We start from the raw sequence: 72,089 nt of genomic DNA, 5'->3' as shown, positions 1-72,089 counted from the left end.
ATACAATTTACAGGTGGATACATTACAGTTATATTACGTTGGCTGACAAAGTGCTCCGCCAGCAACCCGCAGAGCTGGAGCTCTTTACAACACAAGACTCTGCATCCTTCTATATTACTTAGCAGCCTATCCCAACACAGTGCTGACTCACTGTGCCGGCCCAGGTGTCCTTGACATTTACAGAGAAGTACATCACCTGGCTGGTGTCACATGATGGCTACCTGTCATCACTCTCTTACTACTGATGACACAGATCAGTCAATGCTAGCTGCCTCATCTGTCTGTTTATTTTATTATCGTGACACTCCTCCTAGGCAGTTTAGGGTGACTCCCAGTTTATTCCTTAACTGTACACATTGCTCAGTATACAAACAGTAAACACATCAGCAATATTACATTCAGTTGAACATCTCTTACAGGTCTGTAGCTAATCAGAGCATTTTACAAAGTATTTTTCTATGCATCTTTATAATCAAACTGGTCTCAATTCTCATTTAATTTTTTGAAAAGTAGCTAACACAAGTCCTTAGGTCACCCTGTTCCATAGACTGGGCATTTGATTGCAAAACTCAATCAGCAGATTCTTTTTTTTTTCAGAGTACCAGTATTTTTTCATCAAACCACTCCCTATTTTTCAAAACGCATTTCAAAGGAGTTTGTTTACTCTTTTAATCTGCGCCTACCTCATTTCTCGCTTTGGCTACTTTGGGGTGCCTATTTAAAGGTCTTATCTCTGGTTTCACTTAAAGACTTGTAGAATGGCAAGCAGGACTTTACCAGATTTCCAGATGGTGTACGTCTCTTGAGTTTTTTCCCCTCTCTGTTCTCCGAGGGCTTCGTCTTGTTTACCAGGATACCTCCTGAAGATCTGGGTGAGGCGGAAATGTAGGACTCAATCAGTCCGGTGCCAGCATGTCCATGCATCATCCCTTCTCCTCTGTGGGGTTCCTGGGTGACCAAGTTAAAGCTCCTGCCTGCCTGCCTGGCAAGGTTCATGACCTGGTACTTTGGCCAATGATTACACTAAGACTTAGAGAACTTTGAAGAGGAAAAGAGTTTATTCCAGGAATAAAGGGAATAAAGTTTCTTTTTTTTATTTAAAATCAATTTTTATTGAATGGGTTAACATACATTCCCATAATACATAATACAACTACATTTACCCTTTAAATCAGTATATATGCCCCCATCCCTTCCCCCTCCCCCTTTTCCTGTCCCGATGCAGACTCACGCTGGCAGCAGGCAAGGGATAACTCCCAAGTTGTCCGAGCAGGGCAGCACCCAGTTCCAAGGTTCAGGCACCAATTGGGCACACTCACAGCTTCAAGTCCAAAGGAAGATTCCAGAAACACATCCACAGGAACAGGCCAAGGTCAGGGACAAGAGAATCAATTCCAAACACAGCAGCAAGGTCAGTAGTAAGCGGACTCGTTGCTTCCACGCAGCCACTCCCTCTTCGGCTGCTTTTAACTCTCATAGTGCTCAGCTGCCTGTGCTACAGCAAGCACCTGCCGGCTGTCTCAGTCCTGCTCCTGCGAGCACTCATCATCACTAATGATGCTAGGCCGGTGCTGTGCTGCTAGCCTGGCACTGCGCCTTCTGGCTTGGAGGGCTCTTCTAGCCCTCCTCTGGCAGCGCTCCCGAGGCTCTGGTGATGAAGAGGGAGAGCTGGCCTGCACCTGGCTTTCTGTTGCCAGCCCAGGGCTGGGAAGCTGAGGAACCGATGTGCTGGGACCTGGCTGTGGATCAATATCTGAGCCTTCAGGGCCTGCCTCCTCCTGCAGTGCCTCTGCCACTGGCTGTGGATCTGGGTCAGGTTCACCAGCTGCCTCTTCCTCAGAAGAGTCCTCTGAGTCTCTCTGCTCCGCTGGGCCAGGTTGGTCCATGACATCATCCCCCTCCCCATGGGTCCCCCCTCCATCTGAGCGAGGACCCAGCTTTTGCAGATATGCCTGATGAAACCGACGGAGCAGGGCTGGGGCATGGATATTACAGGCGAGTTCCCATGACCGTTCCTCAGGTCCATACCCTTTCCAGTCAACTAGGTATTGGAGGCGTCCCCGTTGCCATCGGGAGTCCAGAATCTGTGCGACCTCAAATTCCTCATGTCTCTGTACCATGACTGGTGGTGGCGGGGCTGCAGAGGGGCGTGCAGGATCTGGAGGGGAAACCGGGACTAGCAGGGAACAATGAAAGACAGGGTGGATCCGAAGTGCAGGTGGGAGTTGTAGCCGGTAGGCCACTGGATTGATTTGGTCTACGATGGGGAATGGGCCTATGAATCTGGCGTCCAGTTTTCGGAATGGTCGCAGGCTCTTCAAATGCCGGGTTGAGAGCCAGACCTGATCCCCAACCTGCAGGGTCTCCCCCGGTCGCCGTTTCCGGTCAGCAGCTGCTTTATAAGCTTGTTTGGCCTGCTGTAACTGTTCCTGGAGGACTTGATGGAGGGCTTGAAGCTCCTGGACAAGATCATTAGCCGACGGGACCATTGAATCGGGTGCGACTGGAGGGAAGAACCGGGGGTCGTATCCGTAGTTGGCCATGAACGGTGTTTGGTGGGTGGAGGAGTGTACTGCATTATCGTAAGCAAGTTCTGCCAAGGGCAACAATGCCCCCCAGTTATCCTGTTGATGGTTGACATAACACTATAAGTACTGTTTGAGCGTGGCATTTGTATGTTCGGTTTGGCCATCCGACTGTGGGTGGTATGCTGAGGAGAGGTGTACTTGGGTCCCTAGGAGGGAGTGTAGGGCACGCCAAAACTGCGAGGTGAACTGGACTCCTCTATCCGAAATCAGTTGAGCAGGCAGTCCATGGAGTCGGAAAATTTTATGCAAATATAGCTGGGCCATTTCACGAGCAGAGGGAAGGCCTGTACAGGGAATAAAATGTGCCATCTTTGTGAGTAGATCCACTACCACCAGGATGCTTGTGTGGCCATTAGATCTGGGGAGGTCAGTGATGAAATCCATAGACAGAGCTTGCCAGGGTCCACCAAAACTCTCGAGTCAATAGGTGTAGGGTCTTGTGCCGCCCTAAGTGTCCAGCTGGTTTGGCATCATGCATCAGATGCAGAATTTCTGACCGTAAAGGTCCCGATGGTACATAGACCCTGCCACAGTGGGTGAGCAGCCCCATCTGCTCCGCAAAGTCCGTATGTACTGTTCCCAGGGAGTCCTGGAGTGCCTGAAGTTGTTTCATGGCAAAGGGATCTCGTTGTTGCTGTGTCTTTATCTTCTCTCTGAGACATGTCATGGGTTGCACTGCTGCAAAACTATCCGGTGGCAAGATAGTAGTTAGTGGTCGTTCCTCTGTCAGTGGGGTAGCATACTCAGGTTTCCTGGAGAGGGCGTCTGCCCGCTTATTTTGAGAGCTTGGAATATAAGAAACAGTGAAATTAAATCTGGAAAAAAACAGAGACCACCGAATCTGTCTTTGATTCAGCCGCCACGCTGTCTGTACGTGCTCCAGATTGCGGTGATCTGTACGAACCTGAACAGGGTGATGAGTGCCATCCAAGTGATGACGCCACACTTCAAATGCAACTTTAATAGCCAATAGCTCCTGCTCCCAGATGGTGTAATTTTGCTCAGCTGGTGTGAGCTGCCTGGAGTAGAAGGCACATGGTTGTACGGTCTTGGTGGTCATCCCTTGCTGCAATAACACTGCTCCAATAGCTGTGCTGGAGGCATCTGTCTCAACTACAAAGGGCAGGCTAGGATCTGGGTACCTCAGGAGTGGTTCAGTGGCAAAGTGGGTCTTCAAATTTTGAAAGGCCTGTTGAGCTTCTGGTGTCCAGTGAAATGGCTCTCGGGGGCGTAACAGCCTTGTCAGAGGTACTGCTAGGGAGGCAAACTCAGGAATAAATTGTCTGTAGTAGTTTGCGAATCCAAGGAAATGTTGAACATCTTTACGATTGCGCGGTGCTTGCCAGGATAGCACGGCTTGGACTTTCTGGGGGTCCATAGCAATCCCTTGAGGGGAAATCTGGTGTCCCAGAAATTCTACGGATGGGAGGTCAAAGGCACATTTTTCAAGTTTGGCATAAAGGCCATGTTGTCGGAGCCGATGCAGAACCACACGCACATGCTTAGTATGGCTTGCTGCATCCTGAGAATAGATTAGGATGTCATCTAAATAAATTATGAGGAACTTGTCAAGGAGATCTCAGAATATATCATTCATCAAACGCTGGAAGACAGCGGGCGCATTACACAAACCAAATGGCATAACCAGGTACTCAAACTGGCTGTATCTGGTGGCAAAAGCAGTTTTCCACTCATCACCCGGATGTATGCGCACCAGGTTGTAGGCACCACGGAGATCCAGCTTTGTATACACCTTGGCTCCCCTCAGATGCTCTAGCAGCTCCGGAATAAGGGGAAGGAGGTAACGGTCCCTGATGGTGATCTTGTTTAGTGCCCGATAATCATTACATAGCCGTAACTCCCCGCTTTTCTTTTTTACAAACAGGCCAGGAGCAGAAGTGGGTGAGGTAGAAGGACGAATGAATCCCCTCTGTAGATTTTTAGTCAGGAAATCCCGGAGGGCCACAAGTTCAGGCTCCGATAGGGGATATAGCCGACCTGCTGGTAAAGGGGCTCCAGGCAGCAGATTGATGGCACAATCATATGGTCGATGGGGTGGTAACTGATCAGCTCCTTTTTCCTCAAATACATCCCAGAGACCTGCGTATTTTCCTGGGAGGCCTGGCAATGCTGGGTAGGTAGCTGCCCCCAGGGCAGCTGGGTGAAGCTTATGTGGGCATGGGTCTTCAAACTGTAATTCCTGTTTAGTCCAATTGATGATTGGATTGTGGAGTTCCAACCAAGACATCCCCAATACAATGGGAAAACAAGGCATTGTAGCTATATCAAAACAAAGACGTTCCTGGTGATGTTGCAACTGTAGGAGCAGCGGTTCAGTTTCCTGTGTGATGGGCCCCGAATGCAGTAGTCAGCCATCAATGGCCTCCACTAAGCTGGGTGTCCCTTTAGGTTTCAAGGGGACTCAATGCTGGGTAGCGAACTGGGCGTCCATATAACACTGGGATCTATCATTGCGTACACCAAGAGCCAACGTGCATCTGGCAACTGCAGCCTTACTGGCATCAAAAGGTGTCGAGGACCGCTGGGTAGGCCATCGGTTCCGGCAACATGCCACCCCTCTGATGACCTGTGTTGGGTTGAGGCTTGGGGTTGGTTGCTGGTGGTAGGACGGTTTTCCTTCTCTGGACAGCAAGTGGCATAATGCCCCACACCTCCACAGTACAGACAGAGATTCAGAGCATGGTGTCTGCTTTTCTCTTCTTCGGATAAGTGAGGATGGGTAGTCCTCACTCTTGGGGACCCCCCTTCCCTCTCTTGCCTACCAGGAGCACCATCCCTCACTGGAGCAGGGGGAGACCAGCATGTTTTCTGCCGTGGCCAGGCTGCTTCCCGCGCCTGTCTCCAACTCTCCAACCGTCCATCATTCCTCAGGCACAGTAAGATTAATGCCTGGAGAGTCACAGGCCGCTCCACCCTGGCCACCTCATCAAGTACCTCTTCAGACAACCCCTCAAGGTACTGGTCTATTAGGGCAGCTTCATTCCAGCCCAGGTCCAGAGCTATCAGCTGAAACTCTGTTGTATAGGTGGCCACCGTTCCCTTCCCCTGTTTGAGGTTCCTAATACGCCGGTTAGCTTTCTCAGCCTTCAAAGGGTTGTCAAATATCATGCTCAGGTAAGTCACAAAGTCAGCAAAATTATTTAACAGAGGAGAGTCAGCAATCAGCAGTGGAGTAGCCCTTCTGGCTGCCTGCCACTTTAAGAGGCTCAAAATGAAGCACACCTTCGTTCTCTCATTGGGAAAGTCATGATCACGAAGTTCTATATACAATTTACATTGAGCAAGGAAAGCAGGAAATTCTTCTATGTCTCCAGCAAACTTTTCTGGCACACTCACAGGGCATTTTCCCCATGGGGGTGTGGAGTGGGCTGTTAGTTGCTGTTGAATTGCAGCCAAAGCTTGGGTGAGCTGCGTTATCTGAGCCTGTAACACCTGGCTTTGTGTAGCCATAGCAACAGGGCCGGCAGCCTCCTCCATCCCACAGCTGGAGGAATGTGAATTGAGAGGGGTGGAAGCAAACTGTCCCGATGCAGACTCACGCTGGCAGCAGGCAAGGGATAACTCCCAAGTTGTCTGAGCAGGGCAGCACCCAGTTCCAAGGTTCAGGCACCAATTGGGCACACTCACAGCTTCAAGTCCAAAGGAAGATTCCAGAAACACATCCACAGGAACAGGCCAAGGTCAGGGACAAGAGAATCAATTCCAAACACAGCAGCAAGGTCTGCTTTTAACCCTTCGGCTGCTTTTAACCCTCACGGTGCTCAGCTGCCTGTGCTGCAGCAAGCACCTGCCGGCTGTCTCAGTCCTGCTCCTGCGAGCACTCATCATCACTAATGATGCTAGGCCGGTGCTGTGCTGCTAGCCTGGCACTGCGCTTTCTGGCTTGGAGGGCTCTTCTAGCTCTCTGGCAGTGCTCCCGAGGCTCTGGTGATGAAGGGGGAGAGCTGGCCTGCACCTGGCTTTCTGTTGCCAGCCCAGGGCTGGGAAGCTGAGGAACCGATGTGCTGGGACCTGGCTGTGGATCAATATCTGAGCCTTAGTGCCTCTGCCACTGGCTGTGGATCTGGGTCAGGTTCACCAGCTGCCTCTTCCTCAGAAGAGTCCTCTGAGTCTCTCTGCTCCGCTGGGCCAGGTTGGTCCATGACATTTCCCTTTTTGACTCCCAACTGCACTATAACCCCTTTATTTCTTATTATTATCTCTATTCAAATACTTGTCCCTATTATAAAAGGTAAAGCTTTTACTTATTCTCTATACATCTTAATAATTGTCCAGAGACCACAACTGTCCTTTCACATCCCACTTGCTTTCAAGATACTCCTTAAGTTTCCCCCAGTCATTTAAAAATTCTCTTGGATTTTGTTCTTTCAGTTTTCTTGTCATAGTGCTTATCATAGTATTCAATGGCATCTAGCACAACTCTCAAATTATCCTTAATTTGCCTATTTGGTAAAAATCCGGTCTGTTCTTCTCCCACAAAGTCAATTAAAAATCTCTTAAGCCTTTCCGCTAAAATTCTTGCAAAAATTTTATAGTCATTATTCAATAAAGAAATGGGCCTATAATTCTTGACATCTGTTAAATCTTGTGACTCCTTTGGGATCAATGAAATATTTGCTTCATTCCATGTGTTTGGGAGACCTTTTTTCTTCATAATCTCATTCATCAACCTTTGTAGGGTCTGCACCAGGTCTTTTTTCATTACTTTATAAAATTTTGCTGAAATTCCATCTGGACTCGGTGCTTTCCCTATCTTAGTTGACTCTATAGCTTCCAAGATTTCTTCTTCTGTAATTGGAGCATTTAGTGTCTCTCTCATTGTATTTGAAATCTTAGGTAGTCTTACATTTTCTAAATATCTATTTTCTCTAAGTCTAGACTTAAAGGGGTACAGAGTTTCAAGCCAGTAAAAATACTCTTGAGCCCACCCTAAAATGGCAGGGAGCATCTTTTTATACCCCTTGCTCTGTTTTGAGACAAAGCCCACATTCTTGCTGAGACAAAAGGCCCATCCTCTTTTCTCAGCTCTAAGTGAAACTTTCCCATGTTATCTAGCTGGTTTCAACCAATAGTTGCTTACTGCTTCTGCTCTTGCTTGTACTTGTACCAAGCATTTCTCTGTACAGTTACACTCAAGGCCATGCAAAAGCAGCTTTGTATTTCAAGCTAGTGAGAAAAAAATGGCTGTGCACAGGGCAGGAAGACCCCACGACTGGGCTTGTTGCACCCCAACAGAAGCACCTGCCTGAAGAGGAGCCCTGCCCTGTGGGAGGAGGGACACTGAAGGTGCAGACAGGGTGCTCACTCACTGCTCGCCCAACCCCCATTCCCAAGAAGCGAGCTGAAGCACTGCTTGCTTGCGAACTCCCCCACTGCTGCTGCTCCGAGAAACATGCACTTCCTCCTTGAAAAATAAGACCTGAAAGGTGGTGGGACCTGGCAAGGATTGCACTTGCATCCCCTGGCATTCAGGATCAGCCCTCCAGGTCTTAGAGAGGCAGCTCCTTAGAGGCGAGTGGGGGATGGGTTCTGAAATGAATGACAAGAATGCCCCTTGGAAATCACAGGAGAGGCTGGAAGGCCCATTGGATGTGAGGGGAGCAACAAATGCCCATTGACTTGTGGTGGCTCCACTGAAACACATCACTATGTCACAAAGATTCAAGGAGAACATGGGGTGAACCCTGAAAGCCATGCTCCGGCCCACTGATGACACCCCTCCAGAGTGGAATGATGGCCTGCGGGACCAGAAAAAGCGCTCTGGGGGCTGTCATCCCATCCCTTCACCATATTCCCAAAGTACATCCCTACCTCCATGAACAGCAAAAAGGAGGACAGTTTGGTCTTGCAGGGGAGGAGCCCCAGAGATCCCAGGGCATCATTCACTTCCCCCACTCCCAACATCAACCTCATTCCTCGCATGCAATAGTTTGCTGCCTGGCTTTTCAGATACCAGCAACACTGTCAGAGAATGAGAGAACTTTGTGATACCCCTCCCCCACCAGACACACATGGGCATCCTGCCAAGTCCCAAACCTCTGCCAGCAGTGGATCTGAGGGGGGAGGAGTGGAGGGATGCTGGCTGGAACTGGAGCCTCCAAGGTGCCACTGGAACCTACTCCTTTTGGCAGCAGAGCCACATGAAGGCATGGAGGCATCTGGAGTCTCTTTGGGGCCACTCCATCCACCCCAGCCCAGAACCAGAGACCATTTGCTGGGATGTGTGAAAGGGCAGCCCTACAGGGAAGTAAAGAGGGGACTACTGTCATTCACAGGCAAGCAAACAGACACGGAGGGAGTTGCTGTTCAACACAGACTTTATTGAACTGCCAAAAGTGAAGAGGATGTCTGGACACACATTGCAAACTTCCCTCACCCAGGAAGAGAGCTATGCCCATTAGTGTGGCAGTCAGAGCCAGGAGAGCCGTTTCTTGTGCTGCTTTCTTAGGAGCGGGGTTGATTCATGGGCTGCCTGGGGAACCACTCCACAGGTTATGTAGGGAGCAGATTGACTGTGTGGGAGGGTGTTCAGCTGCTGCAGGGGTGTGAGCAGATTTGTCCCCATGGTAGTTGGCATCCTATGCTTCACTGGGCTGCTTGGACAGGGCCGGGCACAGGGGTGGTGGATGTGTTGATCGACAATAGATGCTGAATTGCTCCCTGTATATGTTGGTGCTTTGATTTCAACGGATTCTTCTGTATTTGGACTACTCAATTTGGGGGTAGAGACTGGAATTCCAGGGAGTAGCCCCTGGATACTGTTTCCAAGACCCATTTGTCTGTAATAGTCCTTTCCCACTCTTTTGAGAATTCCTGTAGTTGATCCCCAATCGGTATGTCTGGTGGCTGACCATAGTCATGCCTGTTGGGACTTTTTCTGTCCTTTGGCTTGTTGACCAGATTTTCGAAAGGAGAAAGACCTGTTATCGTTTCTGGTTCTTGGTTGCCATATGTTCCTGTAAGACCTAGAGGTGCTTTGTCTGAAGGGGCGCTTGGAATCTCGAAAGGAATGTCTGTCTTTGACTTTCACATCCTTTTTCTTTTTTCTTTTTTCAAAAATTTTTATTGGATTAGAAATATTTTAATATCCATTACAATCAATTTCCTTTAAATATTCCAATTCTAACCCCCTCCCTTCCCCCCCCTTTTGTTGACTTCCAACAGTTTTCCAACCCCTTATCTATTTCCCCCTACTCATTTCAAACTTATTGTACCTATTAAACATATACTTTCACTCTCTTCTAAGATTATCTATTATATCACAGTGCTATCTCTATTTCTCTTCCTGTTTAACTTAACAACTAAATAATACATTTCTGGCATATATTCTTCAATAATCATTTTAGTAGCCTATACTCTATCTTACTCATTCTGGTCTCGTCTATATGGGACAAACAATTTGTCCCTCGTTATACATAACTTTAAGTACATTATAAACATTGCATGCATTCAATATAAGTCAATCAATTTAACCCATACTCCATATATTACTCTTTGCTTCCTTCTATATATCTTATCTTCGTACTGTTTTAATTATCTAATTTCTCCATTATGCAACTCCGTCAGAAATAGTCAGTCACTTTAACCCATATACACATTCAGCATAAGTCAATCAATTTGACCCATATTCTGTATGCTACTGTATATTTCCCCCCTTTCTTATATTCATTTTAATTATATAAATTCTCCATTATACCATTATCTGCCAGCAATGAAATTAATTAGTTTCTGTCCTTATAGATCTTATAATAACACCACTATTACTTAATACTATATATAGTAGTCAAATAAAATAATTGCTTAGAAATTTTCAATTGACTCTCCACCCCCCGGTATAGTCACTTCTCTCTTCTTTTGTTGTATTTCAGTAATTTTCAAACTGCCACAGTTCTCCTCCCACCTCCCATTTTTTCACCAAGTACTGTTTCAGCTTCTCCCAATCCGTGTTAAACTGTCCTGGATCAAGGTCTCTCAATTTTCTTGTCATTTTGTCCATCTCCGCCATGTACAGCAATTTGTAAATCCAATCTTCAATAGTTGGCACTTCTTGTACTTTCCACTTCTGCGCGTACAAAAGTCTGGCTGCTGCTGTCATATAAAATAGCAATGTCCTGTATTGTGCTGGAATATCCTCCATTCCCAAATTCAGTAGCAGGAGTTCTGGGTTCTTATTAACTTGAAATTGTAAAATTTCACTTATTACTCTTATTATTTCTCCCCAGTACTGCCTAGCTACCTCACAAGTCCACCACATGTGATACAAAGATCCCTCATGCTTTTTACATTTCCAGCATTTGTTAGACATATTCAAATTCCCTAGCGCAATTTTCTTTGGTGTCAAATACCAACGATAAATCATTTTATAGACATTCTCTTTAATATTGGTGCATGTCGTGATCTTCAACGTATTTTTCCACAAGTATTCCCACGCCTCCATTGTTATTTCTTTATTAAAGTTTATAGCCCACTTCACCATTTGCACTTTAACTGTCTCATCTACAGTGTACCATTTTAGCAACACCTTGTAGAACTTAGAAATTTCCTTTTTGCCTTCTTGTAAAATTACTTCCTCTAATTCCGAGTTCTCCATTCTTATTCCTCCCTTTGCACAGTCCGAGTTGTAAAGATCTCTAATCTGTCTATATTGAAACCAGTCATAATTTAAAAACAACTCTTCTTGCGTCTTTATTCTTAATTTAGAAAGGTCTGTTCGTGTTATTTCCTTGTATGTTAAACATTGTTGTTCATTGTCAACAGTTCTCGGGTCTATTACTTTGTAAGGAACCACCCAAGAGGGAGTTCCTTCCTGTAGGTAATGTCTATACTTCTTCCAAATTGTGAAGAGGCTTCTACGAATATAATGGTGCAAGAACATAGAGTCTGCTTTTACTTTTTCATACCACAAATATGCATGCCATCCAAATATTTTTTTGTATCCCTCTAAGGCCAGTAATTTGCGATTTTTCAAAGTCATCCAATCTTTCAACCACACCAAGCAGATTGCATCATAGTAAAGTCTTAGATTGGGCAGTTGCATTCCACCTCTCTCTCTTGCGTCCTGTAATACTTTCATTTTCACCCGAGGCTTCCTGCCTGCCCAAACAAAGTCCGATATTTTCCTCTGCCATTTTTCAAACTGTTTAGAATCCCGAATGATTGGTATTGTCTGTAACAAAAACATCACTCTTGGCAACACATTCATCTTGACTATTGCAATTCTTCCCAACCATGACAAATTCAATCTATTCCATTTAATCAAATCTTTCTCTATTTGAGTCCACAATTTCTCATAGTTATTCTTGAATAGGTCTATATTTTTTGCAGTCAGTTCAATTCCCAAGTATTTCACCTTACTTGTTACTTCACAATCTGTTATTTCCGTTAGTAACTGTTGTTTTTGATTAGTCATATTTTTACATAGTATCTTGGACTTCTTTTTATTTACATAAAAACCTGCCAAATCTCCAAATTCTTTGATTTTTTCTATTACCTTTGACATATTCTCAATCGGATCTTCCACAATTAGCATTATATCATCTGCAAATGCTCTGACCTTATAGGAAAAGTCTTTTATTTTTATTCCACGGATCGCATTATCTTCTCGAATCTGTATCATCAGAATTTCCAAAACTAAAATGAACAACAGTGGAGACAACGGGCAACCTTGTCTTGTACCTTTACCAATAGTCAGTTTTTTGGTCAACTCGTCATTCACCACAATTGCTGCACTCTGGTCTCTGTAGATTTCTTTCACTGCTCTTATGAATCTTTCTCCCATTTGCAGCTGTTCCATAGTGGCAAACATAAAATCCCAGTTCAAATTGTCAAATGCTTTTTCAGCATCCACAAAGAAGAAACCAACCTCTTTGTCACAACGCTTGTCATAATATTCAATAGCATTTATAACTGTTCTTAGATTGTCTCTGATTTGTGTATTCGGTAAAAAACCAGCTTGTTCTTCTCCAATAACTTCGGATAACCATCCCTTTACTCTTTCTGCCAAGATCTTTGCAAAGATCTTATAGTCATTAAGTAAGGAAATTGGTCTATAATTTTTAACATTAGTCAAGTCTTGTCCTTCTTTGGGGATCAATGATTAGCTTCAGTCCAAGTATCTGGAATTTTTTGATCTCTCAAAACACCATCGATCACTTCTTTTAGGAATGGTACCAGTTCATTGACCATTACCTTATAAAATTTAGCTGTAAGTCCATCAGGTCCTGGCGCCTTTCCCAAGTTTGTTGACTGAATTGCCTTTCTTATCTTCTCCTCTGTTACTTCACTATTCAATTTGTCTCTCCAATCTTCCGAAATTGCTGGAAGCTTCATTTTCCCCAAATATGTCGCTATTGAGTCTTTATTCACTTCCTTTTTATCATACAGTTTAGCATAAAATTTATAAAAAGCTCTACTAATAGCAGTCTGTTCTAAATGTACCTTATTGTCCTCACATATTTTATTTATTGTCTTCTTCTACTTTCTCTTCTTCAGTTGCCATGCCAGGTATTTCCCAGGTTTGTTTGCACCTTCAAACGACTTTTGATTCATTCTCTTAAGGTTCCATTCCAGTTCTTTGTTATTCATTGCCGTCAACTGCTCTTGAAGGATTTTAATATCCTGATAAATTTTCTTTTTCCCTGGTCTTTTCTTTAATTGTATTTCTTTGGCTTTTATTTTTTCCATAATCTCCTGTCTCTTCTCCTCTCTTTTTTTTTCTGGCTCTTCCATTTAAGTCCATTAGTGTGCCTCTAATTACTGCTTTGTAGGTGTCCCATACCTTATTGGTTGGTACTTCCGCCGCGCCAATGCTGAGAAGGAGGGGGGAGGATGGGAAGATTGGGGTGGAGAGATAAGCTCTTCCTTTTCCCCAAGGCAGCCACCTCCAAAATTATTCGTTGTCTTCTTTCTTTCTTTCTTTCTTTCTTTCTTTCTTTCTTTCTTTCTTTCTTTCTTTCTTTCTTTCTTTCTTTCTTTCTTTCTTTCTTTCTTTCTTTCTTTCTTTCTTTCTTTCTTTCTTTCTTTCTTTCTTTCTTTCATCAGTGCTCCTAGGAGCACAGGATTCGACTCCCTGCCAGAGCAGGGCTGGCAAAAAACTGGTTCGCCAGGGAAGAGCCCTCCCCCTAGAGGATCGTCTGATTCGACCGACCCTGGAATGGAGGAGGAGCTACTTCCCGTCAGTCAAGACTGACCCACTTTCAAACCACCGGAGAAATTACAATTATTGGATATATAGATAATTTTAAGAATCTGTGACTTTAGGAGATCATTCCAATAATAGTTCCCACCAGCCATCTTTGACCATGTGTTAGGTACACTTTGCCTACTTTTGTTTCAATAAATTCTCTACTATATTAAATTACATTCCTTTAAATAAATTTCTACTTAATCTTAATATGCTATAAATGCTATAATTGCTTGTTTCCTATGATTTTTAAGTCATTAATAGTACTTGATAAGTTTCATTAGTCATCTGGATTTTCTAAATGACTTCATTCATATCCAATGTCCCCTCCAATACAGTACTGAATATATACACATTAGTTTCTGTATAAGCCTGGATGCTCATTTAGACATGAGAATACACCTTTTGTCCTTCAAACTGAAGTCTGCACAAGCATGCTGAGATCATCTCATAGGCTGCTTCCACACACATTGGATAATGCACCTTTGATGCACATTAGTGATTGTTTGCAACTGGATTTTCCTGTGTGATATGTTTTATGCATGGACACTTTACAGCGTTTCAGAATCTGTTCCGCTTCCTGTGTTCTCCCTGACTTCTGTACCTGCAAGGGAGTCATGGGAAGCAGATATGGGCTTTGTCTGTGTCTCCCCCCCCCCGCGGACATTCCACAATTTTTTTAAGCTGCTGCTCAGTCGCTGCTATTTCAAGTTCTGTCTGTGCAGATCAAATACTCCTGGTCTGCTTCTCTACTCCCCCCTCTTCTTCTCACTGGGAGCTGATTGATCTATCAGAGGTAACCACACCCACCCTCCACAGCTCCCCAAACCATTTTTCTGCCATTTTTTTTGTTTAGCATAACAACAGTAATGCTGGAATGTCAACACAATCACCAGATTTCATTAAACTCCTGAAAGTGAATGTGTGCTTGATGTTACAACATTCTAGCTACCCAAGTGCTCAAACATGCAATGTTATAATTATGTTTTGTGCTGCCATACAGCGATTGCAGGGCTTGCGATTCTACCTCCCCCTTTTAAAAATTTATTATTAATGGAAGTAACATTGCCATGTTACTGTGTTGTCTGATTGATCTTGTTAATTAAATTGTGTTCCATAAGTACTGTCCAGCATTTCTAAAGATTATTCTACACATCTTAAGATTCTGTATAATTTATTTCAATTATTTCGCACAGTAGAGCTCAGGAAAGGTCTCATAAAATGGCCGACGGAGCATTCGTTTACTGTCCCTCACCGCCACAACTGTCCCATCCCAGGTCATGTGATAGGGAATGACCAATTGTTTAGAGCAAATTTCTGGGTGCCAAAATCATTTCCCCCTCACTCTTCAGTGGCATTTTCCTCATGGAATGGTTGCACATAAAGTATCCCAAAGATGGCTGCTCCCAGAGCTCCTGGAGGAAGAGAGGTGTCACACTAAAATTCCCCAGCCAATCCTTGGCAAAGAAGTTTTGGTGGGTACAGGACCATCCAATTAAGAACTGTTGGAAGGGTAGGGGAATGACAGACAGCTGATGTAGTAACATAGCAACGTTACTACGCGTGCACAATTTTTTTTTAAAAGGACGTTCATTGCAATTCCCCTCGAAAACCTGAAACTACACCTACACATTCTCTTGCAATGTAAAATGGAAACAAGACACCAAATCGAAGCTGCCTCTAATGTTTTATGATGGTGCAGAATGCAGGACAGCCATACCAATTTCATTTCGATCAGAGAGAATACACTTTAAAAGTGTCCATGCATAAAACATAAGAAACAGGAAAATTCAGTTGCAAATAATCACTAATGTGCAACGAAAGTGCATTATTCAATGTATGTGGAAGCAGCCATAATCAGTATAATCCAAAAGTACCATAAATGAATTATGGCCTGAACTGTTAACCTTTGTAACTCTATGTGTGAGCAGAAGGATGAGTGACAGGTTGAGTAAGTGAAAGACCCAGAAAGGCTGAAGAGGAAGTAGCAGAGATAACAGCAGATGTAGTTCTTCTCAGACTTTTCTGGAAACAAGATACAACACACATATGTTATAATCTGGAGTCTTGTGGCATCTTGAAGTTTAACACATTTTTATTCTAGTACAGTGATTCTTAATGCAGGCAATCTACAAATCATGTCATGTTTTAATGGGATATGTGAAACTGCCATTTCCCCATAATTGGTGCATCTAAGAAGTCTTTCCCAACCCAAGATCTATCACACATGTCCTATGACTCCAGCCCCCGCTCCCAGTATCTCTTAGAAGGAGATACAAAGGACTGAATGTGGTGGGAAACTGCATAATCAAAACATGTGTTTCTACTACAGGACAATACAGCAAGCTGGAGGAGAGAAATGTTTAATTCCTTCCTAATTCTTGCCTTTTAATTCACTTTATCTAGGAATGGAGAGATGTTTGGTTCACTGAAAGGTCTTCTTGTGTGACTACTTGCACACTTCATGAACACATGCAACTTACTTATACTGAATCAAACCATTGGTCTATCAAGGACAGTATCGTCTCCTCTGACAGGTAGCAGTTCACCAAGATATCAGATAGAGGACTTTCACATCACTTGCTACCTGATTCTTTTAATTGGAGATTGAACCTGGGACCTTCTGCATGCCATGCAAATGCTTTGTCGTTGAACCATGGCCCCTCTGGCCTTTGAAAGAAGGGAGAAGAATCTTGGCTGCTCTTTTGCAAGAGTCTAGAAATACATTTTTGGGATGTGATATCTTGTTCCAGCTTTTCCATCGCTCCAATAGCACACTACTTTCATATAGGACAGGAAGAGTTTCAGGCACGGAGAGTGAAATGGGAGCTCCTTTTCCTCAGTTTTAATCCCTAATGCTACTGTATGAAAAAACTCAGACCCCCCCCCCCATTACACTTGAAATACAGGGCATGAATCTCCCGCACCATCCCAGTGTCTACGCTTCAGTCAGCAAAAAAAAACAGACAGCCACACACACATCAAGCCAATGAGATTTATGAAACATATTAACAAAAACATACAAATAAATACAAATATGTACACATGAAGTGGTGTACAACCTATGAGGGCTGTGCTAAAGAAGATCAATACTTTGAATCACGTATTGAAACAATAAATACTTAATACTTTTCAATCATGTTGCCAGAAATCATCACTGAATGAGAGTCAACTGGATCATACATTAGGAATGGCAGTGGCCTCTCCATGGTGGATGAGTGAGAGCGTGCCCCTCTTCTCCACCTTACACTTCAAATAGTGTGTGAGCCAAGGCATCCACATTGCAACAGATAGCATGGAGGCCTTAGTCATACAGTTTCTCTCCCGTAAAAGAAAAGATCAAATCACATGAACAGCTCCTCTGTATGATTGGGCATCAGCATGAAGGCTAAAGATGTAAAATTTCCAAAAATTTTGAATCCATGAATAAAACTGCTTTTTCCAGGGTGTGTGTGTATGGAAATTTTGGGGGAAACTACATTAATTTTCCAATCAAACCAACACTTATTCTGCCACTTTAACAACATAAAATCCTTTATTTATAAAATTTTAAATCCTTTATTTATAAAGTTAATTGGCTGCAGCCAATTAGTGTAGTTTAATTGGCCACAGCCCTCCCACTCTTCCCTCATGCAACTTCTGGAGGTCCTGCAGGAGCTATTTTGGGGGTATATTGGGCCACAGCAGGACAGAGGAAGTCATGCTTCTGTGCACAAAAGTTTTAGATAGGATTTAACTCTTCATTTCAAAAGGGAAAAGAATTCATAGAAATATTCTTCAAGTTCCCCTCAAAAATTTCCACTGGAAAAACTGAAAAATGTGCTTATGAAACTTCCCTTTCTCCCCAATTTTCCCATTTCCCCCCCTTCACATCCAGAGGCCCCAGGTCACATGTTCTTTGAAGTGCATGGTGGAAAGGAGGAGCAATCACCACTACTATCATAGGAATGGAGGCAATGTTAACACAGAAGTCAATATGCTAAAAATCTATAAGGAACTTTTTTCTTAAGCTTACCATGGATATTCCTCCAAATAACTTGTGATTTTTGTTTCATTGTTAACTCTCTACCAGTCCTGTTCTTCTGCTTTAAATTGTCCCACTCCCCCTCCATGGGGAAAAAGAGAGTTCAGTTTTACACAAACGCATGAGATGTCCTCAAAAATGAAGAACAACAGAAATACCTCCCTTTCATGCCTTGCCTGCATTTAGACTGACCCTGTCCTATGACTGAGGCAATGAAAGGCACCCATGCTTAATGTTAAAGTACATGGAAGAACTCTTAGAAAACAGTAACACACAAAGCAGCTTGAGGAGTTGGCACTGTAGACACACTTGGGACACCCAGACATTAAACACAGACTGAGTTGCACAAGACAGACAAATTCAAAATTAACTGTAATTCCCAAAGAACCACAGGAGCTTCAGCGGCAGTGGAGGGGGAAGGTTAAAAATCAAAAGGCTTTGATAGGGGTACACTGTGGCAACATTCACGTCACACAGTGAAACGAATGAATAAAACAAATAAAACTGAGGGGGGGGATTAAATAAAAATATTGGGTTTCAAAGAACCGTAAGTTGTGGAGGAACCCAGAAGGCAAGCCACAAATCACATAATAAATCAGGAAAGAAAGGGGGTGAGCAAGTCCCAAGTACAATCAGTAAAATGCTTCGGAAAGAATTGGAGAACACACACACAAAAAGAAACTATATTCAAGCTAAGCTAGTAAGAACGGATTAATATAGTATAAAATACTATCATGACTGTACTGTGGCACAAGTAAAACCTGCAAATGATCTCTAGAAACAGGCAAGTTGCAGTATGTGAAATCGGCTTCTAATTCAAAGTCTCACCCCATATACTTCAGGATTGGACTACCTCACATATGCATGTAATCTTAGTGCTAAAGTCAGCAATCAATCAAGAAAACCCAGAGGCTCTCTCTCCACTTCTCCTAAGGAACACAGCTTTATATGCCCTTATTAGGAAAACACAGTCGAGACAAATAGAAAGTAAGTGCAAAAAAATGAAAGCTCCTGAACAAAATGAAAGAAAATTATGGATTTCTTTCTGTATAGGCTGTTTCGTTTCATTTTCATATCTATAATTATGAAACACCCTATTTTCATAATTATTGTAATTTACAACAAAACAAATGCACAACACTATGCCACAATACAACAAGAGAACTAGCACAAAAGAAAACATTGCACAGGACAAAAAGTGTTTCAGAATGTCCCAAATTCATTAATTCATTCTGACCAATTCACCCACCAGACCACAAATACTTCCTTAGCATGTTAACTGCTCCCAGTCTGTGATGTATTTTCATGGCTAATGATGGAATCATTCTTCAGAAATTGCTGCTTTCTTATGCATGTATATATGCATCATACCAGGCTTGCCCAGAATCCTTAAGAGAGCTGCAAGATAATGAACAATATTTTTCCTAAGCAAAAAACAGAGGACAGCACATTTGGACTCTTAATGCATTAAAAAGTACAACACGCACACATATATGTTGTACTTTTAATTTTACATATATTATATATTTTATATATATTATAATATATACATACACACACATGTACTTTGATACTAAATATCTTTCCTTATGAATCTTATTGATAGTAGCTTCAGTGGTTTTTAAGAAATTACTGATTTTTTTAAAAATTAAGCACAGAGCTGCATGTTGTACTTTTGTCTACAATTCTTACTAGAAACATTTCTGCTCCTTCATAGTTCAGCCATTTTCCTGCTGAAAAATACCTCCAACAAAAGTAAAGCTGCTTCTGAGTGTGATTTTCATGGAAAGAAGTAAGGTTTATAATAACTTTAAAGGCAGAAAAGATTGGCTGCATCAGAAAGTCTAATCTCTATCCTTTATTGCAATAATTATTACAAGTGTCAAACGTGCATGTGCATGAACAGACAAACCTTTGAATTCTTCAAAACAAAAAGTTCTTCAAGAAAAGTGAATCTATTTAAACAGTGTCTCCAGATGTATGTGTAATATAACTCCAGACTCTGGCTTTTTGTAAAACTTTCTAAAAAGCTTTACTAGAATTTTTTGTCATAGGTGAAATTCAAGCCATTAAAATGGTGAGAGGATACAGCCTTTAATATCAAATGCAGTAAAAGTTTTGTAATTTGGTACTTGATTTTCCAGAATGTTTAGTTAACTGGCGTCAGCCAGAGGGCAAGATCCTCCCACTTCCCTGCCACCATATTTCTGTGCCTTCTGGTGTGCACAACCACCACCAGTCTCCAACCAACCAGCTGAATAGGCCAGTGCTGAATAGGCACATCATCCTCAGGTGTGGTTCCTTTCCTCAATCATGCCTGAGGCGTTGGAAGCCAGCTCTGCTGGAGAACTCCCAGCAGCTGACCCACTTTTCTGCCAGCTTCATAGGATGGCTTGGGGAGAGGGGGGAGGCTGATGCCATGACGTTCAAAATGAGGTGAGTTTGGTTGCTGCAAAGTCTTCTGGGGCACCAGTAAAGCCATCAAGGGCTTCTGCGGAACATTTGATTAACGCAATCTTCATTCCATGTAAGTGCCAAATAATAAAGCTTTTATTATATAATATGAATATATGGCAAAGACCTATAAAAGCAGACCCATACACAATTTACTCATCAGGTTTTATACAGTATCAGAAAAAGACAGTGGGCACTGAGGAGTGGGAAGGGAGAAGCAGTGAATTATTTGGCTGTATGTTTGTAAAATGAACTAAGGCTCAGCAATACAATTTTACTGTTCCCTCAGTGGTGACATTCACATTACTTTAAACAATGGGTTGGACCAACTTGCTTTTTGCCTTACAAAAGTTTATGCAAACTAAAAAACGTGCCGTGATAAATTTACTAAGTCAGCAAAATGAACTACATTATAATAACAATACAATACAATCTTTTGTTGCATTAAATCATGTTGATGCTCAGTGTCGCTCACACAGTCTCTAGTAAAGTGTTGTCTTTCTTGAGACTACTGTGAGGAAGATTTGTGAAATGGGACTGACTTCTGCTGACTATCCCATAATAGCTCGCAAGCAGAGGAATCCAGAAGACACATCCCTTCTTTATACTGTGTACTGCACCTTTATTTTTATATAAAACACATTTTTGTATTGGAATATATTAATAACATCAACTCTGAAAAGCACAGCCACTTTGTACAGGCACTAGCACTTTAGAATTGCTGCTATAGCTGAATACAAATTTGTGATTGAGGAAATCAACTACTAGAACCTTGCGCTTTAGAAATTCATGTTTGTACCCTTATTGCATTGCTGATTTGGTTGCCTTGCAAGATTTAGAAATGTTTTTGAGTATTCATTGATGCCTGAATGACCACTTGCTCTCAGTGTAAATGTCTGTGTACATTCTTTGGAAATGATTAATTACAAACACTTCTGAATTAATTATATTCTTCCTTTATTGTTATTATAATATAGTTCATTTTGCTGACTTAGTAAGTTTATCATGGCACGTTTTTTGGTTTGCTGTTGCTTTCCGTGATTCTCTCTTTTTTGCCTGGTACAAAAGTTCATAACATGCCCATTATACTTACTGCACAATGTCTCCAAAGGCAGTGAACAGGGGCTTGCATTGGTAGGCAATGCCATGCTTGGCACAGAGGGATTTCACCAGAGGGGCCACCTTCCACAAGTTGTGTCGAGGCATTGTGGGGAAAAGGCTGCAGAGAGAGGAAAAGATGTTCTGTAGAATCATGATGACACCACATTATGGAGCTACACAAAGAATTTTGTTGCCCTTGATGGCCTTACTGGTGTTCAATCTGGAAGTTCAGATGGCCAGTAAACCAGTCATTAAAAAAGGATTGATCCACGTTGCAGGTTGCCTGGAGCTGTGGAAAAACAAGAAATTCTTAGAAACATTGGATACCATACCTTTGTTTACCATATTCACTGTGTTCAAATGACACCTCACTCTCTAGGTCATCAATCTAAAATTCCTAGCTCAGGACAAATAATGAATAAATTGCAATCTATTGCTGCATACAGGTTAACTTAATCTTTCCTCTCCAGGAACTGTAAGGTATCCATAAAATTAGTTTGTAGCAGTTTGAGTGTATCTGGATAGCTAGTTGAGGGCAGGGTAATATTTTGATAAGTGAATAGATGTTTTGGAAAAGGCAAACCCCCTTCCTGAGGTACAGCACAGTGTCACAGTCTCTGGGACTGACAGTGTTCTAGAAACTGAAGGCATTGGATGGAAGGAATATAAACTTTTAAAATATATAAGCCACGGGAAGAGGGAAACTTGCAGCACAGACTTACATTTTAATTCATGAAGATTTATCTGTGTTCCACTTCATGATGCTTTTCAAATATGCAGCTACCACACCTTATTGTATCTATCACTGAATGCCCTAACTGTTAATCATATCATATTTTGCTCTGTGAATGTCCTAGCTATTGATTATATTATATTCACTTGCAGTATGTAAGCCACCTTGGATCTCAGTAAGAAAGGTGGACTATAAACAAACAATCATAAAATCCTTTGGTTTCTGTATGCTATAAAGTATTCTAAGCATGATGCCAAGCAGTTAAGAGATTTGGAAGAAAATGGATTGACTTGGAGATTCCTGTTTGAATAGCCATAGTAGCGATGATGTATCTTGGATATTAATGCTACGGACAACTGGAAAGAGCCTTACCTGTGTAGATACCCAGTCTGTATTTATATCATAGTCAATGTGCATCGGGATGTGATTCATTTGTGACACCCAGGTAAAACAGCAGATCTCAAGAAGCCTGTGGAATCAAATGTGTACAGAGTATGTTACAAACTCCATATTTCTGATAATTATCTTGTCACATTATTTGATGTGTTAAGTTGATAAAACCTTGTACACTGTAATCAAGGACTGATCCACACATTACCATGGGAGCAGGAGCATGTTAAAGTTCATGCTACTATACCAAAATGCCTAGATGGCAAAGCATCTTTTTGCTCATGTGTGCAACTCAGAAACGTGTCAGCAGCTGCTATATGTCAATGAAAATAAACTCACATATGATGGGAAGAAGCAAGTACATGCTAAATATGAAAAAAATGTACTGGCTTACACTACTATAATAATCAAGGGAGTCTTAAGATACCTCTGCCCTGCAAGTGCTAGCAAGATGGATAGAAGCAAATATTCAAAATATGCTTTAAAACCCATGGTAAATGTATAAACTAATTTAGACTAAAAAAATCTAGCTGGAAACTGTTTTAGTATCAATGTACTAGATAGGGGTATATATTTGAAAACTGGATCAGTAATCTTAAAAGCATAATTAATGTCCAGGAAAGCATATTCAACACATAAGATTTTACAAACATCAGACTAATTAATCCAACAGAATTTTATGAAAACTACATTTGGACAAAAATCCTCAAAGCAAGCCTTTTTTCACCTGGTTCCACTATTATTTTAACATTTCCCCCATCTTTATATATTGCCTTCAGTGTGGCTTGCAAAACCTATTAATCTACAATGAATTAGAACCCCCCCCCACACACACACAAGTACCTTCTCCCTGGTTCTCAAGGCCTTCCTACCATTGCTGATCTGGTTGCTGTTCTACCTTCAAAATGGGGGGACATGGGAAAGAAATGTTTGCTGCTGACTCAATTAGAGGTGGGCATGGACTGAAATGCAAACCAAAGTTCATCATGAACTGAGCTGGTTCATGGTTCGCAAACCGGCAGTTCGTGGCAGCTCATTTCTCACGAACCATAATGAATTTTAGCCCAGTTCATTTGGTTTGTATTTCAGTTCATCACTGCAAACAGCCTAGTGCCAATCAATCAGTTTCCTAGGTAATGCGGAGAGGGATGGGCTCTCTGCAGACTTTCTGCTGACCAGAAAGTGACGTTTTCACAAACCCAAACGAACAGGTTTGTGAACCAGGGCAAGTTTATGAAAGTTTATGGTTCGTGGTTCATGAAACTCGATGAACTACAAACCGCACAGTTTGGAATTTTCCCAGTTTGTGCCCATCTCTAGACTCAACCACCAGATATTGTCAGACTTTGAGAATGTAGACTTCCTCTGTGCACCATAGAGGAGTGCCTTGTTACCTCCTCCTCTTTAGGATGGTCTCAACAGTGGCATTTGGAAGCAAAGGGAACGGACCCTAAACGAGAGCTGAATCCGGGTGTAATTGTGGGGAGCCTAGCTGCCTCCTTCCTCTGGTTAGCTCTGCCCCACCCCCCTAACTGTCAGACCAGCTCAAAACCTGAATTTCCAACAAGCTATTATAGTTAGTAACTTTGCTGTCAATTCTTCTATTTATTTATTTCAGTCTTGAGGAAATTTTAAACAACTTAACATAGGAAGAAATACTATTACATTCTCAGTACAGAAGCTGTTGCAGGTAATCACTTTGGCTAGGCCCAGTGCTACCACATACTTAACATAATGGATTACTTTCACAAGTTGTACCTCCTAAATTATAGGTGTGAAACAACTTCCCTGCAGTATCATAGTTTGCGTGCATTCTAAAACACTGACATGGCTCACCTTAGATAGTATCTTGCTTAAATAACCCAAATCTATGTGACACATAAGAATAGGTTTGACTGCTAACACAATGCATAACTGAAGAGTTTAACCTAAAACAAATAGAAGGTTCTTATTGCTGGAAGTCAAATATATTAAACGTACCTTATAACTTGTAATAGAAGTATAAATTCTTAACATATTTATGATTAAATATCAGAGATAAATGTTTTATAAAGCTCCACAATGAGGAGACCTCTTAGTGTTACCTGGCCAGCCAGAAGAATGCCATAAAACACTTAAATCCCATAATAGGTATATACATGAGACAGACTCGGATGTAGAAGGTTATCATCAAAGCTAGCTCCTGTCAAAGATGAGAAAGAAAAATACTCTTGATCAAGTGATTCAGCAGACTTGCACAAGATGATTCACAGAGCAGCTTCCCCCCCAAGCTGTGTGTTTTCGGATAATAAGAAACATGCTTACCACCCATTCTTTTCGCTTGATTGAGAAGTAGAATACAGAGAACTGGAAGAAGGGAAGCAATGCTCCTGGACCTGAAACTGTTTAGGGGGGGAAAGCACAGACTATTTACTAAACATAGGTGAAATGTAACATTTGTCCTCCATTCCCTTCCTCACAAAGCAAGAAGGGTATTAAGCTGAGATGTGTCAATTGTTGAAAGGGATCATTCTTCTCCTCCTCTGATCAGGCTCACCTTTCCGTTCACACTTCAGCCTTCTAATAGCCATTACAATCAAATATCTGTCTGTTTTCCCTCCCATTATGTTTTCAGTTAACAATTCTGTGTTTAATGCTTCCCATCTTTTAGCCCCTTTTTATTATCACCTGGAATTGTCCTATTTCCTTTGGCCTTGAATTTCTGCTGGCTTGGAATGCTATAGTTTGGGCTCTCCCTATGACCCTTACGATGTATTCTCAAGAGTAAGAAACTAACAGTGCAATCCTCAGGACAGTTTCCTGGGAGTAAGACCCACTGAGTAGACTTCAGTGGGATTCTGTGTAGATTTGCTTCACATTGCTCTAAGTGATGAATTAATGGAAACAGTGGGATTTTTGAACTGCAGGGATACTTACTGAAGAAGTACTTGTGTTGATGGTTGTAAGGCATGAACTTCTTTTTCTGCATCCCAAGCTTCGAAAAAAGAGATATCAGCAGTTCAGCAAATCTATAGACATCCTCTGTATTTCCTGTCACTCTTTCCCTAGTCTCTAGGTAACACCAGTTATACTGGCATAAGAATACACCAATCACCTTTACTCAGCCATCACTTCAGACTACATATTGGGGTATTTGGGGAATGCAAATGAAATTGTAATCATGATGACTGGATCATGATCTTCTAAAAGCACAGATTTCTGCTGCTACGTGCTCTGGTCAGTGGAAGTGTTGGTGAATGACCAGCCAATTAAGGCTTGTCTCCAGAAATGTATTTTATTTATTTCCTATATTTGTAATTTGTCTTCCTGCCTATCAGGGTCCTTAGAATTCAGTTGACTGTTTCTGCCTTAAATTGTTGCGGGGTGGGGTGAGGTGTATTTTCATCCTAAAAATTGAGATATATATTTTGAGTGTTTTGCTAATGAGATGTTTTATTTCATTTATAGTCAGCCTTTCTCACTGAGACTCAACATAGATTACATAGCCTACAGGACAAACTAGACACTATTGTTCAACATGGGGACTTGCAGCCATACTACAGCTACAAGTCCCGGTGGCTACTCCTGTGTAAAAAGTGCAGATGGGCCAAAATCTGATTGGAACTGTGGCATGGGAGGTGGAAAATAACAACTCCTGCCTCCTCCACCCCCACCATTCAGCATCAGAAAGAAGTGGACATCATTTGCTCTACCAGGAAACTGCAAATTCACTTCAAAATTTCACTTTAGGCAAAATGTGGTGGCAACCCTTCCTCTTAATATTGAATGTGGATCTCCAACTTAGACAGACATCATAAAGCTCTGTAACTGAAACTGAGAATCAAATCCATTTCGGTCTATTTTTTTACAATATCACCACTGTATACATGGCTGGAGCCCCACGTTTTATTCTCTGCAAATTTGGGGCTTACAAGAATCCTTTGTATCTTTTTCCATTGCAGAAGCCCAACATGCCTCCCTAGAAACTAGTACATGGTAAACAGATCATACTTTCCATTCCACCTCAGTGTTCTGTTCACTCATGTGAATGGCAGAAAAAAATAATTCATTCACTCTCACTTGACTTCAGAACTTTCAGTTCTGAAATAAGGTATCAGGGTAGAAGACATTGGACAGGAGAGTAATAACAAGACACAAAGGATTTCTACACAGCTGAATTAGATTTACTTCTGTGAAGATTCTGACTCAGAACTGGGCACGGGGAGGTAAGACAATAATGTTTTATATAAGGTTATACAAATCTAAAAATATTCTTTTTACAGGCTTTGCAAGGCCAAAGATGGAGGAGTTTGTTTCTGGTTTCTGTGATGCCTGATTAATGAGGACATCTGCAAGTTGGGAAATGTTAAACCCACCCATGTAACAATTGCTGTGTCATACAATTTTTCTAGTGCTGACTAAATAGCTCATTCTCAGTACCTTTCAGCTGCCCTTCTTAGTATATCAATAATATATTATAATATAAACCTTGAAAATGTACCTCTGCAGCCAGTTTCTTCCCTAAAGCAAACAAAAAAGGATGCATGTTGAGATCAGGGTCTTTACGAAAGCAATTGGGCTTGGCATGGTGCTGGAAGTGCAGGTTATTCCACCACTTTGCTGCCATTCCCTATAGGAAAAGAGAACATAGGACTAAGAACAGAACATAAATTGAACCCATGTCCTATAAAAGAAGAAGTTGTCTTCTTTATTTTTTCAAAGCAACAGATACCTACTTTCATTATGCACATTAAGAATGTATGTAGCATGTGATTCCATTTTGATATGCTAAAGACAGAAAGGTGTCCCAAGTCATGCTGAAACCAATTCATTTGGCACTGTAAGAGAAAAGGAATAATTAGAAAAACAAGTTCACTGTACAATTTAAACAGAATGAGAGTAAATATGTAATTTACACATATCAAGGCAATCATCATGCTCCCTTATGACCCTTTCCAAGGATGCCTTTCCAAACTTAAGAAACTAGATTCTGGAACTTCCGGTTTGGGATTCATGGAGGTCTAACGCAGCTCCATTTGCGGAGCTGACCGGATTGCCGTTTTAACCGGCCGGAGGGGTGAAAATAACCCGCGGCCGACTGCTCTCAGGCGGGGAGCAGGCAAAGAACGCTCAAGACCCTAGGGTGAGCTAGATCTCGGACGAGGGGGGGCTCTACACAAGGAGTCTCCCCCCCGATCCTTGAGGTCCCACCTTGTGACGGGTCGGCTATAATCTCTGCGGCAATCTTGGGGCCAATTCGGTTGGCATAAGACCTACATACCCAAGCTTCGATCGGGGAGGGAAGTCGAGAGGAGAATTTAAGATCGAAACAGCGATTACAACCCGAGAAAGTTGAAGAGAAGGTAAAGATCGCTATCTCTTGAAACGGGACAGATTGACAAAAACAGAGAGGAAAGAAAGTAGATTTTTAAACTGCAACAGACTAGTGAAAAGGAGGTGAAGACTCGGCAGGAGTTGTATTTTAAAAGAGACTAAGTTTAAAGAAGTTATTACAAAAATCGGACTATTGTTTTGAATACCTGTGGTTTTGGAGCTGTGGGAAAAAGACACCATCGCGAGACCTGCTGTGGGAAGACGGGAGACAGGAAGTGCGTAACAACAATAGAGTGGCTGGAGGGAAGCGGCCCTTGCCAAGGGACAGGAAGTGGGGAATCGCCATTTTTGAAAGTGGAAGGGTCGTGGCTTCAGCGGAAGAGGAAGTAGGCCATCTTGGATTATAATAACATAGAGAAACCATAGAGAAAAGACGCCCAACATTTTGGATATAAAAAAAATTAATTTTGGCAAAGATTGGGACATTTGAAAAAAAAGGAAAACGTTTAATTATACGCCACGGAGCTGAGGAAGAGAGCAGATTCGTGGGAGCGAGCTAAAGCAAGCCCCACGATGTCGAAAAAAGAGTGGCAATCGGCAATAGAAAATTTGGACAAAAAACTTATAGACATGATGAAAGAACTTAAGGACACGAAATTGGAGCTTATTAAAGAGGTCAAAGAAGTTACACAGACAGTAAAGTCGGAGCTGTCAGAAGTGAAAAAAGGCGTGGAAACGATTAGCAGTGAATTACAAGGAACGAAACAGAGAGTCAAAACAGTAGAAGACGCGATGGAGAATTTAATAGAATCGCAACAAACAGAGATGAGATCGGTAAAGGGGAGGATGTCAGTTGCAGAAACTAAACACATGGAGAAGCAGCTTCGTTTTCGTGGTCTGCCAGAAGTTGAAGGGAAGTCAGCGCAAGAACAGATGACTGAGGTGTTGGCTGAATACCTGGGGAAGGAGGAGGAGGAAATTGTGGCTATCCTAGATGTGGCGTATCGTGTGAACTCGAGAATTGCAACCCAGAGGAAACTACCAAGGGATGTGATCGTGCAGTTTACAACTAGAAATATGAAAGAGATGATTGTGACAAAACAATTTCAAGACCCATTGGAGATCGATGGCAAGACGATTATCATAATGAAGGAATTGCCCAGATCAGTGTTACTGGATAGGAAAAAATATAGAGTGTTAATTCAGACTTTGAAGGACATGAACATTAGGTACAGATGGGAGTTACCGGAAGGAGTGTCCTTTGAGTTTGGAGGGGCAAAAAAGCGTATCAGATCTGAGCGTGAGATGGAGAGATTTATTAAGGACAATGAAAAAGACTTACCAACAAAACCATGAATATGGAGTGTAAAGTATTATCTTGGAATGTAAATGGACTAAACTCACCGAATAAGAGAAAAAATATTTTTCATTGGCTACTAAAACAAAAATGTGATATTGTTTGTTTGCAGGAGACCCATATTAGAAAACAGGATGTAAAATATTTAAAATCTGGAAAACTGGGCAAAGAATTTGTAGCGGCTTCCAACAAGAAAAAAAGAGGAGTGGTGTTGTATATAAAAGAGGAGCTGCAGCCAAAATTTGTTATGAGAGATGTGGAAGCTAGATTCGTAGCAGTGGAATGTAATTGGAACTTAAAGAGAGTGTTGGTAGTCGGACTTTATGCACCTAACGGTGCAAAGGAAAGCTTCTTTGAGGACTTAAGGAAGCATTTAGACGATTTTGTATATGACCAGATAATTCTTGCTGGAGATTTCAATGGAGTGACAGATTTGGAACTAGACAAAAAGACTACAAAAGCACAAAAGAAAAGAGGATTATTGCCAAAGCCTTTTTTTGAGTTGATTCAACAAGAGACTCTCGAAGACGTATGGAGGAGAGAATATCCTAAAACCAGACAGTTTACTTTTTATTCTGCAAGGCATCTTACATTATCAAGAATTGATATGATCTGGGCCTCAAAGGACTTAGCGTTATGGACTAAGGAGGTAGAAATAATGCCGATGGTAGGCTCAGATCACAACCCAATTATGTGGAAATTTGGAAAAAGGAGAAAAAGGAAAGCCTGGAGAATAAATGAGGACTTGTTACAGGAAAGTGAGAATATGGAAACATTGAGAAGAGAGACTAAGTTTTTTATACAATACAACGTGAATAAAGAAGTACCAACCAATAAAGTTTGGGATGCGTACAAGGCAGTTGTAAGGGGCATACTAATGGACTTAAATGGCAGAGCAAGAAAAAAGAAAGAGGAGAAAAGACAAGAGATTGAGGAGAAAATAAAAGCCAAAGAAGCACAGTTAAAAAAGAGACCAGGGAAAAAGAAAATATACCAGGAAATCAAAATTCTTCAAGAACAGCTAACAGCAATGAGTAATAAAGAATTGGAGTGGAACCTTAAAAGACTGAATCAAAAAGCGTTTGAGGGTGCTAATAAACCTGGGAAATATTTGGCATGGCAATTGAAGAAGAAAAGGGAAAAGAAAATAATAAATAAAATCTGTGAAGAAGATAAAACGTACTTGGAGCAGACTACCATTAGTAGAGCCTTCTATAAATTCTATGCTAAGCTGTATAATAAAAAAGAAGTAAACAAAGAATCAATAGCATCATATCTGGAGAAAACCAAACTTCCAGAAATCTCGGAAGCTTGGAGAAATAAGTTGAACAGTGAAGTAACTGACGAGGAAATAAGCAAGGCAATACAATCCGCAAATCTAGGAAAGGCGCCAGGGCCAGATGGACTTACGGCTAAATTTTATAAGATAATGGCCAATGAACTGGCACCATTCCTAAAAGAGGTGATGAATGGAGTTTTTAGGGATCAAAGGATTCCAGATACTTGGAGTGAAGCGAATATATCATTGATCCCAAAAGAGGGCCAAGACCTGACCAACGTGAAAAATTACAGACCTATATCACTACTTAACAATGACTATAAAATTTTTGCGAAGATATTGGCGGAGAGATTGAAGGGGTGGCTCTCGGAAGTCATAGAGGAGGAACAAGCAGGCTTTTTGCCAGACAGACAAATAAGAGACAATTTAAGGACAGTGATTAATGCTATTGAATACTATGACAAGCGTTGTGACAAAGAGGTTGGTTTCTTCTTTGTGGACGCTGAAAAAGCGTTTGACAATTTAAACTGGGACTTTATGTTTGCCACTATGGAAAAGCTACAATTGGGAGAAAGATTCGTCAGAGCAATTAAGGAAATTTATAGAGACCAGACTGCAGCAATTGTAGTGAATGATGAACTGACCAAGAAATTGATGATTAGTAAAGGAACAAGACAAGGTTGCCCGTTATCTCCATTGTTGTTCATTTTAGTATTGGAGATTCTGATGATACAAATCCGACAAGATGAGGAAATACGAGGAATAAAAATAAAGGACTATTCATATAAGGTCAGAGCATTTGCAGACGACATAATGTTAATCGTAGAAGACCCACTGGAGAACATGCCAAAAGTGATAGACAAGATCAAGGAGTTTGGAGACTTGGCAGGTTTCTTCATTAACAAAAAGAAGTCAAAGATATTATGCAAAAACATGACTAAGCAGAAACAACAATTGTTAATGGAAACAACGGATTGTGAAGTAACTAGTAAGGTGAAATACTTGGGAGTTGAGCTGACTGCAAAAAATATAGATTTATTCAAGAATAATTATGAAAAATTATGGACTCAGATAGAGAGAGACTTGATTAAATGGAATAGATTGAACCTGTCATGGCTGGGCAGGATTGCAGCAGTTAAGATGAATGTGTTACCAAGAGTAATGTTTCTGTTACAGACAATACCAATCATCAGAGACTCTAAACAATTTGAAAAATGGCAGAGGAAAATATCAGATTTTGTTTGGGCAGGCAAGAAGCCTCGAGTGAAAGTAAAAGTTTTACAAGATGCAAAGGAGAGAGGCGGAATGCAACTGCCCAATCTGAGACTTTACCACGATGCAATCTGCCTAGTTTGGCTAAAAGAGTGGATGACATTAAAGAATAAGAAACTATTAGCCCTAGAGGGATATAAAAAAATTTTTGGATGGCACGCATACCTATGGCATGACAAAGTAAAGGTCAACTCGATGTTCCTGCATCATTTTGTAAGGAGAAGTCTATATACAATCTGGAAGAAGTACAGAACTTACCTACAAGAAGGAACCCCCTTGTGGGTGGTTCCATATGAGGTGATAGATCCGAGAGCTGTGGATAATGAACAACAATGTTTAACGTATAAAGAAATAACTAAGATTGAAGTATCTAAACTTAGAATAAAGACGCAAGAGGAACTATCACCTAACTATGATTGGTTCCAGTATAGACAGATTAGAGACTTATACAACTCGGACTTTGCAAAAGGGGGCATACGAACAGAGAACTCGGAACTAGAGCAGACCCTTCTTAAAGAAGACAAGAAAAGAATATCCAAGGTATACCAAGTACTGTTGAAATGGTATACTGAGGATGAGATAGTTAAAACACAGATGGTGAAATGGGCCATAAATTTCAATAAAGAAATAACAATGGAGGCATGGGAATACTTGTGGAAAACTACAATGAAGACAACGACATGTATTAATATTAAAGAGAACATTTTCAAAATGATCTATCGTTGGTACATGACACCAAAGAAGATTGCGCTAGGGAACTTGAATACTTCTAATAAATGCTGGAAATGTAAGAAACATGAGGGCTCCCTCTATCATATGTGGTGGTCGTGTGAGGTAGCAAGGCAGTTCTGGGGGGAAATAATAAGAGAAATGAGTGAAATTTTACAGTTTCAAATAAATAAGAACCCAGAACTCCTGCTGCTAAATTTGGGAATGGAGGGAATTCCAGCCCATCATAGGACGTTGATTTTTTATATGACTGCAGCAGCTAGACTTTTGTATGCGCAGAAATGGAAAGTACAAGAAGTGCCAACTATGGAAGATTGGATTTACAAATTGCTGTACATGGCTGAAATGGATAAGATGACAAGAAAACTGAGAGATCTGGACTCAGGGCAGTTTAACACAGACTGGGAGAAGCTGAAACAATATCTGGAGAAGAAATGGGAGGTGGGAGGAAAACTGTGGCAGTTTGAGAACTATTGAAGTATAATAAAAGTATAAAAGAGAGGGGTGACTTTACCGGGGGAGGAAGAGAAATGTGAATTTATAAGCAGTTAGATTAATAGATTGATATATATATAGATATGTATAGGTTAACTGATAGAACATTGATAGAGAATAATTAATGACAAGGTTTAAACATGAGGATTGAGTAACTAACAATATTTTCTTTCTTTGATAAGATTTATATGCACCAAACTGAATGTACAGAAGAGTTAAATTGATTGATTATGCGAGGAGTTATATAGAATTACCATAAAAAGTTGAAATGAGTAATATATAGAGAACAAATCAAATTGTTTGATTTAAATGTGGGAAATTTTTATGGTTTATGATATATAGGTTAATATAGAAATATTCAAAACTGGAAAATGGGATAAATTGTTTATCTAAAGACGTATAACTTGGGTGTATAATAAGTAAAGGAGTTATAGATGTACTGCTTAATATAATGGAGAATGTATATCTGTTTTAGATAGAGGAACTTAATAGAAGTAAGGGAAAAGGGACAGAGGGTGGGAAAGCTGTTGGAAGTCAACAAAAGGGGGGGAAAGGGAGGGGGTTAGAAACGAAAAATTAGGGGAAAATTGATTGTAATGTAAAAATAAAAATGTTCTAACCCAATAAAAATTTTTCAAAAAAAAAAAAAAAGAAACTAGATTCTAAAGACATCATATATATATATATATATATATAAATAAAGACATGCGCTCGAACAAAAAAAAAAAAAACCCGAACGACGTGATTCGTGGTTCGTAGTATTCCACGGAACCTCGAACCATGAACTTACAACCTTTTCCCAGTTCGTGGTTCATGGTTCCGTGGCATTTCAACTGCCTTGCACCAGCTGAAGAAGCCAGTGCAGGGCGTTTGAAACAGACAGCCTCTTTTTTCTGCTGCCCAGGCAGCAGGAGAATGTAGCTATCAGTTTCACAGACCCTGTGCCAGTTTCAGCTGATGGGCTGAACCCAGCACGGGGTCTGTGAAACAGACAGCCTCTTTCTCCTGCCGCCAGAGCGGCAGGAGAAAGGGGATGTCAGTTTCACAGACCCTGTGCTGGGTTCAGCTGTGGGGCCTGTGAAACTGACAGCCTCTTTTCTTGCTGCCCAGACTGTCAGTTCCACAGACCCCGCACTGGAACCGGTGCGGGGTCTGTAAAACTGACAGCCCAGGCAGCAGGATAAAGGGGCTGTCAATTTTACAGACCCCACGCCGGTTTCAGGTGATGGGCTGAAACCGGCGTGGGGTCTGTGAAACTCTGAACCAGCCACGGAACAGCTGGAAATATTAGTTTGTTCCGGAAAAAAGCGTTCCCACAGAACGTGTGTTTTGGTGCAAACGAATTGGCCATTCTATACAGAATTTTGTTCCGTGGTTTGTTTCATGCCCATCTCTAATACACACACACACACGCACACACACACACACACACACACACTTTTCATAAACCATGGCTGCACTTTTTTTTTCGAGATTCATGCAAAGGCCAGCAGAAGTTCATCTTGATTTAAACAGCAACCCACCCATTTTACAATGCAAACTGCCCTGGAAACTTCCAGAAGTGTCTTTGTAATGTGGCATGAGGCAATAATATTTGTAAAAGGTCAACACCTGCAGAGCCACAAGAACTAGTTGCATGGTCCCATGGACCATGGCCTTTATTTGTGAAACCTTTCGAATGATTGAAAGCATATAGAAGATCTGGCTAATTTCCAGGATTGTACAGTGCCTTCAGTACTGTACCTGAGCAGTAGCAAATAATGCAACACCTAGGAAGAATGGTAGTAAAGATGTTCCAAAGTACCAGATGGTAAACCAGGCACCAACATCTAATATCACAATGTGAAGGAAAATCAGGAAGAAGAAGAGGATGTTGGGCTTCAAGAGTTCTGCCTTCTCAACAGTGGATCGCAGCTTACGGAAGTCCTCTATTATCAATTGCTGTGGAAAAACACACAGAATTTCACTCTGGTTTCTTCTGCTACAGTCTAATTTGACAGGTGAAAAACAGGCAGTTGAAATGAACTTTTTTTTTAGACTTCCAATCTGAACATTGGGAATTTTTAGAGGATAATTTTGGCTTACCATCACTGAGATACAGTTTTGTTCCGTCTTAACTCCTGTTGCAATTTATGAAGTACTAAGTACTGTACTATGGCATTACCAAGTCTGATGATCTGATCACCACAACATTTGAAGAAACTTCTGATTTTCTGTATCTGTACATCTGCATTCACTTCCATCACTAAGGAGAAGCCCAATAGCTTGGGATTGTCCTTTTATGCACAGGCGATTCTTGCAGGTTTCGGCTCATAATTCTTCAGGTTTTCTTCCAAATTCTCGATGTTAACTCCCTCTTCAGATTCAATGTGGCATTTCAAGATTCTCTTCAAAATAGCCTTGAAACTCCACATTGAAATATAAAGGAGAAGCTATGCTTCCAGAATTTGGAAGAAAACCCAAAGAGGTATGGAGCCAAAAGCTGCCAGAATTGCCCATGCAAAAAAAGGCCATTATCTAGCCATGGTAAGACTCAGAATTATGCCATAGTTTATGTAGCTAATTTCTTAGCTCTTAATTGTTGTAAAACTTGGATTAAACTGATGACTGTAGAACCTATGCAAAGATCGGGTTGCTTGTATGTAATTGCTGTTCTTCAAATGGTTCTCTCTGTCTTCATGTTGATGAGCTTTGCACCTACACAGAGATATGATTTGGAAATTTCTAGAACTAGATGCATTTGTGGGGGGGGGGGTAGAAGGTTATGCTGAAAAGCAATGCTGAATTTAATTGTTGTGACTGTTTCCTCTAAAAGTTAAGGTCTGATGATAACAGTGAGAGTTTTCCAGTAGTTTAGAGAAGCTTAATGCGCCGCATGGCACTGTATTTCTACACTTCCTTGGGAATGCCTCCTCAACTAATTTAGGATACCAGTTTAAGTCTAGACTGGAGAACTCAAAAACTTGCACATTGTCTTGTGTTATTTTAGTTGGTCTTAGTAAAGGGCATTATATAACTTTTGAAGTTTAGTTTGGGAAAAGTTGAATATGGAGGGTTTGAATAAATGGGTTTAGGATTGTGCTGCATGACTACTGGGTTGATATGCCCATGACATACAGCTTTATAAAGATGTTAGGCAATATGATATGTATGTAATATACATGAGAGTTCCTAGAGATTTCCTGTCTAGGTTTCTAATGAAGCTCCGGAAGAAAACCAGAAATATTTGTCTATTTTTAAAGTTTTCAGAGAAAAAATTGGAGTTTTAAAGAGCACTGAGAAAAAACTTCAGTGAAATATTTTCTCTTTTTTGGAATGAGTGAAGTGCTTTTTATGATAAGCTTTTACTCACTTAAACTGTATAGTATGAAAATTTTCCTCTAAAATATTTTACAGCATTAGATAATGATAATTCCTTCATAAGTAAAGTATGCATGGTCCACAATCAATTTGCTGTCATTCATTACTGAAGAGTTTGATGTTTTCCATGTTATAAAGTTAATATCCCAATAAGGTTGCTAATCCTATTGTGACTGCACAAGTAGTTTTCTGTCCAAATAGTGCATTTCCTTTTGTTTATTACAAAATCTGTCTTCTATTTTCAAATTCATTTTTTCCCTATCTCTCCAGCGGCATACTTTGAGCAAAGGTAGAAAAGCATGTAATAGTTTGTGGGTTTCTCTTTGTAAGGAATATTCATAATTATGTAAAAAAATTAAGGAATTTATTCTTTCAAATCTCATAAATATACCAGTTTCATATAAAAGTTTAAAATTATATAGTTTATGATTTTAAACCAGAAAAGTAAGTTTGGTTTGATAAAGTATGTGTTGTATATATTTCATTTTACCCCCAAATGTTTGATTTCCATAGTGTGAAATGCCCATGGCAAACCCTTCAACATTTCTGGACATTTTATATCTCTGTTTCTTACTCATGACGGGAACACTGCAGTCTCAGATTCTCACCTACCATTTACTAGGCTGCAACACGCAGCTTACGTAAAAAACTGAAGATGGTGTGTGAAGGAAGATTCTCTTCTGAGTTAGTTCACACATTAGATTTTCTAATAAAAGATAACACTATACTTATTTTGTTTTTCTATAAGACCAGCTGGGCATCTATCACAAAGAACATAATAGGACTAGATTATAAGTATGGAAGGAAAAATTATTTTAGGTTACACATCATATGACCACTGTGTAGTTTCAGCGTCTTCGTTTCTACATGAGAGATTGCTAGGATTACTAACTTCAAGGTGGGGCTTGGAGTTCTCCTGGAATTCTAACTGATCTTCAGATTACAGATACCAGTTCCCTTAGAGATAATGGCAATGTTGAAGGGTTGATTCTTTGGTATACCACAAAGTGTAGGAGAAATGGAAGTCCTAGAGTGGCTACAAAGTGTGACTGCTCTAGGGCTTCTGCTTCTTCTATGGTATATCATAGAGACTAGGATAAAGTGATTGATTGTTGCCTTGATGAAGAGCCAGAGGCCAGTTGGAGACTGAGATAAGGATGGCTGGTGTCCATCAGAGATGATCTGCCTCCTTGAGTGATATCACATCCCTGCTAAGCTCCCTCCCCAAACTCCACCCTTCCCAGGCACCACCCCTATCCAGGCACCACCCCCACATCTCCAGGAATTTCCTGGAATGGCAAAACTATGGAATTTGGATGAGATAACACTTTTAGGAAACCTAGAACACTGACAACAGAATCACTGTATAGCTCTTTTATTATGAATGAAAGCCTCTGGTCCTCCCCAACCTCTCCACTATATATCATTTCCCCCTTCTGACCTTGGGAAAAAACTCACATTTTTGTTGGGCTCAGAGTTAGGTTGATCTGGTGCAAGCTCCCCAATCAGCAATGGCTTCAAGTATTTGCTCACATAATTTTTATCAAGGTGGAATGCTGTAAATGCATCCTAGGAAGAGGGGGAGAAAAATCACAAAATAAAATGAAACGATATACAAATCTATGCAGGGGAAAATGATGAAATGTTGCTTCAGACAGGTTAGTCTTAAAGGTGCTACTGGACTCTTTTTGATTTTGTAGACCTTTCAGTTTGCCTACAATATAAATGCTTATTTACATGCATCTCTGTTACAAGGTTTAAGGAACACCAGCTGCACAAACAATTTACCAACAAAGTGGATAAACTGCAGAGATGGAGCGTCTATCAGGGCAGCACACAGGCAGCGGCAGCGGCAAGAGAGCTCGCGCGCAGCGCGCCGCGGCCACTGCTGCCCCTGTGCTGTCCGCGGCGGCAGGGACAAGGGGCGCGGCGGCAGCAACGAGAGAGAGCAGGCTGTGGCCACCGCAGCTCGCTCTCTTGCTGCTGCTGCTGCGCCCCTTGACCCTGCTGGCGCCAGCTGCAGAGTGTGGGTGACAGCGGCAATGAGATCAGCATGCTCTTGCAACCGCCGCCTGCTTTCTCTCTGCCACCACCTGCTCTTGTGGCACGGGAGCACACCCTGCACCCAGGGGCACGCTGCGCCACCCGGGAAGGGGGCGCCCCAGGGAGCACCCCCCCCACCGGCCAGGTAAGCGGGCGCGGGGGAGGGAGGGTGGGATCGGGAGATTCCCCCGCCCCAAGCGGGGGGGGGGGATGGGAACCCTAGCTTGAACGTTTTTCTAGGAAAAAGCCCCACTGACTAGACTAGGATTCTGAATAGACCTGGTTAGGATGGCACTGTAAATCTACTTGTGCCTTCTTTAGTTTTATTTTATTTATGTATTTATTTATGTGTTTTTATTGTTTTTGTTGAATTTTGTAATCTGCTTTGAGCACGTTTTCATGGGAAATGTGGGATATGAGAGTTTTATATAAATAGATTTCCGATTGGCTGCATGTTGGCATATAAAGTTAAATGATTTTTGTTACTCTGTACCTTTTGCTTCTATCTGCTATTGTTTTTCTGGGTCTTCTTCTTTCTCCTGTGTCTTACACTCTCAAATGCACATACATGGAAAGCATTTATGTGAAATAAATTATATGCAACCCATACACAGGTCCCTTGGAAGCCCTTCTTGGGTAAAAAGTGATAAGACACTTTTTATAAATACATTTTCACATATATTCATGATACACGTGGCACTTCCAGTCTACAATGTGGATTGTACAATTTTTGTACATAAAACTTGCATGAATTTATTTACACTTTGTGAAGCAGATGTTTCTATCCCTTCAATTATAAATTAAATATTGGGTCTTAGATCCCCTGGAAGCTTTCTGTGGGCAGAGGAATTTGAGCTCATGGCTCAACTTTCTCAGCTTCCCCTTCCAGCAACAGCCTAAAATCCCCACCCCCAAAATCTTGTTTCCGAGGGGCCCCCCCGGAACAGAATTTCAGGGGGCTTTTCAAGCTGCGGAAGGAGAGGAAAGGTGAGGAGGTTGCACTCTGCAAGCAGAAATTCCTCGTTCCTCAGAAAACCTCTGGGAGATCTAAGCCAATCAATGCTCTGAGCAAAAGCCTCCATTTCTACACGAAAATGTTATTTAATCTTTCTAGGTTGAATTCCTTTTTGTCTCTAAGGTAACCAAAGCTCCCTATATTTCTTCCTCCAATTTATTTACTAAATGATTGATTTAGAAACTGTATATGTCACTACTATAGAGACCTTCTCAAGGCAGTCACAAAATAAAAACATACACAAAATTAAAACAACCACAAAATATCAGTGTTAAAACAACTCACAGATGGCCTATAAATAGCTTTGTGCATTCATGAATACATCCCCAAAGGTTAGCAACAGTGGATGAAGACCACAATATTATGGTAATTTATGATGACACATGGTATTCCATTCTAACCAGGGCTGGTGCCAGGGTTTCTGGCGCCTGAGGCGAGATACCTACTTGTGCCCCCCACCACCACCAATTTTAAAAAAACAGAAGAAATGTAGGAAAAATGAAAAGCACAAAACTTGAAACTTTTTACATTTTAAATTTAATTTTTATTTCTTCATTTAAATTTTAATTTTTTAATAAGTGTGAGAATAACAACAATCTTTGTTTTTCTTATTGTGAGCCAAAAATCTATTTTGTGAGCAGAAACAGCAACTTGCATTGAAGTCTTGAGCACACCTCCTTTTGTGTGTGGGTGTAAAACAGTTTCCCTCTCTCTTTCTTCCCACCTCTCTCTGAACCCAGATACTCTTGGCAGTAGAAGGAGGGTTTCTCTTACAGGGCCCACTTGGAGGAGAGAGATGTTTAGAAGGGGGACTGAGCTGAAGCCTTCTCTTTCTCTCTGACCCTCTCCAAGCCTTAAAATATTGATCACCTTTGTCAGCGATCCCTTTCGAGAACTACCCTCCATGCTCGTCCCTCTCCCCCACCCTTAGGTTTGAAGTGAACGGCAGCTGACAGCTAAGCATGTGGTGTATAAATATTGAAATAAACTATTAGGGGAGAGCAGGAAGGTGGGGTGATATATGTAAACTAGGAAATGAGAGAAGGAAGGTGATAAGGAGGGGGGCACAGTGTGGGGCGCTGCTCTGCTGGAGTGAAGGGGGAGCAGCATTGAGATCGGAGAATAGCAAGGGGGAGGGAGGACAAAAGGGAGAAGGGGGGAGGAAAGTAATAGAATTTAAAACAATTTTAAACCCAACAACAGTGACTTGCTCCTACCTGTTGCACGGGGACTGAAAGGGAATTGTGTGGGTCTCACCTCACTTCCTCCTTTCTCTGTGGCGGTGCACACACAACAAGCCACTCTTTCCACCAAAAGCAGCCCCCCCTCCCCCGCAAAAAGCCTGAGGAAAGGTGAGAAGTAGAATTGATGCCAGCTGGGGAGGGGGAAAGGGATGTACTAAAAGGAATGACAGGATTGCCCATTGGAAATAATGGGAGAGGCTTGAAGGCTCATTGGCAAAAATGGGAGCCAGGAATGCCAATTTACTTACATGGGCTCCATTGAAATGCATCACAACACAAAAAAAGTGCAAGAGTTCAGTAGTGAAGCTGTGGGTCATGAAAGCTCATCCCCTACCACAAATTTTGTTAGTCTTATAAGTGCTACTGGACTCTTGCTTTTTTCTACTGCTACAAACACGGCTACCCATCTTGATCTATCAACACAGGCCACAGAGTGGAATGACAGTCCCTGGGAGAAGAATCAGTGGACTAGGACTGGAATGGCAGTGGGTGTGGAATGACAGGAGGTGTCATTCCAGTCCCAGACCCTGACCGTATTCCCAGGAGCAGTCTTTCCACTCTTTGACCTGTCATTCCAGTCCCTGAGCACAAGTTCTATTCCTAGGTGCTGTCATTCCACTTTGGGGCTGTCATTCCAGTCCAAGAAAATTTCTGCTATTCCCAGGGACTGTCATTCCATTGTGCTGCCTGTAATTCCACTCCAAGAATGCTTCTCTACTAGGGGCTGTCATTCCACTGTGCAATCTGTCATTCCTTCCCAGAGCACAGATTCTGCTCTGAGGGGCTGTCATTGCACTCTGGGAGTTGTCATTACAGTCCGAGAACACTTCTGCTCCTCCAAGTGTCTATCATTACAGTCTGGTGCCTGTCATTCCAGTCCCGGAATGCTGCTTCTACTCCCAGGGGCTGTCATTGCACTGCACTCTGGGGGCTGTTTCCAGAAATGCTTTACAAGCTGTTTATTACATCAGGAGCAGAATCATTCTGCTAGTTCAACCCTGGGCTGCAAAACAGACGGATAATAAGCGTTCCAAATACACGCACACTGTGCTGTATCTGATCCCCACACCAGGCCCCTCAATGCGAGCAGGTCACGTCTCTTGCAGAAATTCACCTGCAGCCTTTCCCTGCCCAACCTCAGTGCCTCATGCTGCTGATCAGCACAGTAGGCCAGTGCACGCTTCTGCTTGGAGCGGGGCTGCGAGTGCGAGCGGGGAGAGCTGAGGGGTGGCACGAGTGCCAGCCGGGGAGAGCTGAGGGGCGGCACGAAGCAACAGGCACAGTCTGGTTGCTTCTGCACTGTGCAGCCCGTGGGCCCGTCACTCACTGCTGCTCTGGTGCTGGGTTGGGCTGAGGTGTTGTTGGAGGCAGGGCTGGGGCCGGCACATGGGCCTCCTTCGGAAAGCAGCGCCTGCGGCAGCTGCTTACCTTGCCTCTATTGTAGCGCCGGCTGTGATTCTAACCATAACCATGGGTGAAAATAAGTGGGAACTGACTGGTATAGACTACTAGTAAGAAAGTGGACAAAATGCTACTTTCCATCTTTTGCTTCAAGCCCCCTGAAAAAGATGTAAAAAATGTAAGTTGCTTTCATTCCTTTACCAGAAAAACTTTACATAAGATTGCATTGTCACTCATACCCTTTCTTCTAAGCAGGTATGGGCATAGATTCATACTTCACTTGTACGTCTTTCTCACCACAAGCATGACGATTAACACCTACCATAATCCCTACCCCTCAAAATACATGTGCAGTTGCATACCTCCATTTACCACGAATACATTTCTTCCTGTATGCACAGAGAGCAAACGCCTGGGAGACGCAGAAGCACAGATTAATTTTCTCCCTAACTTGCACTGGAATTTAGGGAAGTCAGTTTATCCTTGCTGCTGAAGCACCTTGCTGAAAAAATTTCAGCCATTAATAATATTGATTTATAAAATATCCCAAAGGTTAGGCACTGTATACAAAATGTTAAAAAGAGCAAGCCCTGCCCATAGGTTTACAAGCTTAAAAAAAAATTAGAAACTAAAGTTTTGCATTTAAATAGTTTAGATTTTATTTCCTCTTGCTAATGTGGGGGTTTGTAAAGATGTTGCTGCTAGTTAAAATGCAGGCCTCCTCTGAAGAAAAAAAAAGGGGTTGGGTGGATGAGTGGAGTGAAATCTGATTGGACAGGAGGTGTAACCTAGGAGGTGGAACAAACTGCAGCAGTTTTTTTAATTACTGTGCTGAAACAGAAGTGTTCATTCTGGTCCAGATAGGAAAGTTGTGTGCAGTGTGAGAGCTCCTGTGTGTTTGAGACAAAATATTTATTCTGGTCAAAACAAGCAAACTGTGTTTCTCAGAGAATCTGTATGTGTGATATTCAGAGATACTCTTAAGACAGGCAAACTGTGTGTACACTTAAGAAAGTTGGTGTATATCTGAGTGAGAGATTATCTAGGTCAGGGTCATTGTGTGGAAAAGCCTGTGTGAATCTATGTCTGCATGGATTTCATTCTGTTAGAGAAGATCTGTGTGGAAAATTAGTCTGTGTGAATGGACTTAAGATTATATAACTGCCTCTTAAACGATCAACTTAAGAACTATTCTGAAACCAATACACTTATCAAAATTCTGCAACCATCAAACATATATGCAGAGGAGTTAGCCGTGTTAGTCTGTGGTAGCAAAATCAAAAAGAGTCCAGTAGTACTTCAATAAAATTGGTTAGTCTTAAAGGTGCTACTGGACTCTTTTTGATTCATCAAACATATGTACCTATAAATAAATTCTGCTTTCATTTAAGAAAGATCCTTTATTTTCCATACAACCACCCTAACATGCTGACCATTCTGGCACATTACCGGCTTTAACAAAGCCTTCCTATATTACAAGTTATAATAAGGATGCCTAAGGCGAAAGCATTTGGTGGCAGTGAAAACATTTTGTGGGAGTCAGGGAGGCAGCAATATACAAGTCATACAAATGCGAAAGGGAAGTTGTTCTTGAGAGCTTGGGGCAAAAGCAGAACAAAACCTAAGCTCTGTAAATAGAAATATAGGGAATGTTTATTAGGACCAGAGCTCTCCTGAGATATAAGTTTCAAGGTAATGTAAGGAGGAGCTGAATTTAAGGTCCAAAACCAAACGTACAAGGTTTAAAGGGATTTGATTCATTTGAAATGTGGTGCTGGAGGAGAGTTTTGCAGATACCATGGACAGGCAAAAAGACAAATAAGTGGGTACTAGATCAAATCAAGCTGGAATTCTCCTTAGAAGCTAAAATGACAAGACTAAAGCTATCGTACTTTGGTCGCATCATGAGAAGACAAGATTCTCTGGAAAAGTCAATAATGCTAGGAAAAGTGGAAGGCAGCAGGAAAAGAGGAAGACCTAAAACGAGGTGGCTTGACTCAATAAAAGAAGCCACATCCTCCAGTTTGCAGGATCTGAGTAGGTCTGTTAGAGATAGAACATTTTGGAAGTCTTTCATTCATAGGGTCGCCATAGGTTGGAAACGACTTGACAGCACATAACACACACGCAAGATAAGCAAACCGTTACAGGGTGGTATGAAAAATAATCTTAAATGTTACAGTTACATTCATAAGCTTTTGCCGACAGGTTATATTAAAGGTTCCACCCATTCAAAGTAACGGGAGTGTGGAAAGAGCTGCAGGTACAGCTCTACTCGTTTAGTCTAAAACCACATCCCTAGGCACAGTCCCAGTTCTGGCCCACTCTCTGTATTAAAGTGGATCTATTTTGAAATGTTTCCCTTGCAGATTAGTTCAGGACATCGTTACAGGTTCTACAGGTTAACTTTAGATATTATCATGATCAACATCATTCTACAAACATGTCACCAAAGTAATCTAGGCACCAACAAGATTTGCAAATCTATAATAGCTTGTAAGAATCCGTTTGCCTGCTCACAAGTAAGAATATGATTGCCTCCTGATGGAGGTTTAAAAAGGAGGTGCTTTGTCTTTTTCCTGATGGAGGTTTGGCATCTAAATAGGAGCCAGCTTTTTTGAAACATTCATATGACATCATCTTACTTTCCAGGTTTGATCTACTTTCCAGGTTTTCTCTGCTGCAATCTTTCCAAAACCTTTTGATATGATCTTTTTGGAAAAGATTTGCCCGCTGTTTGGTTGGGAAGGTGCACAGTTTTAAGGACTTGCCCACAGCAGCAGCATTTTCCTTGTCTCAGCAGAGGACTTCTTAAAAATCAATAATTACTAAATCAATATAGTCTTATAATGTTATAACAAACTACTGCCATGATCTACTAGCTCCTCTGGATTCCCAGCTCTCACTTTAAGGTAAGTATCTAGCTTGTTTGTTGTGAAAGCATAAAGGGAAAGTGACAATGTTATAGTTCTTCAACAAAAAGGACTTGAGAATTTTAAAAAAAATGAAACCTGGGAATTCACAGGAATGAGTAAGTCTTGGCAATAGATTATTATAACAGTCTAACAATATAGAGATCCAGCAATTACCGTTTAAAAAGAAAGAAAGAAAACATCCCCCTGGTGGCACAGAGGGAACTGGCAGCTGGGGGGGGGGAGCTGAGCCAAGAAAAGTGTATGAAAAAAAAAGCTGTGTGTGGATGCTTCATTGCCAATGTGCATTCATGGAAGCAAGGACACAGCGAATAACTGCTGTGTGGGAAAAGTTTGTGTCTCCAGATGGCAAGCTTAACAAGCTGGCTTTCTACTTATTTGGGCCATAAACAACTAATACAGGTATGTATAGGAAGGTGATCTAGTAATTATTATTTGCAAGTTTGTATTATGCTCTTTTATATATGACTTAGTGAAGCTTGCATCTGAAGTCACATTATTAATTTTGAACTTGGATCCCTAGTGAGGTTCCAAATCCCACAAATGCCAACAAACCTCTCATGGAATACAAAAGAGAGGCACTCCCAATCGAACAAGCTAGTAATGCAGACTATTGCTTTAACTGTCTCTATTTCCCTTCAACTCAGACAAACAAACATGACATCAGCTACCGGCTAATAATGCCACACACCCGGGCATTAAAAACAGCAACACAACAAAAAACAGAAGAACTGCTTAAGGCAGGGGGAGAAAGCAGCTGCAGGAGGGAACAAGGTAGTGGTTGTGGCAGCGGCGGGAGGAGAGGAGGCGTTGGCAGCATGAGCAAAAGAGAAGGGGAGACTAGACGTTGGGTGAGACTTTACAGGTCCGCAACATGCCAGTATGTATTTGCCGAAGAGAAGTTAGGATGAACACAGACCTTACTGTCGGGCACTTTGTAAGCCTAAAGACTCTCGGGTTTAAATGGATCTTACGTCGGTAGAAGGTGTTCGGGGGCATGTTGTTCTCTCTTCAGCCAATTTTTGCGCTGCCTCTCCAGAATACCGGCCGAGACACGTGGTCTCCTTGCCTTGGAGACTAACACGGCTAACTCCTCTGGATCCTAAGCATAGTTACCCGCGGAGCAAGGGAGGAAGGACGGGGGACTTCAGCGGCGTGGCACTCGGCCCAGTAGCCCAATCACGTGGCAGCATCATGCCAACGTGAAGCAGCCTAAACTAACCGGTGGCTCCCTGGAGAGGAGTAGGGACAGGCGGCTCCGAGGTCCCGCTTTACCAGGGCAGGCTAGGGGGAGCCAGTCGTGGGAATGAGCGCGAAGCCCCCTCGCCGGGAAGGACACCTGCGCGCAGCCCTCATCCGTCACCCACGCGGATGAACTCCGCTCGAGGGCCGCCCGGGTGAAGAGCAGCCGGTAATCCGTCCAGATTTCATCGCCGGCGCGTGCAACCCGGCTAAGCCCACACCCTTCTCACCGTGGCATCCTGCCCGGCATAATGCCGGATCACTCGGGCGCCTCCCGGGTGCCGCTTGTAGAAGCGGCTAACGTCGTAGACTTTCCGGTCGATCACCAGCCAGTGCTCGTTGTAAGGCTGGATCCGACCAGTGCGCAGCCCGACCTCTTCCCAAGTGAAGAAACCGCGGGGTGCGCTGCCGCCGCTGCCCACCACCTCCTTCTCCCTCACAGGCGCGTCGCTGTCCAGCTGTGGGGGAGCCATCCGCGCGGGGCCACACCGACCGTCCGCCGGCTACCGTCCCTTCGCTAGCAAAAACCGCTCACTGGCAGAAGGCTTTATTACCGCGCTACAAATAAAGGAACGAGCCCGCTCTGAGGCGATGCCTCTCCGAGAGCCTCTTTTTCGGCGCCTGATTGGCCGCTCGTCGGAGACAATCTGCTTTCGGAAGCGCCGATTGGCTACCACGCGCCCCAGAGGGCTCGTATCTCAGTCAAACCTCGCCTTTCCCGGAAATCAAAAATCTCTTTTCTGAGGGTGGCCACTCAGCTGATGTACTTTGGTCTTCTTCTCTTTGTTGTGGGATTAGACACTTCTGAAAGTGTGTGACTCCCAATGTATTCTGCTGAGTTTTGTTTCACCTTGACAGCATCCCAATTTATTGCCAGATATACTACTAGCATTCTTGCTCTTTGTTTTAGCGAGAGAACATAATGCTCTGTAAGAAGAGCCCTGCTGGATCAGAGTAAAGATCTATCTAGTCGAGCATTCTCAAGCCTATCATGGCCAAGCAGACGCCCAAGAAGCTTCCAAGCAAGGGAGTGGTGGTTACATGTGGGGAGCTACAAGGACTGGGGGGTTTCTCATTTTCCTTCCCCCACTGTTTACTCTTTCCCTTCCCTGAAAGCCCCCATAGCCTTCCCTCACTCTTTCTCTGCTTCCTACTCACCAGCCAACCTACTTTTATTTGCTCCCCCCTTTCCCTCCCCCCCCAAGCCTCTATTTGGGAAAAGTCTGGCCAAGTTTCCTGGTTTCAGCCACCAGGCCAAGTCAAGTGGCATGGAGGGGAACCTGCAAGGATGTACGAGGCCACTTCACTTTCCCCTTGACCCCCTCCCCACACTATTTCCTCTTCCCTCCTCATGGCAACCATGACATCCCCACCTTTCCCTACTTTCTTCCACTCACTCACCACCTTAGATTTCATCTCCTCCATTTTCTATTATATTTATTATTTATTTACTTCTTTACCTTTCTTCACAATGGGGAACCCAAAGAACTTACATCATTTCTCCTCTTTTGTTTTATCCTCACAACAACCCTAGGGAGGGAGGTTAGGTTAAGAGTGTATGTCTGGCCCAAGATCACCTAGCAAGAACCTTGGCAGAGTGGGGATTTGAACCTGGATATTACAGATCCTAGTCTGAAGCTCTAACCACTACACAACACAGGCTTTTTTGTGGTGGCTGCTGTTGGGCCTGGGCCTGAGTGAATTATGCAAGTTGTATAGTAGCACATCACCCAGTGGTTGCTACCAGACCTGGCCCAGATGAGCCCTCTCTCAAAGGCCAAAACAGAACAGTCTTACCTCCTCTGTCTCTCTTTTATGCACAGAAAACAAGATTTCAATTGGCAATACTGTAGTGGTTGCCTAGTAATGGCTACTAAGGGCATTTGTTTCTTAAAGCTACAGGTGGTGTTTTAATTTGGGGGGATTAACCCCCCCCCCCAAATTTTAAAAAAGATTTCTGATTTTTCTGTAAACCTGCAGCTTTTCTTGGATTTTTAGAAAGATCTGTCTTGTGTGTTCAGCATTCCAGTCTCTGGAGTTGTATCCACATATTTGGTGAGGCTGAACATTTGATTTATTGACAGCTTGCTCCTGTTGATCCCCAGTAACCGTTAATTGGAGATAACCAAGTCTGAACATGGAGATGAGTAGTTATGGATAATAGTAGTTGATGTGCAAATTTGCCGCAAATGTCTATTTGAAATGTGTTAGCAACCACGATTACATCCTGTGGCAGTGAGTTCCGTAAGTTATAAGTTGAGCAGAATACTTAATTTTGGTCCATCCTGGAGCTTGCACCTATTATATTAACTGGGTACCCCTGAGTTCTAGCATTACGGAATAGAGGGGGAAAGTTCTTTCTCCATTATTAGTATAGTTTCATAAACCTCATCTTGCCTTCCCATACTAATCTTTTGTCTAAATTGGAAAGCCTAGTGTTTTAAAGTATCATCAGCCCAATGGCAAAAATTAAACAGCATGATATGATCCTGCAAACTGCTGAGTTTTACTGTGTTCTATCATCTGAACTGTCTTCTCTCTCTCTCTCTCTGTCAGGCTAGAGATAGTTTTTTAATGAGGTTTGTGATAGATATTTACCTGTGGGTACATACTCATTTCTTGCACCCTGCCATTGCCTGGGGTCAAACAGGTTTTGCAGGTTTTTGAAGCGTTGCAAAGCCTTGCAAATTTGGGAACAGAGAGAACAGAAGGATGAGCCTGCCTCACCACAAGCAAAGATTACTCTGTCCTACCAAAAACATTTTCACACACTCTTCTTTGATGACTTTTCTTTTTTATTATATTGGAGCATCACTTTTATTGTAGCCTTGGTCTAAACAGAGGTACTTTCTGGAGTGATCTGTTAGAGGAGCGACGGAAAAGCAATTAGGGAAATAAGGGAATTTCTGAAAAAAACAACAACAACAACCCTTCACCTCTTCCCACATTGAGATGTGCTCATACAACACCGAGCATCCAAAAGCCACACAGAACTTGTGTATATGTAGTGATCCCATATTTAATTATATGGCAGATACAAGGAATCACAGGATGTGCCTTGTGGGGGAACTCATCAGTATCCCAATAGAGGGAGGCCCCAAATCAGAACTTAGCACCCCAATAACCAAGGCAGAAATGTTGGCAAAATAAAAAGAGTTTATTAGAGTAAAAAGACCCATATAAACTGCTGTGCAGCAGATATCTCTGACCATGCATGCCATGCAAGGAATGCCTGCTAGCTTATACACTCTCTTAAAAACAAACCATCAGACAAGCTATTTTGAATATCAAGTTACTTTTACAAAAATACAAACACATCTCTTCAGAAAATTCTAAAAGATTGACAGGCACTATGGTCTGTTAAGTGTTACACTTGATACCCTTATGGCCCCTCTTGTTATCTCTTTGCTTATCAAGAGAAGTACATTCGAGAGAGACAATCAGTGGAGTATTGGGGAATCAAAGCCACAACATCCAGACACTCTCAAGGCCATCTCCTGTTGTAAATCATGACATTCTGGAACATCTCCATCTCCCAATATGTTCAGCCTAATTGCTAATTTAGCAAGGCCATTTCATGTAGGTGAAGAGACAGGCAAAGGAAGGGAGGCAGCCAAGACTCATTCCAGCATGCCTTTCAGTAGAACCAAAGTTTGCTGATGCTTATCTAACTGAGTCTAGCTAAAATCAATACAGGTATAGGAAAATTTTCTTAACATGCCTGATGGATGCAGCATACATAAAAGAACTATGGTATGGTGAAAAAGATAATGACATGCAGAATCCTGCCCCTCATCATTCTCTTACCATGTGTGATACATGGCTGCATTGACTACCTAAATAAAGATCCCTGTTTAGAGAATTAACTCCTTGTCCTAACTGCATGGATAGATTGACATGCATTCTAGAATTGTGTCAGTGTGAATGTGGCCCACTTTCCAGTTCAGCACAAATCCATACCAATTAGCCCAAGTGTAAAGTAGACAGTCCTTCTACCATCTCTCATTCCTATGGACTGATACCTGGCTTAAGAAACCCCCAGTCTGGGCTATGACCCATCCAGATAAGGAATCTGCTGTTAAAAGGTGAAGCTCTTTTACGAGCCTAGAAGGAATACTAAGAATCTGGAATGAATGCAATGAGTAATGAGTTTTACTGAAGGGAATTATACAAGCCCATGATTCAGAGAATTAAGAAACTGAAGCAGTCAAGTCTACAGAGATAATGTCCAACACTAGAAATCCTATGTTAACTGACAAATGTAACATACATCCACATAAACTGTGGAATGTGCTTCACTCAAAAAGGCAGCAAGGGACTTTTGCTTCAGTTTGGAGGTGGGTGTAACATCTTGCTTGGTCCTGTCCATGTTCCCCTAGAGGGATCTAAGTCTTGTGTTAGGAGAGTCAAGTGGTCCACATGCACTGGGACTGACATACCTATGGGACTGCCTCTCCCAATACGTCCCATGGAGAGCTTTGCACTCACCTGACAAGCAGCTGCTGGTGGTCTCCGACCCAAGGGACATCCATCTGGCCTCAACTAGGGCCAGGGCTTTTTCAGCCCTGGCATGGCTTGGTGGAACTCTCTCCCAGTGGAGATCTGGGCCCTGTGGGATCTGCTGCAGTTCCGCAAGGCTTGTAAAATGGAGATGTTCCACCAGGCCTATGACTGAGGCCTGATGATGTCCCTCCCTGACCGTCCCTGACTGCCATGTTCCCGCCATGCTGCCTTGAGAGCAACTGTTCCACCTGTACCATTTGTACTTTATAGTTCTAGGACAGCCTCTTATGTGAGCACTGACGCCTTATGTATTGATTGTTATGGTTTTATGTATATGTTTTAAATTTGTATCTAAATATTGTTGTGAGCCACCCTAACCCTGCATGAGGGGAGGGTGAGATATAAATATAATAAACTAAACCAAACTAAACTAAACCACTACACACCAGCGTAGCTCATTCTCTGATGAAGGGTCACCTCTGGTCACTGTGCCAAGAACTAATGCAGGATGGCTCTGATGCCATCAAGTGTTTTGAAGGCATAACCCAGCTTCTCAAACCTCTTCTTTCTAACGATAGAATCCCTGAAATTTCAACTCATGTTGGCAGAGGGTGGTTTGATCAGGAATGCAGAATTACCAGGAAAGAGCTAGTACATTATATTCGACAGATTAGTCACCATAAGAAAGGAATTTCTATCTGTCATCTCATCTCATTGAAGTCAGCTTATAAGAAACTCCTTAGGAAGAAGAAGCTTGACTTTGCTAAATTGCAATGGCAGGAACTAGGTCTGGCAGCCCAAGAAAAGAGGGGTCCTGGTTCTGAGAACTTGTTTCCTTCCGTTTAAGCTGATCCTCCTCCCCTCTATTGGAGGCTCAGAACTCAGCAAAAGACTGGCAGGCTCAGAACAGTTAGGTATTCACCTCCCCTCCATTCAGGAGAATGAGGCAGTGCGGTAGACACCACTTTTAGATCTGTCCACCTCACCACAATGGCCGCTTGCTGCAGTATTTAAAGGAAGAGGCTACATCTCCTTTCTCTCCTCTGGTAAGTCTCCTGGTGAGGACCTGTTCCACCTGGAGTTGTTTAAATCCTTTTCTGACTGGTGGGCATCCATCTTTGCCAAGTTGTTTACTCAAATAAATCTAACATGTTTTTCCTTCAGGATGGAAACTGAGCATTGTACTCCCAATATTTTAAAAGGATTGCAAATCGGTCTCCCGAAATTATTGACCAATTAGCTTGCTAGATATAGCCTCCATCTGAACAGCAAATTCTTGCTATGCAAACTGGAGGACTGGGAGACATCCAATAACTTCATCCTGAGCAAGCAGGGTCCAGCAAAGATGTAGGCACTATTGATCACTGCCCAGCTAGCTTGGCAGAGTATTAAGGGCCCCGCTGAGGACTTGTTTGCTGCGTTTGTGAATCTAACTGCTGCCTTTGACTTAGTAGATCAGAACTGATTGTGGACAAAACTAGTAGGCACTAATATTGATAAATGCCTATTGTTCCTGATTCGGGAATTTCATTCAATAAGTCAGCTATGACTTGAGGACAGTATTTCATTCATTTCATATCTACTAGAGTAGGGTTGCGAGGTCTCCTTACTCTCCCAGCAGGACATAGGGGACCTGGCACTTACCTCTGTTGATCTCCTTGTGCACACTTCCAGTGGGTGTGATGATATCACTTCTGGGAGTGACATCATCATGACCAGCGGGCATGCTCCCTCACTTCACAGAGGCCAGTTTGGGCCCCTGTGAAACACGGGAGCATGGCCATTGCCGGTCACAATGGTGTTACTTAAGGAAGTGACATTGTAGAGACCAGTGGGAGCATGCCCACTGTACACTGATCCAAGAGGTTTTTTGCCTCCCAGGACTGTTCGTCAGGCCTTTCCCCCCTTGTTGGCAAGGTAGGGATCTCAGGTGCCCACTGGTGGCAGATAATCTCCCAGCAGTTTACCTGCTTGCCTTCTGGTCTCTGGCCACTGGTGGGAGGTTTCTGGCCTCCAGCAGGCACCCCAGGAACATGCACAGAAGTGACATTGTTGCACTGCTTCTGCACTTCATTTAGGGCTCCCATGGCCAGTGTGATGTCACTTCCAGAAGTGATGTCATCACATTGGCCCAGGAGCATGTGTGTTCCTTGTGTGCACGCAGGGAGCAGACTCCCAGTAGGTACTGGGAGGGTGTAGGGACCTGGGAACCCTACAGCAGGGTGAGTGGTGGCGGGGGTGGGGGGAGAGGTGAACAGGGAATCCCCTGCCCCCACTGAGGGACTCAAAAGCAAAGAGAAGGGCTCCCCTGGATAATACCGTGAAGGTAAGAAAGTGTGTTGTAGACGGTGTGTGTTATAGACAGGATTCTCTGTCTATAACACACACCATTTGGTTATTGAAATTGCTTGGTAACATGATGCTCTGATGGTCTTGATAATGTTGATACTTTGAAAAAGTTGGTATTACGAAATGGGATTAATAATGCTGGGAAATGCCTGTTAGGCTCCATCTTGACAGTCTCTTCTTCAAGACTCTGTACATGTTACTCCTTTTGAAGAAGTCAGGCATCATGTCTTTTTCTCAGAGGACCTGTAAAGAAAGAAGAAACAATCATAACATATTCATGGACTTGAAAATCTATTACTTACCTGCAAAATTTATTTCCAGTGATTGTATATTTATGTATAGAAATTAGTATTTATTGCACTAAGCCTTTTAGGCTCATAGTATTGTATATGGTGTGTTCATTAGAAATTGGTGTAGAGTACCTCTTGAACTCTTCCCAAAATGTCTTTTGCTATACATTGTGTATATATGAATTGTATTTGCTATATTTATTGTACTTATTGTGAGCATATCTGAGCACTTTCAGCACCTTAAATTTTTCAGATTGACCTTTTTGAATTGTGGTTGATTTATTGGAGGTTGTTACTCTCTGGTAGGTGGTTGCCTTCTTACTCCCACTGGGGGACTGGCAGCCCTATGCTAGGCTCCACAGGCTCTTAAACAGAGACTGGTTACTTAGTGGGGAGGGGGTCAAACAGAGTTGTGTTTGGGCCCCTTTGGTCTTCAATCTGTATTTAAATGATACCGTTCCAAGTTTGTCAGGCCCTGAGTTCTTTCCATTATCTGTGTGGGAGATTGGAAGTATTGATTCTCCTATACGCAGATGACATGGTGTTGGTGTCCTTAATCTGTATTGGTTTAAGGGGGATGCTGAACAAACTGGGTAATTTCTGTAAGGGTGAGGCCTTAAACATCAGCTTTGCCAAGACCCCAGTAATAGTCTTTGTGGAGAGACTGCAATGATTTAAATGGTTAATAGAAGGCAATCCCATTGAACAATGCAGAATCTTTAAGTATCTTGGGGTGACATTTAGTGAAACCCTCTCATGGAAAGCCCACCTGGCCAAAACAAAAGCCTCATTTTTTAAAACCTCTGGGGCCATCTTTAAATTTTACATCTTGAAAGAAAGATTTTAGTTGAGTCGGTCTTGAAATTGTTCTGGTGTAAGGCCATCCTGCAACTTTTATATGGTGCAGAAATCTCAGGTTGGAATGAATGTCTGATCTCAACCCTGGAACCAATAAAGAGAATTCTAGCTTTGCCTCACAGCACTCCAGTGGCTTTAGTGAAGACAAATCAAAAAATGGAACAGATTATAATTCCAATTGCAGGACAAGAGGCTTGAATCAGAAATCTTTTTTTTCTAAGCTTGAAAATGAGGGGTAAGGTGAGATGGCAGGTATCCAGGATCTTGATTATTTCCAAAATAGTTTCCAGGCAAGGAGAAGCTGTGCTTGGAGACAGTTGTAGTTATCACATTTAATTGGGATCTTGGTGGACAATTCAAATAGTCCTCTGAATTTTGAGGAGTATCTGAGCTGTTTGTGTGGGAAATGCTTAGGCAGGTATTTATTATTGTGAAAAGCTGCCTCAAACAGGTCTCTGGAAAGATAGCATAGGCCATTTCCACAGAGCCGGTCTTCCCCGCCCTTGTCCTGGATATTGTGTGTGTTTTGCTGAGTTGCTCTGAAAACTCAGCATCCACACACACTCCCCAAAAGCACTTACCTTGCACTTTGTGGTCACAGGCAGCCTCAGCAGTTCCTCTAAAAAGCAGGTTTGGAGGGGAGGTTGAGCACTTTCATCACCATTGCCCGCCTTCCTTTCAAATGTTTTTGCTCTGAGCACATTTGGGGCCCAAATCGGCCCACTGCAGAATGCAGGTTCATGCTGCGCCACCTGGGAACGTGCCCTGGGAGGCGCATTCCCCCGCCTTTCCCCCAGCTGGCCAGGTAAGTGGGGGCGGGGCGTGGAGGGTGGGAGCGGGGAATCCTGCGCCCCCATTGGGGAACTGGCAACCTCAGAAAATGGCCACATTCCCTAAATTCAGCCTCTCTGCTGTGGCCTTGGTTTACTGTTTAGCTGAGACATTTGCAACCTGCACTCTCTACCCTAACGAATTCCTGATGAGGTGTATTAGCATCACACAGTGCCACTTGGATTTGGTTTTAATTTTTATATCTTATATTATATTATTGATTTTATATTGTATTTTATGTTATTCTAATATTATTAATGTTGTTACCTGCCCTGAGCCCGCTCGCAGGAAGGGTGGGCTAGAAATGCAATAAATTAAATTAAATTATCTAAAAGATCTAAAGAAAAGGAAACCACACAAAAGGCTGACAACCAAGAGGCAACTTGTAACTACAAAAGCGCATCAGGAGGAAACTTTGAACTGACTCCTAGCTAGAGCCAAACAACTGGAAGTGGAAAGTGAAACTGTTCTTGTGAAAAGGCTGAATCCCAGTTGTGGCCAAGAGGCCAATACAGGACAGCTGTAATTCTTTCCTTGGCAGAATGTTGACACAGCAGAATCTTTGCATTCTAAAAAAAAGATTTCTCGTTTGAGAGACCTGGATTAACGGTCTGATTGCTTGATACTAGGCAAGGCTTGGCTTCTCTCTAGAAAGGCTGTTTTCCTTGGTAATTGTGATATTAGGCACAGCCCTGCCATACCTTTTGAAGTGTTAATAGCCAGAGACTTTATTTCTTGGCTTTGTGAAGAAAGAAACTGGTCACCCGTTAAAATAGAGAAGTAAGAGAAAGACAAGCCAGAATGAAACCTTGATGGCAGCATCATAAACCTTTAGAATCAGAGAGTTGCCTGTTCACAAGACGTTGAATGTATGTGCGATCTGTTGATTTTTTAAAAAATATATGAATCGAGTAATTCTCATGTCGTGCTTAATGAATGTACAGCTGAACATGGGATGCAAACCAGGTCCTGGCCCATGGTTTCAATTGCAAAGTGAATGCATTTTGGCTCTATCTTACAAATAGATATACACCTGTAAATGCAGGAAGTATATGCATTCACTGCCTGTAGTTTTGGGATGCTCTTAGACCCAACTTGTGCCAAATGGGTCATAGGGATTATATTGTTCCACTCTTGGCCCATCTACTAGCTCCAAATTTGTTTCTGGGCAAAATTCAAGGTGCTGGTATTGACCTTCAAAGGCTGATATAACTTGGGACCAGTATACCTGAAGGACTACCTACTCACTTATGCACCTACCAAACCACTGTGGTCATCTTCCAAGGCCCTGCTTCACGTGCCCTTGCTTTCTGAGATTAGGTGGGTAGCAACCCAGGAGATGGTGTTCTTGGTTGTACACCAAAAATCAAACTCTCTAGCCAAGGAGATTCATCTATCCCCTTCTGTTGTCATTTTCCACCATCCAGTGAAGGCTTTTTGTTTGTTTGTTTGTTTGACGTTCCCTGGCAATCTCTCTTTCATGCCCAATATTTTTAATTGTTTTAAAAATTTTAATAGTTGTTTGTGTTTTTGTATATTTTCAGCTGTGGTTTAACTGTTTTGATGATGTTATTGTTATAGTTTGGGATGGTTTCATAATTTTAAAATGTGATTTTATCATGTATGTTGGGCAGTGCAATCCTAACGGGGGTGGGGAAAGTGAATAGGAACCAAAGTAAGTCTTGCGACGGTGGAACTGGCTCCTACATGCGCGTAAATGCCCTTCCGTTGGTGGTGGCACGAGGTGCAGGACCACTGGCAGGCTGGCGCCGCCACAAGCGAGAGGCGGCCGGGTGGAGGTGGAGAAGCATCGTAGAACCCTGCGTCGGCACAGGAGGGAGCAGGGAGGAGGGCGGGGCCGAAGTTAGTTTGCTCCCTAAGCCCTTCCAAAAGCGGGAACGCCCACAGTGGCACAAAAGAGCTATGCCACAAAAGAACAAGGCATAGCCCATAGGCGCCCACTGAACGGCGAAAACTTGGCCCCCTCTCTGAGCGCCCCACCCCCATGGCCTGAAGGAGCATAGGATGGAAACTATCATGGGGACCAATCAGCGTGTGCTCCCGGCGTGGACGAGCCCTCCTCTTTGCACCCAATCACCCTCAAAAGCACCCTATAAAACATTCGGCCAGCCCTGCCCCTACCAAGTGATCACATGGCGGTAAGCTCTGCCTGTTTGCAGTGCGCCATGGACACTTTGAACACGAGGTGGGGAAGAGGGTGCTCACGGTGGCAGGCACTGGGTGCACTTTGGGGACTTCGTGAGGAAAGTGGGAGAACTGTGCACTCGCTGAAGGGAAGAAGGGCAAAGTCCAGAATGTCTGGCTAACTAACAAGAGCCACTCCTGTTTCCTTGCAGGTGTCCTGACTCTGAAGTTCCAGCTCAGTAAGGAGCGAGGGAGCACTGACAGGTAAGGAGGAGATGGGGCGACGGCTAACCTGTCCCACTGATTAGTGCTAACTGCCCCATCACCTGAACCCACCTGATCACTAGCCTCTTCAGGTGAGGCTTGGCGAGGGGGGGGGGCGATGGCGGCAGCCCCTGCCTGCCCCAGAGGCAGTTGCCCAGAAAACTACTCTTGACCACGTGTTTGTAACTACTAGCTCGTTTCCTCCCTTAACGGTAAAAGCACCCCAAGGCGGAGTGCACTCTCACCAGACGGTCTTGCATCAGCTGGTCACTGCCGCTGGTGCTCTCTACTATGTGCATTTTCTCAGATGTTGGAGTGTGGAGTCTGCCTTGGCCGTGGAACGAGGCAAAGCCTACATGTGTGTCTTTCTCTTGCAGGCACGTCCCGAGCATGTCTGCTCCTCCCTGCCCCGCCCCCCCAATCCTATGCGAGTGACATTCGGATTCAGCCCAAGAAGCAATATCTCACAGCAGTCTGCATCTCAGCCTCACCCCTGGGAGCAAGAAGGAGGGCTGTGCGAGATGCCTTGGCTCCCTTTCCAGCCTAGAAACAAGGGCACTTTTTCCAGTTTAATAAAACGAGTTTATAAACAACAAACTTCTGTGTTTGCCTGCCTGACTTTGTCTGTAGCCCCTCCCCCAGCACCCCGTCACACATTTCCACTCACACATCACCACAATTGTATTAAGCAGACCCTGTTCAGCCTCCCTGCCCCCTTCCCCCCCAATGTAATGTCAGGCTGAGGGGTGGAAATGGAACCATGACCCATGAATGTCCGCGGGGAGGGGGGAGGCACTGAGGACTTTCATTCCCTGATAGGCTGAGCTGCGGGCCTCTGGTAAGCCAGGAAGAGGGTTGCCGCACGTGGAAAGCCGCTGCCAGGGGGTGGGAGATGGGAGGGAATAGGGTCTGCTCACATGAACTCCGGCCCCATCAGCGAGGAAATGAGGGAGGCGGTAGATGATTGCCACATCCCGCGCAGGAGGTCCGGTGAGCTCTGGGAGGCGCTCCCTTTGCAGTTGAAGCCGCAGCGATACAGCCCCATGAGCAGTCGCCCCCCCAGGGTGGGCCCAAACCCTGGATGCCTGGGTCCGCCCCATTGGTCATTCCCACACCCATCACCCCATGGAGCCCCGCCAAGCATCCAAACCTGCAGGGCACCAGCCAGGCATCTGGGTTAACAAGTCATGGTCGTTGGGAGGGGCAGGGTGTGGATTCGTTTTCGTTTTCCCGGCCATGTCAGACGCTCCTCTCCGCTGGTCTGGGAGGAAACGTCTGAGCAGTCTGACCGGGCGGTTGACCCGCAAGGGTTAACCCCCAGGACTCCCAGTGAGGGAGTGAGGGTCCGGGGCGCCGCGGGAAGAGCCCCCTGAATGCGATGCAGGGGGTAAATTGCCCGTTTGCTCCAGTGGAGGCCGGCAGACTTGCGCAGCACATCGCGTGCAGCCGGGCCATGGAAAACGGCAAAGAGCAGAACTAGGCGAATGCCTGTAAGTAAGCGAATCCCTTCTGTATTACAAGCGTACGTGAAGGATTGGTGGGATCTGAAGCTAAGAAGGCTCGGGTTTCTTCCCCCTCACTGAGTTTCAAAACTTGGTTGGCGGTCCCCCCCCCCTAAAATGGTGACGAAAAAGCAGAGTCCCTCTTTGGGCAAGTCAATTTCCGCTGCCCTGCAGGGGAAAGGGGAATCTCTCGAGGACTTGGTGAAGCGGTCGGTGACTGAAGCCATAAAGCCCTTTGTTGACAAGCTGAATGAAATGGATCAAAGGGTCGGCTTAATTGAGAGCGAAGTGAATACCATTAAGGAAACAGCCGGGGGGGGCAGAGAAGTCTGCTCGGGAAAATGCATTACTCGTGAGGGCAACAAACAAAGAATTAAAGCTGGTGGAGAACCAGCTGATCGGGTTACAAGTGGAACGAGCACAGACAATTTTGCGTCTCCAGAACATGAAAGAGGAGGAAAAATGAGAATTTGCGGGATCTGGTCTCGGAACTTTTAGCGACACCTGCGAGGGCAACTAAAGAAGAGTTAAAAAGCGCCATTTTGGAAGTCCGTCGGGCTTCTTCAAAATATGCAATGAAGTGTCAGCTGCCTCGCAAGATCATAATTGATTTCTCATCTAAGAGGATTCGGGACACTATCCTATATAATACATACAATGTGGATCTGGACTTTTTGGGCAATAAGGTTAAGATATTGAAGGACGTTCCATTTTTAGCTTGGAAAAGAAGATTTAAATACAAAGGGTTTGTGGCTCTTTTGAGGAAACGTGAAATAAAGTTCAAATGGTTATTTCCGGAAGGTATCTGGTTTAATTACAAAGATCACGCTTACAAGATAACATCAAAAGATCAACTAAGGGACTTTGTGAGGGTCAGCATCCAGAGTTTCAGCAGGATTTGCAGCAAGAAGAGAAGGGTTCCAAGTCTGAAGGGGGAGGGGAGGAAGGAACGAGCGCGGCGACTGCAGCTGTTCAGAGAGAACTGCGTCCGAGGCCCGGGGGGGGGGGAGGAAGACTTAATTTTGATTATAATCTGTATTTTGCAAGGTCTACCAATCTAACAGTATTTTACAAAGTTTTAATTTTAAACAATGGCAGTATGAAGGGAAAGCATTATTTGTAGTGTTGTTATGTGTTTTTTTTCTTTCCTTCCCTCTGCCCCCCTCCTTTCCCTTTTATTGTTAGTAATTAAAAAAAAGGGAGGGGCAGGGTGTGTGCGAGGTGGTGAGTGGCCCTCCCCTTGCCTGGCACCGCCTACTGCAATCAGCATCTTGGACCGTGTGCGTTACCCAGCTAGAGCGTGGAAGCCACTCCTTGGCCGCCGGCTCCACCATGCCAGCGGTGGAGGCCATAGGCTCCACCCACAGGGGCAGTGAAGGACCGCCCCGATTGCCCCGAGTGCCTGAAACCAGGAACCCAAGGCCCCCCCCGGTGATTGGCCTCCATGCGCTCCCCTCACCCAGGGTACATGGCCCAGGTGGCCGCCCTTGGCGGGATGGCCCCCCTTCACTGGCAAGTATCACACGCACCCCATTTCAGGGGAGCACACCAGGTGGAGCGGGTGTCTAAAGCCAGCCTAGGAGACATGCCAAGACAACCCCTGCCCATTCCTTGCGCAGCCTTCACATCCCGTGCCCACCCTATCTCGCAAGGGATGCGCTGATATCGCGGAATTGGGCATGCGCCCCTGATGCCAGGCCATGGACGGCAGGATATGGCAGACAGATTTCTGGATCATCACAGCAAGACACGGGTCCATGGTTAGTGACCTTTATTCTCAAGCTCTGGGGTGGGATGGCTGGTTGCTGTCTCCCTGGGAATGGGACCATCTCTTGGCTGGGTCCCCGCGGGGGCTTGGCGTCCTTCTTCTGAGCCCTCCGTGGTGCCTCCCCATCCACCAGAGGGCGACGGCAGCAATGTAGGGCTTGGCCTCATGACCTGGTCGCCGCAGCCAGAGCCAGATGGGTGGGAGTGGCAGCTGCTTCTGCCCACACCCTCGAAATGGCATCGGATGGCCCAGAGGGCGAGTGGGGGGCGGCGAAGCAGAGCCTGGGGTGGCAGCGGACCCCTGGCCGCCTGTCCTTCCAGACGGGCCCTCTCCTACCATGCCTACCCGTTACCCCTCATCGTTCTACCCCTCCTACACACCTCCCCATCCAAACTCTCACTGATTGGTGGGATGGTATAATAAAGACTGGTTTCTGTGCAATGGGTATCTGTGTTTATTGCCTTGAGGTGGGGGTGGGGCCATGGCCATGGCCGCTGGGTCTGCATGTTGGTGGCTGGCTCTGGCTGACCCTCCACCAAGGCGCCCCTTGGTGACTAAGGCCTGCTGCTAAGAATGACTGCAGCCCGGATCAGGGCCCCTTGGGTTCCTCATGGCAGGGTGCCTGACCATCCCATGCCAACATCTCTGGACGCGACTGCCACGGACTTGCCACTGCATTGGGCAAACGGGGAAGCGGCTCCTCGGACCACGCCCACCCCTCTCCATCCCGATTGCAAGCTCCGCCCAGTGCACGGGCCGGGGCGGTCTATCGGCATGGGTGCGGTCTGCCTGTTGCTCTGGGGGCTTCCCGGGATCATGAGCTGCCCAGTGGCTGCACCTTTCTTGGTCCTTCCCCCAGCTGTTTGCCAGGAACAGCACCCTTTGGCTGCAGCCAGCGGCACCAGTGCGTCTGCCCCGCCCACAATGCTTTCTGGCTCTTCTGATTTGCATCTCTGCACCGCTGCTGCTGCCGCCGTAAATACACTTTGCTGGCACAGGATCCGGCCCAGCAGCGTCACAGCTCTGCCTGTGCTGCCACTCTGGTGTTACGGCCGGCCATAGGATTGCGCAGTTAACTTGTTAGCCATCTTGGTGGTCCTTATGAGAGCAGAAAGGCAGGATATAAATATTGTTAAATAAATAAATAAATAAATACACTGTGATATGTGAACAGGGCTGGTATTGGAAGGAGAGATCCAGTGGATTCTCTTGTTCAGATTTTTTTAAAATTGGTATAGAAATTTTATTTAAAAAATAAAAGATATAGCAATAGGAAGTGCACAAAAACTTATAAAAGCACTACATTTGAAATTAGATTAAACTAATCTATAATAACAAAACTTAATTGTGTAATCACTCTCCTTCCCTCCCCTTGATTCCTTATACAAACTCTATTATCAACTGTTTGGGGTAATCATTTCCATGTGTTTTATCTTTTTATCTTTGTATTGAGTTACCTTAATTAATCTTAATTTTAGCCTAAGCAGTAAAACAAATCCTTCCATTTTAGCCAAAATTCAGCTATTGGTCTATTATGTACATAAGTAGTTAATTTGGCCATTGATGCATATTCATAGTCATAGATCTTATCTATCCACTCCGACACATATAACAACAACAACATTCGATTTATATTCCGCCCTTCAGGACAACTTAATGCCCATTCAGAGCAGTTTACAAAGTATGTCATTATTATCTCCACAACAAAACGCCCTGTGAGGTGGGTGGGGTTGAGAGAGCTCCAGAGAACTGTGACTAGCCCAAGGTCACCCAGCTGGCTTCAAGTGGAGGAGTGGGGAATCAAACCCGGCTCTCCAGATTAGAGTCTCGTGCTCTTAACCACTACACCAAACTGGCTCTCTGCTTTCCATTTTGCTGCATATAGCACTCTTGCTCCTGTCACCATGTAATGGAAAAGGTCTCCCTGTTATTTTCTAACATTATTTGGTAGGATGTTTAATAGCATATTTTTTGGATTTAGCTCAAATCTGAGCTTGAAAATCTGCAGGGCCAGATCAGGGGCGGGAGGGGGTAGCCTGCCTCCGGTGCCGACAAAGAAGGGGTGCCGGGTACGGCTGCCAGCTGCCGGAAGCATGCCAGAGCTGGCGGTGGCAACATGGGTGGCTGAGCACAGGGTTCATTGTCCGTCTTCTGTGCAGTCCCACATGGGACTGCGCACGCGCAGGCCTGCTGACCGGCTATTTTTTTCTATAGCTAATATCCACTAGGGGCCGCCCAACCGGATAGTGCACCTGCGCGGACCTTCCCGCCAATATTGTATCCGGTGGGAGCCCCCCACCCTCCAGTTTCTTCTTTGCCGTCGACCGGTGAAGACGTATAGCTCGTCCGCTGATCTAAAGAAGAAAGTGAAAGTGTTGAAGATCTCACTCACAGTATCGGTGAGAATTTGTCTTTCTCGGGCACGATGTCTGAGAAAGCTTTATTCAAAAAATGCACGACGTGCGCTACTAAAGTGACCAGGATGGATGGCCATTCCGTCTTCTTGGAATGCCTGGGGGAGATGCATATTGTGGCTAAATGTGTCCATTGCCAGAAGTTTACGCCCAAAGCCAGGGCCGAAAGAAAAGCCAGGCTAGAGGCAATGTTGTGGAAAAGGGCTATGCGGACTACTAATGGTGCTGAGATGCCCACCAAGCCACGTTCGGTGAGTGGAATGTCTTCCCGGAGCGCCTCGTCAATGGTGAAATCACCCTCTCCGGGACACCCTAGATCTACCCCCCCCCTCGGATCCGAGCGGGATGTCGGGTCAGACTCACCAACCTTCTAAGTCTCCCAGGACTCTGACTCCGAGCCCCAGAAGCACTTCGGATCCGACGGTGTCGAGATCAGAGCCGAGAAGGGTGGAACCGAAGCCATCGGAGTCGTGGACTTCGGAACCAGTGTGACCCGAACGACCTCCGAGTGAGACTGCACGTTCGGAATCGAAGGGTTCGAATCCAGCGAAGCTTCCAGGTTCAGTGGTTCCAGGACACTCCGATCCGACTCAGAGGAAACGTCCCAGGGTTGAAGACCAGACTGGACCAGTACCCAAGAAAACTAAGAAGAAGAGCAAGCATAAGCATATGACATCAGTCCAGACAGAGACCGAGTGGGAGACTTCTGTGATTCCCTCTCGGATCCGATCGCCGTCATACCATTCATCGGATGGCGAGTGGTATCCCCAAGGAGATCGTTGGTCTGGTTCCCCGTCCCGAGAGGAATGCCATCGACCTTCGGTGCAAAGTTCTCCCCAACTACGTCACCGCCGTATGGAAACTATCGGCTCCGATTTTATTAGACCTCATCGGTCCGGTTCCAACTTGTCGGTCCGAGATGACTGGGAGCTACTGCTTAGTGATTACTCCCGCTTTGACTCACCTCGTCGTGATCAGGGCTACTATCACTCTGAATTCGACCGTGATCAGAGCCCTAGTCCTCCGTCGGATCCATCTCCTGACGAGGTTATTATCGGATCCGGTGGAATCTCCCCTACAGAGGATTTTCGCCTTTATGTGAAGCAGATGCTTAGAATGGCTCGATCGCTGGAGCTGGAGGTGTCTGCAGTTAACCCTAGGCCAAAAGATAAGATTTTGCGCCATATATACTCAGGCAACCCGGCTTCAATCGCTTTTCCTATAGTGGAAGGTTTAGAGGAGGTCATCACTTCAATTTGTGAGAAGCCTGCTTCTGTTCACCCTACTTCTAGGCATCTGGAGGCCTTATACAAGACACGAGATGATGTCTGCACATATCTCTTCAACCCTCCTCCTCCTTCCTCACTGATTGCTGAGGAGATGCAGTCAAATCAGAGGCAGAGTGTGCATGCTGTACCTGCTGACAAAGAGAGTAGGAAGTTGGACTCTCTAGGGAAGAAGATCTACTCTTCCGCGGCACTGTCGGTAAAAATTGCGAATTATTCCTCCATAATGGGTGCCTATCAGATCTTCTTGTGGAACCGTGTCGCAGTGTTCCTCGACAAGCTTCCAGACGACCAAAAAGTTTTGGCTAAGGTTATTATGGATGAGGCGCTGCACCTCTCTAAACAACAAATTAGTGCTGGTCGCAACACCCTTGAGACCTCATCGAGAGCTTTAGCTTCTGCCGTCGTTCTTAGGAGGCATGCATGGCTGCGTACTACTGCGTTACCTCCACATACTAGGAGCAAGGTCGAGGATATGCCCTTTGAAGGGAAGACTCTTTTTGCGAGCAAGACAGACGAATAGCTGTCCCAGAAGCGAAAGGATCGTTTAACAGCTCAGTCCTATGGCATCGCTCATACTAAACCGTCTCAGTTCAACCATCCTCCATATCGTTCCTCGTACTACTACCGGAACCGAAACCAGAGGTACCAGCCGTATCCTCCTTATGGCTCCTTCAGACAACCCCACCAGCAGTCGGGGTCTTTCCAACGACGCAGATCCACTTATCGTCCACGACAGAGTCGTCGGAGTCCAGCTGAGAAGGAACCGGCTCCACAACCTAAGCAGTTCTGACTAGCCGGGGATCAGGCTGTGGTCTTTGGAGACCGTTTGGCTGAGTTTTATGTGTCCTGGGTAGAGATCCAGTCTGACATTTGGGTTCTTGATGTTATAAAGTTGGGTTATAAAATTGAATTTGAAGTTTATCCGGAGTTGTCTCTCCCTGATTTCTTGTTTGACTCTGATTCACAGAAGCTCCAGGCAGCTGTTCAGGCCCTAGGTCAGAAAGGGGCTATTACGGAGGCCCCTCTGGGGGAATCTCTCCTTGGTTTCTACTCCAGGATGTTCGTAGTTGACAAAAAGGATGGGGGAGTTCACTCCATTTTGGACCTTAGGGGACTCAATAAATCAGTGAAACCTAGGAAATTTAGAATGTTGACCTTGCAGATGGTCCTACAGCTGATGCCTGATAACATGTGGTTCGCTGTATTGGACCTCAAGGATGCTTACTTCCATGTTTCCATTCACCCGGAGCATAGGAAGTTCCTGAGGTTTTTGTGTAATGGTAAGGCGTTTCAGTACCAGGTCCTGCCCTTTGGACTTTCCTCTGCACCTAGAGTCTTTACTAAATGCATGGCTCCTGTGGTGGCATTCCTGAGATGTCAGGGATGTTCTATTTTTCCGTACTTGGACGATTGGCTCCTGGCTGCCCCATCATCAGACCTCTTGGTTGAGCAGGTTAACCTTGTGGTGCGCACTTGTGCGCACCTGGGCCTTTTGGTTAATTTTCAGAAATCAGTTTTAGTTCCCTCCCAGAGGGTGTCCTTTATAGGCATGGTTTTGGACGGGACGCTGAATAAAGGGTTCCTTCCCACGGAACGTGTCTTCCGTATTCGGTGCTTAGTGGCGTGCTTTTCTAGGTGCCGCTTCCAGTCGGCTAGGGCTATTCAGATGCTGTTGGGCCTCATGGCATCTGCCACAGCTGTAACTCCTATGGCTAGGTTACATATGAGACCACTTCAATTGTGGTTTCTTTCAGTCCATGACTTTCTTTCGGCCCCTCAGTCCAGGAAGTATTCTATCCCTCGTAGGGTCATTCACTCCCTGAAGTGGTGGCTTTCTGAAGATAACCTTCTTAAAGGGGTTAGTTTTGGAACGCTGCAGTGTCAGGTCACTGTTTCTACGGATGCCAGCACTGTTGGTTGGGGCGCTCAGTGTGGACGTCTCAGGGCACATGGGACTTGGTCTGATCAGGAGAAGTGTTTCCATATTAATATGTTGGAGCTGTTGGCTGTCCGTTTTGCCCTTATCGCTTTTTCAGATATGCTCCAAAACAAGATGGTACAAATTCTCACAGACAATTGCACAACCATGTTCTATTTGAACAAACAAGGGGGCACCACTTCCCGACTCCTCTGCGAAGAGACAATGCGAATTTGGGAATGGGCATTACTCAGGGGCATTTGGTTACAGGCGGTCCATATTCCAGGGACCACGAATGTGGTCGCGGACAAGCTAAGCCGTCTCAGGTCCGACAACCACGAGTGGACAGTAGCAGACTCCGCATTGAACGGCCTGTTCGAGACTTGGGGGTTCCCCGAAGTGGACCTGTTTGCATCGGAGATCAACAGAAAAGTCTCACAATATTGCTCCCGGGGAGGTCTGGGTCTGGGCTCCTTAGGGGACGCTTTCCAGATTGCTTGGACGGGAGCTCTCTTTTATGCCTTCCCTCCCTTTCCGCTGATTGCCAGGACGGTCAGTAAGATCCTCCGGGAGGGTTCCCGTGTGATTCTTCTCACTCCCTTTTGGCCTCGTCAGCCATGGTTTCAACTAGTGATGCAGCTATCTCAGGGTGTATATTATCATTTCGATCTAGTTCCCAATCTCCTTTCCTACAGGGGAGTACTGTATCACAATTTACCCAAACTGAAGCTAACAGCTTGGTTTATTCAGGATTCCCCGGATTGTCTGACAGGGTTGCAGAAGTTTTAGTTAACGCCAGGCGAGATAGCACTTGTAAATCTTATGCAGCTAAATGGAAACGTTTTGAATGTTGGGCTGCTGAAACTGGGGTAGATGTTTGGAATTGCCAGTTGGGTGCCATTTTCGACTTTCTTTTGACACTCAAAGATGGCGGTCTGTCTAATTCGTCAGTAAAAGTTTATTTAGCTGCCATCTCTGCCTTTCACGCCAGGATTGATGGTCGGACTGTTTTCTCCCATAGTTTGTCCAGGTCCTTCCTTAAGGGGTTACAGAATATGTTCCCTCCAGTGAGGGAGATCGTACCTCAATGGTCACTTAACTTAGTATTGGTTGCTCTTATGAAAGCACCTTTTGAGCCTTTGGCATCATGTGCTTTTAAGTTTTTGTCTTTCAAGGTTTCCTTTTTGGTGGCCATTACTTCAGCCCGTAGGGTCAGTGAACTGGCAGCCCTTAGATAGGATCCCCCTTTTCTGAAGGTACATCCTAATAAGGTGGTTCTTCGGCCGGATCTTAAGTTTCGGCCTAAGGTTGCTTCCCAGTTTCACACTTCTCAGGACATCATTTTACCTGTGTTTTTTTCTTCCCCTTCGGATAGTTCGGAAAAGGCCTTGCATTCACTGGATGTGTGTAGAGCAGTCCTTTTCTACCTGCAGAGAACTAAGCCTTTTAGGAAGGTTAATAGTTTTTTTGTTTGTTATTCGGGTTCTCGCAAAGGAAAAGCGGCCACTCCTCAGTCTATTTCCAGGTGGGTTACGATGGCTGTGAAGGCTTGTTATGCACATTCTAAGGTTGACTGTCCTTTGGATGTTTGAGCACATTCCACTAGGGCTCAAGCATCATCGGCAGCTTTTTTGAAGGGTGTTCCTATCCAGGATATTTGCAGAGCGGCTACGTGGTCCTCTTCGGAGACCTTCGCCAAGCACTACGCCTTGGATACAATGGAGCGCAAGGAGGCAGCTGTTGGTCGAGCGGTCCTACAATCGCTTTTTGCATAGGAAGCATGCCCTCCTCCAAGGTAAGCTGCTTGTTAGTCTCCCATGTGGGACTGCACAGAAGACGGACAATGAAAACAGAGTTTCGCTTACCGTAACTGCTGTTCATTGACGTCTTCTGTGCAGGCACACATACCCTCCCTCCTGCCCTGCTATGCTTCCTCCAGTTGTAAATAATAATAATAATAATATAAAAATAACGTTTGGAGGTCGGCGGCACAGGAGAAACTGGAGGGTGGGGGGCTCCCACCGGATACAATATTGGCGGAAAGGTCCGCGCAGGCACACTATCTGGTTCGGCGCCCCCTAGTGGACGTTAGCTATAGAAAAAAATAGCCGGTCGGCAGGCCTGCGTGTGCGCAGTCCCATGTGTGCCTGCACAGAAGACGTCAATGAACAGCAGTTACGGTAAGCAAAACTCTGTTTTGGGAGGCCCTCTGCCTGTCCTGCTGATGGGGCAGCTGGCTTGCCACGTGCGCAGGATAGGGAGCATGCAGAAAGCCAACCACCCCATCAGTGGGGCAGGCGAACTATGTGGAGGGCCTCCCAGCCCTGCGCTCAGCCACCCATGTGGCAAGCTGGCCACCCCAGCGCACGCCCGTGCTGCCACCGCTATCTCTGCAGTGCACCATGCGCTGGCTTGCCACACAGGCACATGCCCCGCCCCTGCATGATGATGTCACAAAAGCAATGTCATCACACAATGCCGGGAAAAATGGGAAAAACCAGACAAGGGTTGCCCTGGGTACCAACAACCCTAGATCCGCCCCTGCTTCTGCATCTCTTCATGTATCTTTATCTAGTATTTTCTTGCTTTCTTACATTTCTACCACATGATAAAATGTTGCATCCATGCACTGACATTTCCAACACAGTCCACTATAACCCTTACTGATTCTCGCAATGTCTCTGGGAGTAGTGTACCATCTAAAAAATATTTTGTACCAGTTCTCTCTTAATAACTGACAGCCTATACATTTTATATCCTTAGTCCATAGATCTTCCCAAAGGTTCATCAGAATAGTTTCTCCAAAGTTATCCATTCATTTTATCATACAAGTTTTAACTTGTTCTGTTTCTATGTGGTGTTGCAATAAAATTTTGTAAATTTCCCCTAATAAATACTTCAGATCTCCAGATGTTAATAATTCAAATACTGTTTTTTCTCTTAACCTACAGCCCTCTTTGAGAATTTGTTCTTTTAGCCTTGATACTGTTTGGTGATACATCAGCTAAGGAATATTTTTGCCTTGAGCTTGAATTTCTTGCCATTTTGGCCGGGATCGGGCCACTGCAGAGTGCAGGAGCGCTCCTGCGCTCCGCAGCACCTCAAAATGGATCAATTTCAGCTGAAATTGGGCTCGTTTTGAGGTGCTGCGGAGCGCAGGAGCGCTCCTGTGCTCTGCAGCGCCCAAAAGGGGCACTTCACGCGCACACACCCCCTCTCCCCCAAGATAAGTGCCAGGCCCCTATCACCCTGAGGAAGCTGAGGGGGCTTGGCAACCCTAGCCTCCATAATGTTGGAGTAATGTTCAAGTAATCGGATCTGTCTAGAAATCCCCAGAGCAATTAGTAATCATGCCAGATGGAGATAACTAATGTTCCATCATCCTAACATTAAATGCAAACATTAAAATATGGCTGTGGGTTGAACTGTATCCTCTTATTAGTTTAAATAGACTAGTTTACAGCCTTCTCTTACATGATCTTCAGTTCTATAATTGACCTAATTGAACCATTAGTATTATCAAAATATCATCCATATTATAATCTCATTTGCATGTACCCTTTGAGGCTTTGATTAATGAAGATCTCTCAACTAACTTTCAGGCATTTATTAGCCACCTTTCTACCTTGCAGGGATTCAATGTGTCTTACAATATCAATAAAATAAGATGAATAAAAACAAAACTTAAAAGCACAGTTTGAGACTGCCAATAAACAGAAACAAAGTTAATTAAAAGCAGTCCTAAATAAAAATGTCTTCAGCTGCCTCCTGAAGATTGCCAGTGAGGGGGCCAGGTGAACCTCCCTGAACATGCTGTTCTATAATCATGGGACTGCTACTTTACAGTGCAAGCCTTAACAGAGGTACAGCCTTCTAAACCCTTGACTTCAGTGGATTAGGATTGCACTGTTATTTATTTATTTAATTCATTCATAACCTACCTTTCTCACCAATGGGAACTCAAAGTGGCTTACATTATTGTCTTCTCCCCCATTTTATCCTCATAACAATCCTGTGACATTGGTTAGGCTGAGAGTGTATGATGGGGCCAAGGTGACCCAGTAATCTCCCGTGACAAAATGGGAATTTGAACCTTGGTCTCACAGATCCTAGTTTGATACTCTAACCACTACCCTCAAGGTAGGGCTGACAGTTCTGGTACTGCAAGACCATTCCTCCTTGGAGGAAATGGCAGCTTCAGAAGGCAGTCTATGGCATCAAATCCCTGTTGAGCTCCTTCTCCTCCCCAAATTCTCCCCTCCCCAGGAATCTCCAGGAATTTTTGTAGTTGGAGTTGGCAACATACTCGCAACTCATATTTTAAAACTATGACAACTCAGTTTACATGGAACTGGCTTGAACAAGATACAAGTTCAGTAGCACCACCTTGTTGGACTCGAACAGTCCAGTAGATCCTTAATGACCAGCAAGAGTTTCCTTGGTATAACTTTTGAGAGTCAAGCCCCCTGAAAGCTTATTCTCTGGAAAACTCTTGTTAGTCTTTAAAGTACTACTGGACTCAAAACTTGCTTAGCTACTGTAGAAGAAACATGTCTACCCACCTGAAACTAGCAGATGAAGTTGACCTCTCAGATCCATCTCTGATTTATCACATAGGGGTCTGGTTAAATGTACAGCAAACCTGTGTGTAATTGGAGAAACCCCCAACTCTACTCCATTTAACATGTGGCCGCTGCTGCACTTACTTTCAAAATGGTGTAAGAGAAGGGAAAAGAGCTTCTGTGTATGTGCAGAAGAAGAAGAGGCTTTGCCTGTCACTGCTTTCCACCCAGCACATTTTTGCAACTAGAAAAGAGCGGGGGTGGGAGGACGCTTTTCCTCTTACTGCCCATTCCACACATCTGGGCAAACAGGAGGAACAGAGAACAAGAGAACCCCCCCCCCCACACACACACTTCTGCCTGAGAAAGTGCACTGGAGTGAAGGAGGGACAGACAAAGCCTCTCTTGCCTCATGCACACACACACACACACACAAGCCCTTTTCCCTTCTCCCAAACCATTTGGAAGGCAAGTGCAGTCACACGTTAAACATGAGTTGAGTTGGGTTTCCCCTGAACACATACAAATTCAGTGTACAGGTAACCAGACTCTCACTTTCAAACAAAATTTACCATACAGATTACAATTCGTTACCGTCTGTGTTTCTGTTAGATTCTGAAAATTCCATATTCTATCATTTTTCAGGCCAGGTTTCAGCATACTAATTTGATGATTACCTCCTATGTGGTACTCTGTGATATCAGTTTAAAGTTGAAAGGGAGATTTTTTTAAAAGCGTGACCATTTTTAACCATAATAATTTTTAACAGGAAATATATTGCTTAAAATATATGCTTTCTTTTTTTTAATATATTAATTTTAAAAGAAGACAACATTCTATTTACATGAAAACTAGAGAATTGTGTCGTTTAGTTGTGTTTAAATAAACCCCATGCAATTAATAGTTTATGGAAGTAAAAACTAAAACATATATTTTATATGATTTCAGTGAAGCATTTGTGATTTTCAGATAATGTGGGATAGGCTACAGAAAGTCATTTGACCCAATCTTCAGCACAGCTTTGCTGATCAATTCCTGACTCTTTAACATCAGATATTGTTCAGCTTTGCTATTTCCATGCTCTGGATGAATTCATTGTTTTATTATTATACCATAGATAACAAGCTTTTGTTATTTGGTTATCCAGAATGCTCTGTTAAGCGCATTGTCCAGAAGGCAAAGCTCCCCCCGCCCCAGCCATAATACCTCTCCATCTTCAG

At 43.8% G+C, this 72,089-nt stretch overlaps 1 protein-coding gene and 1 long non-coding RNA gene across 2 annotated transcripts; one reads left to right on the top strand and one right to left on the bottom strand.

The window, feature by feature from the left end:
- Positions 1-16,772: 16,772 nt before the first annotated feature.
- LOC129325027 (acyl-CoA (8-3)-desaturase-like) lies at positions 16,773-46,695 on the bottom strand. Its single transcript, XM_054972523.1, has 12 exons — positions 46,407-46,695; positions 37,757-37,867; positions 34,682-34,879; positions 27,209-27,310; positions 26,974-27,102; positions 25,410-25,467; positions 24,798-24,874; positions 24,578-24,675; positions 22,476-22,572; positions 21,580-21,659; positions 21,363-21,488; positions 16,773-19,213 (listed from the first exon to the last, which is right to left on the bottom strand). Exons 1-12 carry the CDS (start codon positions 46,647-46,649, stop codon positions 19,162-19,164), a joined length of 1,371 nt encoding a protein of 456 aa, XP_054828498.1. The 5' UTR covers positions 46,650-46,695; the 3' UTR covers positions 16,773-19,161.
- LOC129325028 (uncharacterized) lies at positions 45,234-57,992 on the top strand. Its single transcript, XR_008596574.1, has 3 exons — positions 45,234-45,336; positions 57,365-57,416; positions 57,794-57,992. It is a non-coding gene; the product is annotated as an uncharacterized LOC129325028 (long non-coding RNA).
- The last annotated feature ends 14,097 nt before the right edge of the window (positions 57,993-72,089 follow it).

The sequence above is a fragment of the Eublepharis macularius genome, chromosome 2 (assembly GCF_028583425.1).
Source record: "Eublepharis macularius isolate TG4126 chromosome 2, MPM_Emac_v1.0, whole genome shotgun sequence".
NCBI lineage: Eukaryota > Metazoa > Chordata > Lepidosauria > Squamata > Eublepharidae > Eublepharis > Eublepharis macularius.
This window is presented reverse-complemented; position numbering and strand designations above follow the sequence as displayed.

Coding starts and splice junctions, on each gene's coding strand:
- LOC129325027 (XM_054972523.1), bottom strand. CDS start 46,649: ATGGCTCCCCCACAGCTGGACAGCGACGCGCCTGTGAGGGAGAAGGAG. Junction 24,875..25,409: donor TCAACACAAGTACTTCTTCA/GTAAGTATCCCT, acceptor CCCCCTAAACAG/TTTCAGGTCCAGGAGCATTG. Junction 21,489..21,579: donor AACTTCCAGATTGAACACCA/GTAAGGCCATCA, acceptor CTCTCTCTGCAG/CCTTTTCCCCACAATGCCTC.